At 50.5% G+C, this 70,497-nt stretch overlaps 2 protein-coding genes across 2 annotated transcripts; both read right to left on the bottom strand.

Annotated features, from left to right (window-relative positions):
- Positions 1 to 22,648: 22,648 nt before the first annotated feature.
- Positions 22,649 to 29,305, bottom strand: SRXN1 (sulfiredoxin 1). The gene is made up of 2 exons (XM_052650818.1): positions 28,903 to 29,305; positions 22,649 to 24,303 (listed from the first exon to the last, which is right to left on the bottom strand). Exons 1-2 carry the CDS (start codon positions 29,113 to 29,115, stop codon positions 24,100 to 24,102), a joined length of 417 nt encoding a protein of 138 aa, XP_052506778.1. The 5' UTR covers positions 29,116 to 29,305; the 3' UTR covers positions 22,649 to 24,099.
- Positions 29,306 to 41,458: 12,153 nt separating this feature from the next.
- On the bottom strand, positions 41,459 to 53,249 carry SCRT2 (scratch family transcriptional repressor 2). The gene is made up of 2 exons (XM_052651256.1): positions 53,117 to 53,249; positions 41,459 to 42,243 (listed from the first exon to the last, which is right to left on the bottom strand). Exons 1-2 carry the CDS (start codon positions 53,247 to 53,249, stop codon positions 41,459 to 41,461), a joined length of 918 nt encoding a protein of 305 aa, XP_052507216.1.
- Positions 53,250 to 70,497: the final 17,248 nt, after the last annotated feature.

The following is a 70,497-nucleotide window of genomic DNA, read 5'->3' as shown; positions in this document are numbered from 1 at the left end:
CAGGCAGGGGGACGTTCCATGGAAGTGACAGCTTGCTGCCCCTTGGGGAGTCCTGAGGATGGGCAAGGCTTTGAAGATGCACACATGGGCTGTCTCCCGGGACTCCCTCCTTCCTGGTCTGGTATGTCCCCGGTCCTGCCAGTAAACAGGATTTCTGGGCAACTGCCTAAGAACCCTGCCCCACACCCCAGAGGCCTGGACTTGCTCCTTCCTGCGCTATAAATCGGGTCCCTTCCAGCTGTGACATCCCGGATGCTGCTGGGGGAGGTGAGGCAGGCAGATTGGTTGGAAAGAGCTCTTTATGGCCTCGAGCAGGGCACTGCCCCTCAACATTCTTGTCAGCAAAATGGGAACGAGAGGAGGAGAATGGACTTCAGGGCATGACTGTGACGTCCAAAGAGATGAAGGTGTGAAAGTCCCTGCTAAACTGAGGTGCTCCAAGGACTCATGGTGGGTAGTGGCACAGGGGCCAAATCCCAGCTCCACTGCTGAGCTCAATCTCTTCACCCGTAAAATGGGGTTAAGTGAGTCATTAACTTCTAGGGTTGTTGAGAGATTCAAAATGCAGAGGAAATTCTTAGCATTCAGGAGACATGTAATAGTTGTTAGCTGTTATTGATGGTAATTATTCTAATAATGATAGAGATTGGAATGTTATTGAAAAGCCCTTTGGGAGTCCAGAAGCCTTGTTTCACACCCCAGAGAGGACCATGGACTTGACACAGTTCAACTTCAGTCATGTGACTTTGTGTCCAGCCTGGGTATGGGGTGTGGGGAATTCATATCCAAGCCTCCCTACTCTCCAGCTGTGGACATATAGACATGCTATTTAATTGCTTTAGGCCTCAGTTTCCTCATCTGAGAAAGGAGAATAATTATAGTACGTGCCTCTTACAGTGGCCATGAGGATCAAGTGAGTTAAAATGTGCCTAGTACCTGGCCCTGCACCTGGCAAGCAGCAAACAGACCATATGGAACAGTGCTGTTCTGATCACTCCACCGATGGGTAAACTGAGGCTCAGCCAGGAGAGCACACTTGGTCCAAGACGTCAGTTGTGATGTTTATTGGGGCTGAGATGGGATCAGCTTCAGTAGAGCATTAGAAACCACAACCGGTGAACTCATTGTTTGTGAGCTGTCCCCTTTTATCTCAAGGATTTTTCCAGCTAAGTGGGTGTCTATGCCAATAATGTTAGAAGAATGGATGAGGGAAAAACTCAACACAGAGGAAAATCTCATCCATGCTCTTCTTTCCAGAGAGCTGGGGAAACACTTAGGACTGGTATTAAAAGGTCTTGGGTTCCAGTTTGAGATGTACCAAGCAAGGTAATGGGCAATCCTTGAAGGTTCTTGAGCAAGGGAGGATTTAACTTAAAGGCTATGTATCTGGGGGGCTTCCCAGGTGGCTCAGTGGTAAATAATCCTCCTGCCAATGTAGGAGACACAGGTTCCATCCCTGGGTTGGAAATATCCCCTGGAGAATGAAATAGCAACCCACTCCAGTACTCTTGCCTGGGAAATCTCATAGACAGAGGAACCTGGCGGGCTATAGTCCTTGGGGTCTCAAAAGATTCAGACACAACTTAGAGACTAAACAACAACAACAACGTGTATCTGGGAATACATGTGGGTTGATTCCAGTTCCTGAGGTCTGTACATTGCTGGTGGTGAGTGAATCGGCACAAATCTCTGTGTAGTGTGGTTGAACTCCACAAATATCCCAGATATATTTGTAGAGTTCTTCCTCAGTGCCAGGTACTGAGCAGGGCTGATGATCTGCCACTGCCCCGTGCTTGTGATCTGGAGAGAAGACAGACAATAAGCGAACATACAACTCCACATACTGCGTGTTGGAGGAAGAACTGCTGTGAAGAAACCAACGCAAGATAAAGAGAAGAGCTTGACTCAGAGGGGTGGTGTTTGATTTGAGGCACAGATTGAGTAGGGAGGAGCCACGGAGACCTGCAGGAAGAGAGCATTTTGGGTAGAGGGAACATTGAACATAAAAGCCCTGGGATGCCCGGGAGGTTCAAACTCCTGCCAGGAGCCAGGGGTGTGAACATACTGGGTGGGTTCAAAACCCAATGGGGCAGAGAAGGAGAACGTGGAAGGCATCAGGTGAGAGAGATCACCAGGTCGGACACACAGGATTTCAGAGTCATCGAGAGAATGTATTACTGTGAGTAATATGGGATATCAGCAGAGGCTTCTGAGCAGAGGAGGGGCAGGATCTGACTCAGGTTTTAAGGGAATGTGTCTGGCTGCACGTGGAGAATGGACTGTGGGGGCCGGAATGGAAGCTGAGAGCCCAGGGTCACCAGGAGGGTGACTGGTACCCGAGTGGTGAGGGCAGAGGTGGTGAGAAGTGCCCTGGATTTGTTACGAAGGAATGGCGCTCAGGGTTGATTGAAGGATTGGCAATATCTGTCAAAATTGCAAATGCACATATCCTTTGACTAGCACGTCTACTTCTGGGACTTTTTCCTACATTCACACTTGCTTATGGGGAAATGACCCATATGCAAGAATGTTAGCTGCATGTAAAGGAAGAACTGAACAGGCTGGATTCAGCCAAGTGTGGGTGGGGATGTGGAGATAGTGCTGGGGAAGTGGGGGCTGGAGCTGCCATCTGGAGAACAATCTGTTGTGTTAAATATATATATCAGAATGTGTAAAAGATGGCCACCACTTCTCTGACACTGCTCCATAGAGAGGTGAGGTCTATGCACCTGCACTCTGAATCTGGGCTGGCCCACGGCTGTCTTGACCAACGACTATGGCAGAAAGGATGCTGTGTCAGTTTCTAGGCACAGATCTTAAAAGACTACCAGCTTTCAATCATTCTTGGAATGATTGCTTGGGGAGAACCCAGCTGCCAAGAAAGAAATCCAACCACTGTGAGACTGCCATGCTGCAAGGAAGTTCAGATAGCTATGGAGATCTGTCCTTTAGGGTGAGATGGCAAGGGTGGGGAAGCAGAGAAAGAGAAAGAGAGAGAGAGAGAGCACAGCCAGGCACATCAAGGCTGCAGACATGAGTGAAGATCCCATCTTAGAAGGGAACCTTCAGCCTCAGCTGTCTCAGCTGACATGACATGGTTCAGAGCTGAGCTCCCTAGCCAAGCCCTTTGTGAATTCTTGACCTGCAAAATCACAAACAAAACAGAGTGTTATTTTATGCCTCTCAGTTGAGGGCAATTTTTGTCATACAAAAGATAACCAGAATACATATACCCAATGAACCAGTAATTACACGCCTATTTGTCCAGACAAAATTCTCATGCCAGCCCATCCAAGGACATAGCAGTGCTGCTATGGTGGGAGACTTAGAGACCACCCAGTGCTCATCACTGGAAAAGTAAGAGAGAAGAATTAATGTGGTGGATGCTAACCAAGGAGTCTGAGTCAACAATTAGAAGTCCCAGGTCAAGTCACAATCTATATCAGTATTAAACAGGAAGTCAGTACTGGAGCATAAAAAAATTAAAAACGCAGAAAACACAGTAACACAGAAAGCAACAATACACAATCACACTGTGTTCATTATGTTCTACAAGGAGACTTACACCCCAAAGAACACACATGGAACGCAGCAGAAAGGGTCTATGGAGGTCCCAAAAGGGAAGGGGAGATAGGATAAAAGAGAATAGAGGGAGAGAAATAAAACAAAGGAGGGGCATGCAGGGGTCAACACTGACAATCAGCTATGAACTGAGGAGTGTTTCTCTTTGTTGTTTGTTTAACTTAGGTCTCTACATTTGAAGCTTAAAATGTAGTAATAAAGGTAAACAAACTAAATGTCTATAAATAGGAGTTGGTTGGATAAATTACAGCACCTTCACATGACAACAAAATCAGGAAAAAAATGGAGAAGCTTGCTATGTATTAGTTAAATTTGTAAGAATCGCCAAAGTACCCTGGCAAGGGGAAAGAGTGATTTAGAAGGGTGTGTATAATACACTTCCGTTGGTGGGGGGTGGGGGAGAATAAAAATGTATGTATTTGTGTTTATGTTTACAAACAAATGGGATCTCTGTGTAAGAATGTCACAGAAACTAATACTAGTGGATGCTTCTGGAGAAAAGAGCCAGGTGTCAGGGGACAGGAGTGAATGGGAGACTTCAGAAGAGCTGGTACCCAGGAGGTGTGTTCGGAGAAAGAATCATCGTCTGCGCTGGAATCATCTTCTCCAGGCAGGCTTGCCTGGTGCAGGGGCTCAGAGGGAAAGCAGACCCCATCCTGACCTGCTCAGGGTTCTGACTCTGCCGCACCCATGACAGGACCTTGGCCAACAAGAACCTGCTTGGTTGGGGGCACTGTTCACCGGTTGCCGGCCTTGCCTTCCTTACCACTCACCCATCACGGCGCCCCTTCTCTACTCCCCATCTCCTGCTGTGTTTTTAAACACTCTAAGAAATACAAAGGCTAATATAACAAAGCTCCATGTTCTTATCACCCAGTTGAAGGAAGAAAATGTCAAACACAATTGAAGAGTATAGTGGTTTTTTGTTTTTTGGGTGTTTTGCACGTGGTGTGTGGAACCTATAATTCCCTGCGCAGGGGTCAAACCCATGCCCCAAGCAGTGAAAGTGCTGAGTCTTAACCACTGAAACACCAAGGGAAGCCCTAAGAGAGTGTAGTGGTTTTAAAATACATCCACAAATCCTTTGAAACGCCTTCCTTCAAAGGGGGCCCCTAATTTCCCTTACCTTTGGGTATTGGGTGGGGCTTAGTGACTCCCTTCTGATGAAGAGAATGGGGTGGAAGTAATATTTAAGGCTAGGTCCTAAAAAGGATACAGCTTCAGCCCAGATGTCTGTCGATGTTCACTTTTGGAGTCCAGTTCCCAAGCTGTGATGGGATTCAGGTCACATGGAGAGGAACTGAGTCCCTCTCCTCTCCCTCCCCTGCATGCCCAGCAAACAACCAGCACCAACTTGCCAGCCATGTGCGTGAGCCACTTTGTCAGCAGCTTCTCCAGGCCCAGTCAGGTCTTCAGCTGACTGCAGCTCCACTTGACATCCGAATGCCAACTCTTGAGGACCAAAACCACCAGCTAAATCGCCCCTGACCTGCAAAAGCTGTGAGAAATAATAAATGATAAATGAAAGAATAAATGACTATTGTAGCTTTAAAACGTCATGTTGTGGGGTTATCTGTTATGCAGAATAGATAGCTAATACAGAAGGCCCCTGATATCCTTTCCCAACAGTCTCCCTCTCCAACCAAAAGAAACTCCTCTATTGGTATTTATTATTCTCAGGAATGTTTTAACTTTTACTGTGTCAATATAAATCATTATACAATGTATAAGACTATTTCATTCTCAAAAGTATATAGAAGCGCCCATGATATAAAGCATACATTTGTATTTATGATATGTATCCTGTCTTACTTGTCTTCTTTTCATGGCATGTTTTGGGGCTTTCCAGGTGGTGCAGTGGTAAAGAATCTGCCTGCCAATGCAGGAGATGCAGAAGACGCAAGTTTGATCTGTGGGTCGGGAAGATCTGGAGTAGGAAATGGCAATTCATGCCAGTATTCTTGCTAGATTTTTCCCATGGACAGAGGAGCCTGGCAGGCTGGAGTCCATGGGGTTGAAAAGAGTTGGACATGACTAAGCACCCCAGGCATGCTTTCGGGATGCATCTGTGTTGAGGCAGGCAGCTGCAGGTCCTTGTGGCTGCTGTACAGCGTCTCGTTGTATTAATAAAACACACTGTATTATCCAGAACTCCTTGTTGGTGGGCATTCAGGTCATTTCTGGGTTTTGCTATTATAAACGACAGTCTAGATAACATCTAGTTACCCTCTACTCTTCTTCACATGGGAACTTCTTGTTTGAAATCTCAGCTATGATGTCACCTTGCTGATCACCCCTCCTAGTTGTCGGGTTCTTTAGGGCCTCCCAAAGCTGGTCTCTGTTGGTGCTCCCTTGACTTTTCCTTCCAGTATCTAGTGTGCTTGGTCAGCTGTCAGTCCTTTGGTCCTTTCCCTGAACTAGATAGTAGCTCCACGAGGAGGGCTTTCCTCCCAGTTTTCCCCCTTTCTGCCCACCCCCACCACATACCCAGCAGAGGGCCTGAAACACCGTAGATCATCAACAAAAACGTGGTATATTGGAAACGGCTGAGAATAGCTTCCTCATTTTGGGCCTCAATTTCCGCATCTGCATGGTAAAAACGTTAGATCAATTTTGGGGCGACTTTCATTCAGCTTTTGAGAGGGGCCTCTGTGGCCACCGCAAGGTAGAGAGGAGAGAGCTTCAGCTTTCACAGAGCCCCCATTCTTTCCTCATGTCCTAGCTTGGTCTCCACAGGAGATTTAGTTTGCAAGGGAATAGCTATCATTTACTGAGCCCCTGATATTTATCCGTGACAGGCGTGTTCTAAGCCAGCACAGGTATTTTCTCATTTCAGCTACTCATTAGCCCTTGGAAGTAGACACTATTACTCTCCTCTTGCTACAGAGGCAAACTGAGGCAAAGAGAGGCTAAGTAACTTGCCATGGGACTAGCAAATGAGGGGTTGAGATTTGGGCCAGAAGAGACCAGCTCCAGAGCCGATTATCTAACCACTAACCCACCCTGCCAGCTTTAGAGAAGGGTTGGGGCAGGGCGGAGAAGAGGGTAAACAGAAGGCTGACAGTCACCCTTCTGAAGGCCTCTGCCACTGAGAGCATCCTGGTGTCAGTCATTTCCCCAGCCCCCTGTCTCTCAGCCCTGATGGCTTTAAAACATCCTGCCTCCCCCCATTTGGCTCCCTGGCCCAGCTCCAAGACTCAGCAGGGTCCTGCTGTGCTTCAGCAGCTCATAGCTCTTCCTCCGCATCTCCTTCCAGGTGTGTGGACACCAAACCCCAGAAGTTGGGGTCTGGAGTCACAGCTCAGCTCCAGCAACGGGACAGGAGGGTCTTTCCAAATCAGTTCTTGATCAGTCTCTCAGTCGTGTCCAACTCTGCAACCCCAGGGACTGCAGCACGCCAGGCTTCCCTGTCCTTCACCATCTCCCAGAGCTTGCTCAAACTCATGTCCATTGAGTGGGTGATGCCATCCAACCATCTCATCCTCTGTCGTCCCTTTCTCTTCCTGCCCTCAATCTTCCCCAGCATCAAGGTCTTTTTTAATGAGTCAGTATCTTGTACTTTCCCAGGAGCGTCAAAAGAGGGAATTATGGTGAATTAAAAGGGCATCTGACTTCCCTGGTAGCTCAGCCAGTACAGCATCTGCCTACAATACGAGAGACTCAGGTTCAATCCCTGGGTCGGGAAGATCCTCTGGAGAAGAAAATGGCAACCCACTCCAGTACTCTTGCCTGGAAAATCCCATGGACAGAGGAGCGTGGTAGGCTACAGTCCATAGGGTTGCAAAGAGTCAGACATGACTGAGTGACTTCATTTTCTTTCTTTTTGTCTCTCTGGACACCTGGGCCCCAGGGTGAGTTGTGGAGTTGGGGTGAGGCAGCTCATAGCTGTCTCAGCCCCAGGGGATTCTGGTCCAGAATTGGGGGGGTGCCCTGGATCTGGATGGTACCTGCTCCCTGGCGGGCAGCATCCCCAGGGACTAGGAGGGAGGCTCCTGAACGTGAGTCCTGAAGGGTCCCTGGCAACTTAGGATTCTGGTGTTCCTTTGCATGACTTCTGAGCTTGTCAGCCTAGCTGTCTTCCATCTCTTTCTCCCTTTTTCAATTTATTTTCAAACTGTATGTGGTTCCAGGCATTGACCCTTCCTTTTATTCATTCAACAAATCTTTACTAAGGACCTACTGTGTGCCAGGCACTGGGGAAACAGCCATAAGTGAGTAAAACTGACAAATATTCTGACACCTATGGAATGTACTCTCTCTTTGCAACAGAAAATAGGAAAAATAAGTAGGTCAGGAGAAAAATTAAGAAGAGAAGAAGGTACCAACTTTTGGGAAGGGGAATGAAGAGGCAGAGGTAGTGGCAGGGGAGAAAGAGGAGGAAGAAGAAGTGGAAAGCATTTTATTTTTACTTTTTTAATTAAAATTTTTAAAAAATGTAATGCAATTTTTAAGGGTCACACCCCACTTACAGTTATCACAAAGTATTGGCTATGTCCTGGCTTAGTTGCCGGTGTTCCACAAATACTGAGCCTGCGCCTTAGAGGCTGTGAGCTGCAACTACTGAAGGCTGTGCACCCTATAGTCTGTGCTCTGCAACAAGAGAAGCCACCGCAATGAGAAGCCTGTGAGCCGCAACTAGAGAGGAGCCCCTTCTCGCCACAACTAGGGAAAAAGCCCGTGCGCAGCGACAAAGGCCCCGTGCAACCAACCAACCAGACAAACCCACTAAAGCCTCTCTCCTCGGTGAAATTTCTTCCTGCCTTCCACTCCTTTGGGCTCCCACAGCCCTTTGCAGTTCTCTTTTCTGGTTTGGTTGGCTCCCCTGCAGGTCTCCCTCAATGGCCTGTGAGCCTCTGAAGGGCGGAAGCTGGACGTGGCTCATCTCTTCTAGTCCTCACGCCAAACCCAGAGCCTGGTACGTGGCGGGCATTCCACAAGGGCAAGGATCATCCCATTTCACCTTTATAGCTTCAGTGGCTGGTTGAGAGGAAGTGATTGATACATGCTGTTGGACAGATAAATGAATCAATGAATGCCTGATTGAAAGCGGTGAGTAATGATATCAAGGCTACTTTCCCAATAGGAGCAAAATCTCAGTGCTGGGAAAACAATTCAAAGCCTAGAATCCTGATTTCTAGGCCCTTCATTCCTAGATCTTTAGAATGTTGTTGAAGAAGAGTCCCTGGCATCACTTCTTCCAACTGGGTGAACTCGGGCAAATTGCTTCACCCTGTGCCTGGGTGACTTCATTTGCTAATAGTTACATCTTTCTCATGGGATTGTTATGAGGATGAAATCTGACTGTGTACGCCAAGCACTAAGCACAGCCCCTGGACACCCTTGAGATGTTGGTTCTTCAAGTCTACACTTGACTTTTTATTTTGAAACAATTTCAGATTTTCAGAAAGTTTGCAAAAATAGTACAAAGAATGCCTGTATGCCCTTCATTCAGATTCCTCAAGTGTTAACATTTTACTACCCTTGCTTTATCCTTCTGTCTCCGCATATATTTCGTCTAAACTGCTGGGAATGAATTGCAGACATGACGTCCTTTTACCTCTAAATGGTTTTATGTACATTTTCTAAAAAACAGATGCAAAAAGTAGGAAATTAACATTGTAGGTAACTATTCTCTACATCTAGACCTATTGAAATGTTGCCAATTATTCCACTCTTGCCCTTTAAAGCAAACGAACAAAAAACTTTTTTTTTTTCCCTGACCCAACATCCAATCCAGGATATATGTTCCATTTAGTTTTTGCGCCTCTTTACTCTTTTTTAAAAATCTGGAACAGCTCCTTTTTCTTTGACTTTTATGACCTTGACATTTCTGAATCTGTATAGGCTAACTATCCCTTTATTTGGAATCTTTTTAATCTTTCCTTATGAATAGATTCAGACCAAGTGCTTCAGGCAAGAAGACCACAGAAGTGATGCTTATGCGGGGGCACACAATTTCACTTTGCCCCATTACTACTGATGTCCACTTTGATCACTTGGTTAAGGTGGGGTCTGCCAGTCTGCCCACGGTAAAGTTATCCTGTTTCTCTTTGTCATTATCTGTGTGAGTGTGCTAAGTCGCTTCAGTCGTGTCTGACTCTGTCCATAGAATTCTCCAGGCAAGAATATCGGAGTGGGTTGCCATTTCCGTCTCCAGGGGATCCTCCCGATAGGGAGATACATTAAGACAATGAAGATATTCTGCTTCTCTTCATACTTCCTACCCACATACATCTTTTGCATTAAATGTAGTTCCTATTCAACTACAGAACACGTAAACAGGGACCAGGAGTGCAACAGTACAAAGGAGTGTAAAGACGAGTCTCTCTCCCACCCCATCTCCAGACACCGCCAGGTCTCCTTCATGAGCCATCCCTACTCCTGCTGCTTTTTTTGTGTCCTTCCAGAAGTGTTCCAGCAGGTTATACACTAGGCAGGCTAATGCACACACGTCCCTCTTTGAGAGCTGTATGTGCGCGGAATGTAGCCGATACACACATTGCTCTGCACCTTGCTTTATTTCACTTAACGTTTTGGAGATATGCTTGCACATAAAGACCTCCTGCTGATTTTAGAACCTTATTTCTACCTGAGGTACAATCCCTTCCCTTTCACAAATAAGGAAACCGAGGCCCAGAGTGGGGAAGGAACAGGTCCCCAAAGTTAGAAGGAGAAGGAGACTTGGAAAGCATCCTGGGTCTCAGGCACGAAAGAGTGGCTGGGTCTCCCCACTGGGGAACCAGGCCTTCCAGGGGCTGCCCCCGATGAGATGCCAGGGCCAGGCTCAGGCCCCTGCTCTCCTTCTTAGCTCTCGTTAGGGACTTCCCTGTAGCTCCCTGCTGGGCCGGGCCTTGGGAGCCCCACTGATCCTCTGACAGCCCAAGACAGATCGTCGGCGAGTGTGTATTCAGGTGCAGGCCGAGCACATGGAGGCCAGATGAGAACGGGGTTGGGGGGGTCAGGGGCCCATTTGGGTGGGGGAGAGGCTTGAGGAGGAGAGACGATCCCACAGACACCTGCCTCCTCTCTCCCTCCCCCATCACCCTGCCCTCCTTGGGGCTATTGCTCCCCCAGACTCTTCTCTCCAGGCAGGGCCATCCGGCAGGGACAGGGACAGGGCTCACCCAAGTCCTCTCCTCTCCTTCTGGCTGGGGAGGCTTGGCTGTAGTGAAGTGGGATATGGAGTGAGCCCAGCTTGGTCCAATTGCAGCTCCTCCTGAGCTTCAGTTTCCTCGGGACAAGAAGGAGCGAACATGCTTCACATGGTCCAGCAGGCAGTGAAGCAGGCTGGTGACTGTCTCCACGACCTCCCATCGGCCTCTCAAAACTCCCACTGCTCGTCCCTCCCTAGTTATGGAAGGGACCCATCTTCCCCAACTCACCCTCCTTCCCCAGAAGGAATGTAGAACTGAGCTGGGCCTGCTGACCCAAGAAGGCTCCTGGCCTTCAAGTCCCCTGGGGTTGCTGTGTCTTTGCACTGCCAGGAGCCCAGTCGCAGCTGTGAACAGGTGTCTGTCTCTGGGCTCGGGTGATGGGCACTCACTCCCTGGTGAGGTGGCTCCTCAACCCTGCCTGCTCTCCCTTCTTCACAGAAATCTGCCCCCCTGTGGCTACCAGATGACAGTGTAGACCCCAGAGTGGAGGGGTCTGTCTAGCTGACCTGTGACCGCCCTGTCCAGAAGCCCTGTAGATGGATGGCACAGGCCCAAGAGGGTACCTGGTAGTGTGCAGTGTGCAAGGAGGTAGGGGGCTCGGGAGGCCAGACTGGGGCTAGAAATGGGCTGAAAGAGAGGGATGGGGGAAGAGAAGCGGGGCTTAGTGAGAGAAGAGGGTCTTCAAGGGAGATGTGAGAGCAGAGACAGGAACAAGGATTCAGGGAAATATACCGGGGCTTGGTGAGAAGGGCTTTTGGTGACAGGGACTCAGAGAGAGGGTGGGGGCACAGAGAAGAGGCTGGTGGGACAGAAGGAGAGGGTGCTCTAGACTCAGAGAGGAGAATGGGTCTACGGCGATGAAGACTAAGACAGGAGGCCAGGGGACATAGGGCAGCATCAGTCTGGGGAGGAGCGGGTGCCCACCATCCCCCTGAAGCTCAGGGAGGAGGAGGCTGGGTCCGTGGAGCGCAGCCCCAGAACAAAGCCTGTGGGAGCAGTTGCCCGAAGCTTCTTCCCAGCTGACAGACCCTGAGCTAATTGTCTTTAATGAGCAGCTGGGCCCCGTTTCCTGGGATTTGCATTTGCAGATATTCGGTGCAGCAGCACCTCTGTCGATGGCAGCCAGACTGGCCTTCCAGGGGATGACGATTCCCGCAGCTGAGGTAAGATCTCAGGAAGGGCCTCCCCTACCTCGTGCAGGGCTGGGGAAGGCGTTGATTTGCCCCCCTCCCACCCCCTGCAGATTAGGGGATATTGGAGGGCAAAGTCCACTGGAGGCAGAGGGCTGGCATCAATTATCCATCTTGGTCAGGGCCAGGGGTGTGGGTCCTGGGGAGGGGACCACGGTTTTAGCCCTCGCAAATCTCAGGACATTAGGCTTGGAACCCCTTAGATCCTGAAGTAGCCACCGTTCCAGAAACAAAAGAAAGAGCCAGAGAGGGTAGGGTGCTGAGCAAGGTCACACAGTACAACAGAAACACTTGGGAGCCTGTCTGTGCCAGACCCTATCTGAAGCACGTTCTGAATCTCACTAGTAACTCCATGAAGTGCTGGTAGAACCAGTGGTCGCTATTAGTAACCCCATTTTACAGATGAGGAGACAGAGGCACTGAGCACTTACACAGCCCAGAGGCCCTACAGCTGGGATTTGAACTCAGTCATCCTGGCTGGTCCCTGCAGTGTAGGGTAGCGGGGCTCTCGGACCTGGGCTCCCCTGGCCATGGGGGCTGACAGTGCCTCTCTCCCCCTTATTCCCCTCTCGGCAGGGATGCCAGTATGTTTTGTGCCCCTGGCAGGGTTGGGAGGTGAGACTTAAGTATAAATAAATAAACAGGGAGCAGATGGTGGAGGGGTGGGGGCAGAGGTAGGGCCAGGGCCTCCTACTCCTCCCTGGGAAAACATTGCTGGGCCAGAGCAAATGGATTCCAGACTTAGGGCCTAGGGGCCCCCTCCCCAGCCCTGCCCCCTGGTCTGCCAGTCTGGGACCTGGCCGAGCCCTTGGGATAAACGGTGGGCTGGGGCCCTGAGTTCTAGGCTCTGCCCATCCCTTATTTCCTCTCTTCTTCCTATGTGACCTTGAGAAAGTTACCTGTCTGTGCCCCCGTTACTGATCTGTCAAATGAATGGCAGATGGTGGCCAAGTTTCTGCTAAAGGGCCGCCTTCTTAGGGCAGCCTTCCTTGATTGCCCTAGGAAGACATTGTTGGAGCAACAGCTTAGAGAATCAAGGAGAATGTGAGTGTTTGTGTCTTTCAACCCACAACGATGCATGCAACAGGTATTTGCTCACAGTCTACAAGGTGTTGGCCACTATGCTATCCTCAAGGCTGAGAGTGTCTCTCCTAGCCCCAGCAGCTGGCTCAGTAGGGCTGCTAACATTTGTTTTGTAAATAAATGAATGAGCGGTGGATGAAAGGGGAGATAAGGAGCTGCCATGTTTCCCGAATATGGAATCTCTATCAGTGGAGTGATTGTGGGAGTGGACCAAAGATGATGTGGGTGAACAAGAAGGTATTAAAAAAACAAATATACCATGAAAATGTCATTCTTTTTTCAGTATCTTCCAGATTTTCCAATAGGCCAAAGAGAAAGTCTCCAGCGATGCTGTTAACATCTTTCGAACACCCGTGGATCACATGTGTGCTCTCCCAGCCTCTTCTGTTCTCTCTCTCACCTGGACAAAGCTGGTCTTGGACCCAGAACTTCTACAGGCAATGGTATCCAGCTAGAATTTGATAATATTGTTTTGTTTCCATTTTGCTCATTTTGGTCAGTTACTTTTTATTTGTGGTAAGGGATTCTGATTTTTTTTTTTTTTTCCTGTTTGGATATTATTGGTGAGAGTACAAAGTGGCCCTGGAGAAGCTATGGAGAAGTGTTGGCGTTTTCTGAAAAAGTGATTGTCTGGGACCGGGCTGGTGCTTGGGGCCTGATGTTACGAGGGAAATTCTGACAGTAATGGAATGTTCTGTTTTGACTGAGGTAGCGGTTACGTGGGTGTGTATATTTGTCAAAATATGTTGTACTGTGCACCTTAAACAGATGCATTTTATTCTGTATAGATTTTACCTCAATAAAGTTGATTTTAAAACACATATATATTTAAATTTCAGTCAGCCTTGGGAAGACATTATGTGCATAACATATATATTAAGATATTAAACACAGATGCCCTGTGGGTCTGGCCAAGTCATGAAGGTTGTCCATCACACAGCAGTCTGGGAAACATGGAAAGCAAGACAGGTGAAAGTCAAATGCGCTCAGTCGTGTCTGACTCTTTGTGACCCCATGGACTATACAGTCCATGGACTTCTCCAGGCCAGAATACTGGAGTGGGTAGCCGTTCCCTTCTCCAGGGGATCTTCCCAACCCAGGTCACCCGCATTGCAGGTGGCTTCTTTACCAGCTGAGCCACAAGGGAAGCCCAAGAATACTGGAGTGCGTAGCCTATTCCTTCTCCAGCAGATCTTCCCAACCCAGGAATTGAACCAGGATCTCCTGCATTGCAGGTGGATCCTTTACGAACTGAGTGGAGTCAATGAATAAATGGATAGATAAAAGACAGAATAAATGAATGGGTAAATGAGCAAGTGAATGAATACCTACCCCACTGATAGTAATCCTACACAGCCCCAACATACCAGGGGCTATCCTGTCTCAACTTGCATACCCCCTGTGATGGGGAGCTCACTACCCAATGACACGGCCTTTTCTAATGTCCAAATGTTAGGACTATGTGAAAGACTTTTCCTCACATTAAATTGGTCTTCCTGGTGACCCCTTGCCCTCTATGGCTCCACAAACACATCTGCTTCCCTGTCTGGGGACAACACAAATGCCCCTCCCCCAGTCTGCTCTTCTCTGGGCTCTTCACCCCAGATGCTTAGTTGCTCTAAGCTGAACCACTAGGTTCAGGTTGAAGAGCTTACATCACAGCAGTGCAGCAAGATGAAGAACAAGTACACAGGTAAATGAAACAATTACAAGCCATGACGGAAAAAAATGGTGAGAATATTAGGGAATGGATGGGGGAGATGAAGGAGCAAGGGAAGCCTAAGGATTTGATACTTGAGCTGAGTCCTAGAGAATGTGTGGGAGCCAGAAGAACCAGAGGAAGAGCATTCCAAACAGAGCCCAGAACAAGTGCAAAGGCCCCGAGGTCAGAAAGCAATTGGCAACTGTGAGGCAGCCTGCCTGGCTGGAGTGGGATGAGGTGGGGAAGGGCAAGTCATTCAAGGCACTGATGGCGAGGAACCTGAAATTGTTTTCTAAATTCAATCCTCAAATACTGTTAAGCAAAAGTGTTATGATATGACTTTCATTTTAGTAGTCAATAAATAGGTCGGAGAAGGCAATGGCACCCCACTCCAGTACTCTTGCCTGGAAAATCCCATGGACAGAGGAACCTGGTAGGCTGCAGTCCATGGGGTCGCTAAGTCAGACATGACTGAGTGAGTTCACTTTCACTTTCATGCATTCGAGAAGGAAATGGCAACCCACTCCAGTGTTCTTGCCTGGAGAGTCCCAAGGACGGCAGAGCCTGGTGGGCTTCTGTCTATGGGGTCACACAGAGTCGGACACGACTGAAGTGACTTAGTAGCAGCAGCAGCAGCAATAAATATGTACTGACTTAAAATTAACCAAAGACTCCTCTAGTTCCAGTAGTTCAGCACGTTCATAGTGATAATAATATGCCTTCACGGGAGAAGGAGTGGCCTTCAGAATGGGCCTGACTAGGTTTGTCTCTTGGCTCTACCTCAGCCCTGCTGTGTGACTGTGGCCAAGGGGCCTCATCCCTCTGAGCCTCAGCTACCTCATCTGCAATGTGGGGATCATAAGTGTGTCCACTGCATGTGGTTGTTGTGAGGATTAAATGCCTTTATACTCGGGAAGCATTTAAATAACATAAGAAGTGCTTTCGTCTGTTAAATAAAAAAAAAAGGTGAGGACACAGAGAGTAAGATGACTAATCTTTTTACAGTCTCTTGAGTCCAGGAGAAAGTCCTGAACTGGTGGGGGTGGGAGAGAGAGGGAAGGAAAGAGGGGAAGGGGGTGGAGAGGAAGGGGGGAGGGGGAGAGAGAAATTGGACAAAGTAACAGTGTTATGTTTACACTGTTTACATTGATCATCACATAGTTTTATGTCACCTGCTACTGATTTTCCATTTAGTCCAACTATCTCCTTTCTTTAAAAAATTTTTTTTGTTGTTTAAGTAAAACAAAAGCAAATAGATCTAACAATTCAAAAACAGTGGTTCCTATAGGTGATACTGAGCCCTCCTGTCCCAAGTGGCCCAAATTGTGAAGGAGGGAGGCTCTTGACGGGATTTTAGGAAACATGTTTCTAACTTCACCTCTTTGCACTCTTGAGGAACTGGAAGCCCTAATGTGTGTCTCATGCTTGGCTGAGTCCTCCAGGGTACTGGGGACAGAGTGGTTTCACCCTGGGGACTCTGTCTACATTCTGGCCTGCAGTGAAGTTTCTGAAAAGGGCTGGTGGTCTCTTAAATATGGGGGTCAGAAGAGTCCTCTCTCCTACCCTCATCCCTCAGATCCAGTTCCATCCATTGGAAAATTCTTGGGCTCTACCTTCAAATTACATCCAGATTCTGGTCACTTCTCTCCACGCTGATCCAACCCACTGACCAGAACCTGGGGCCCTGGTGACAGCAACAGGCTCCCCTTCACCCCCTTTCCAACCCTGCTTCACTCAGCAGCCAGAGACACTAGGTCCTTCCTCTGCTCCAAGCCTCACATGGCTCCCAGTCAAAGTGCCAGGCTGACGGTGCCCACCTCTCCCACCACATCAGCTGCCCGGCCCAGCCTTGTCCCATCCAGGCTGCCCCTCCCACACCGGCTGCCCTGCTGTTTCCTGGACATTCCAAGGGGCTCTCACCTCAGGGCTTTTGCACGTGCTGTTCCTTCTGACAGCCATAGGGCTTCTCTCCTCTCTGTTCAGGTTGATGCCCCCTCCTTGGAGAGGCCTAGCACCTTAATGAAACTGATATTTCCCATCTCCTTCTTTCTTCTTCCCCTGCTTTTCCCTCGCAGAGCTCAACACTATCAGATACTGCAGTTTACATTTCATACATGTTCCACGTGTGTTTCTTGCTCATCTCCCGTGAGTGGACTTCAAGAGGATGAGAGTTTCCATCTGTTTTGTACTCTGATATTCTCAGCACCTGGAGCAGTGTCTGGTGCCCCATAGGTCCCCAGGAGAAGGAACATCCAGGGAGTGTGTGAGGGTTGGGGCAGCCACTCCCAGCCCCCTCCTGGCTCCTTGGTCCCCTCTCTGCACATGGCATCCCCACCTCCCTGCCCTCACCTCCTCAGCCCTCAAGGGCAGCATAAGACGTGGAAGCTTATCTCTCAGGGGAAAGGTTCCCAGCGCAGGCAGCCACTCCTCCAACTCCTCCCTCCCCCATGAGCCCAACAGAAACCAGCAAGAGCATCACCCTCTAGGGAGAGTCCTCAAAAGACAAGGTTTGGGGGCAGACCCATGTGGGGTGCTCCTGAGCAAGCCAGGGAGCAAGCCATTCCCAGCCCTGTGTCCTCAAGTGGAAGGAGGTAAGACCAATAAGAGTGAACAGCCCTTGGGGAGCTGTTTTGCAGACAAAGAAACTGAGGCACAGGAGTTGAATGTGTCTTCAGGAAAGCTGGGGCCAGGGTTCCTTCCTCCGTGAAAGAGGAATGATAACCATCCCTCCTAAATTTGTGGTGAGGATTAAATGAGTTCATTGGCTCAGACAGTGAAGAATCTGCTTGCAATGTGGGAGACCTGGGTTCCATCCCCTCAAGAAGGAAATGACAACCCACTTCAGTATTCTTGCCTGGACAATCCCAAGGACAGAGGAGTCCCGAGGGTTACAGTCCATGAGGTGGCACAGAGTCGGACACGACTGAGTGACTAAGCACAGCACAAAGCCTTTGCACTTAGGGTCTGGCACAAAGTAGGTGCTCAAGAAATGCTGGCTACTATCGCTGCTGTTCTGAGAGGTGGACGCGCTCACGAAGGTCCCATGGCCAGCAGGTGGCAAAGCCAAGATGCAAACCTATGTCTGTGAAAGCGACTCCCCTCACAATCACAAAATACTTAAGAATAGTAATGGCAACAGTAACAATAATAGTAACGCAGTCTCCTACACTTTCCACCCAGTGTGGCAGCACTCAGCTTGTCAGCGGGCAGCACCTGCCTGGCGTCCACAGCCGGGACCGCTGGGGCTGATGCCTCGCGCCCTCCCGCTCCCTCCCCGGGGACAGGTGGGCGGCCCTCGCGACCTCCCGCTGGGGGCGCCCCCCGCCCATCCCGCCGCCCGGGGAGCCCCATCGGGCGGGCGGGGGAGGCGAGCGCGGCTCCGGGGGCTCTGCAAGGAGCCGCGCGGGCCTGGAAGACATTACACGGCTGTCGGCCGGGGGGCGTCGCGCGGAGTTCCGGAGGGGGTCCCGGCGGCGGCGCGCCGGGGGAGGGGACGGCCCCACCACAAAGCGCGCTTTGTTCTGCGCTCCCCCCGGGAGCTGGAACCAATGGATTGGCGGCAGCTGAGGTCATCTGTCAGGCAGCGCCGGGGGTCAGGCCCGGGGAAGGGGCCGGCGGGGAGGGCGGGGCGGATGGGCCGGCGGGGACGGGGCGGGGGTCCCTGTGTGCGGTCGACTAACCCGGCTCCCCCCGCTTCGGGCCTCAGTTTACCCCTCTGTCCAACAAGGAAGATCATTTCCTCTCTGTCCAGCTCTTGGGACGGCTGCATCAAGTATGGAGGTGCTGACGGTGGAGCCTTTCTGTAATGAGCACCGCCACGTTCGTGCTCTGAGCAAGAGCTAGAGGTGGGATTCGAAGCCCAAAGGCTGCCTGCGAACACTGGAGCAAATATGGTTTGGGTGGGAGGCAGCGGGGAATGCCTTGCAGTGTCCTTATCTGGCCCAAGGGACTCAAGGCCTCTCTCTGGTTCCCAGCTTTGACCCTGGATGCCAGATTTGGCCTACCTCTTGCCGGGGCTGACAAGTGGAGCCACCCAGACCTAGTCTAGAGAGCCTTTGGATCTGGTTCTCAGGGTCCAAGATAGAGCAGGGCTGGACCCCCCCCCCCCCCCCCCAACGCCTCCCACATAGCTGTTTTTTTCTGACTGGAGACAGATCAGGGTCTGAGCACTTTTATCTACCCTCACAAAACTAGAGCCCATTTATTCATTTGTTCACACCCCTGTCTGTGTGTGCCTCATTCATTCCTGGCCATGCAATGAAACAACACTGGATCCAGAGCCTGGGGGATAAGACCTTTAAATCCAGGCATCCTGAGAAATCCTCAGATTTGTGTGTGTTTCTGGAGAAGGAGCTCATGGCTGTCTTTCAGATTCTTAACTGTGTTCACCATCCAAAACAGGTTAAGAAATACCGGCTGGAGTGCAGGGACAGAAAGCTCACCCCCCCACCCCTGCCACCCCTACCCCAAACTCAGGGAAAGGCACTTGGAACAGCCACTCTGGAGAGCAATTAGCCAACACCCATGCACAGGCCAGGCTGTGCCACTCCTGTGTACAAAGCTGATTGAGCGCAGAGCATGATGGCAGAAAGCGTTTATAGCAGCAAATAACAGTAACCCCTTAAAGTCATTAACAGAATGACTAATACATGGTTATATGCAGACCCTGGAACACCATGCAGCAATGAAAAGAATGAGCAAGCCTATATGGACTTTACTCATTTAGCATTTTTATTGAACATTTATGTGTCAGGCAGCTTTTAAAAAATGTTTATTTATTTTTGGCTCTGTCAGTTCTTGGTTGTGGCATCTCTAGTCGTGGTGAGGGGGCTTAGTTGCCCTATGGCATAGGGATTATAGTTCCATGACCAGGAATTGAACTTGAGTCCTCCACATTGGACTCCCAGCCAGTGGACCACCAGGGAAGCCTCTGTCGGGCAGTTCTTGGCACTGGGCCTACAGTCAAAGGACAGATCAAGTCCTGCCTCAAGAACTTACATTCTAGTGGATGAGACAGTCTTAAACAGATACAAAAGATAATTTTGGGAAGTGTGATAAATGCCGTGAAGAAAATAAAACCTAGTGCGGTGACAGAATGATGGGAGAGGGGACACCTTAAACAGTGATAAGAAAGGCCCCTCTGAGAAGCAATCGGGGGTTTCCCTGGTGGCTCAGATGGTAAAGAATCTGCCTTCAATATGAGAGACCCAGGTTCGAACCCTGGATCGGGAAGATCCCTCTTAGAAGGGAATAGCTACCCACTCTAGTATTCTTGCCTGGAGAATTCCATGGACAGAGAAGCCTGGTGGGCTTCAGTCCATGAGGTTGCAAAGAGTCAGACACGACTGAGCAACTAACATTTTCACTTTGCTTTTTTCACTTTCAAGAAGCAACTAGAATGAGGGAGACTCTGGGAGAAGAACAAAGGCACTCATGGGGTGGAGGACTAAGGCACATCACTAGCGAAGAAATATGACCTGCAAAATTAAGTAAAAAAGAAAAACGTTGTACACTCACACACACACACCCCGACTAAATTAGAAAAAGGTCTGGAAGGGAATATGCCATATTCATGAAGGTGTTTAGCTCTACAAACAGAGAGGGCAAAGAGGTAACCAGGACTAGGAGTCATGAATACAGCTTGCCTCTCATATTTTACTCTGTTAATATTAATTATTTAGCATTTTGCTATCTTCATGTTTAAAAGGTAAATATACACACATTTATCTTGTGAAAATAAAACATTTAAAAAGTCTACCATGGTGAAAGGGGTTTGTTTCAGGGCAGTACAGGAAATAAGAGGTCCCTACATGTTTGCTGACTACCCTGGTAGCTCAGACGATAAAGCGTCTGCCTATAATGTGGGAGACTCAGGTTCGATCCTTGAGTCAGGAAAATCCTCTGGAGAAGGAAATGGCAACCTACTCCAGTATTCTTGTCTGAAAAAGCCCATGGACAGAGGAGAGTGGTAAGCTACAGTCCATGGGGTCACAAAGAGTCAGACACAACTGAGCGACTTCACTTTCTTTATACACTGCCTTTCACTGGACCCAAGTTCCCTGGTGGAGAAGGAAATGGCAACCCACTCCAGTGTTCTTGCCTAGAGAATCCCAGGGACGGCGGAGCCTGGTGGGCTGCCGTCTATGGGGTCGCACAGAGTCTTAGTAGTAGTAGTAATAAGTTCCCTGGGGCAGTAGTTTGTTTGGGGAGGGGACACATTTTTGGATCGGGGGGAGCCCAGAATAGGCATGGAGCTCAGCCTGGAGGATCTGGAAGCTTCTTGCAGGAGGTGAGTTTAAGATAAGTTGGCCCAGCACACCCCGTGTAGAGACCCTAATCTCCTATGACAGGCCTGGAGACGCCATGATGTGTTCAGCGCCAGAGAGCAAGATCCGACAAGGGTAAGTAAACCTGAAACTCCAAACTCCCAGCCAGGTCTCCTTCTCCTGCCTGAAGCCCTGGCTTCTCTGGGCAATCTATGGGCATCCCTCACAGTCAGACCCCTCCATCCTTCCCTCTTCTCACAGCAGTTATTCTGTAGAGAAGACCAGCGCCGCTCGGGCAGCCAGAAAGCAGCGCCATCTGCTGGCCCAAGCGGGAAATGCAGCTCTTAGTCTCCACTGAGAGCAACCAGGTTTCAGACTTCGAAACCCAGCACCTCTTCTTAAGAACCAGAAGTCCCTTCCGCTCCAAGTCCGCTCTGCAGCTTCCTTTCAGTGCCCAGTAGTACCCCTAGCGCTGCCTGCTTGGGCCTTATTTGTAGGAAGGGAAATCGTTCCAAGAAGGGGTAACCACCCTGCTACTCAGTAGATTCAGGTGGGTGTCTCACATGAGAAGCAGCAAGTCCTGACTGCAGCCTATAAAGTATGTCCTTAGCTACCCTCCGCCCCGCCCCCAACCGCCACTACAAACCTCAGGGTAGACAGTCCATTAGACAACTTGGAACAAGCCCCAGGAACGGGCTTGTCCAGTGTCATATGGCGTGGGTACACAAGCTAGTTCCAAAACATGGATCTCCTGGGACCCAATTCCTTCTTCTCCATTGGAGGTGAAGGGCTGTCACCATACTTGAAAAAAAGCAACACAGTCTAGATCAGTGGTTCTTAGCTTGTGGTCCCTGATCAGCAGCATCAACATCACCTGGGAACTTGTTGGAAAAGCATCTTAGGCTCCACCCTAGACCTTCTGAGTCAGCAACTCTGGGGGTGCAGTCTGATCATCTGTGATTCAGCAAACCTATTTTGTGAACCAGAACCATTGGTTTAAGGTAATTACCCCTCTCTTTTTACTAAATAAACTTTTATTTGGAAGTGATTTTTGATTAACAGAAAAGCTGTATATACAGTACAGAGTTCCCATATACTCCGCACCCAGCCTATCCCAATATCAACATTTGTATAAATTAACTAAAATCCAGACCTTCTTCAGATTCCCAGCTTTTCCATCAATGTCCTTTTGTTGCTGTTGTTCCAAGTTCCAATCCAGGATATCACACTGCATTTAAGACTACATCCCTTTTAAATTCCATTGGTCACCTCAGTCATCAATCCCTGGGACAGAGAATGGGCGGGAAAGCTGTTGTCTTCATTACTGAGCTGGAGAAAATGAAGTCTGAAAATGCCACGTGATGGAGTTACCTCAGCAGTGCAGTTAAGAGTAAGGTCCACCTCACTCTGCACCCTTCCTCTGCCTCTTCCCTTCCCCACAGGACTATAGTATTTCAGAAGCTCCTTTGGAGTGTCCTACCTGGCCTACCCGCCCTAACCTACCAGAGTACAGATGTTGAGGGCCCTCCCAGAGTGGGCCCGGCCCTAGGAGAGACCCATCCACCCCCCCTCACTTCTTCCCCTCTGCAGGGCCAGGACAATGTCTTAGTGACTTCAGCCTGGACAGAGCCAGGCCCCATGCAAGAAAGAAACAAAGAAACACTGTTATTTGCTATCCAAAGTCATTTATGATAGATAGAAAAAATGCCACAAATCATTTGTAGTTTCTCCATGAGGTACAGTCTGTTTCCCCAGCCCTTGAATATGAGCCAAACTTTTGATGTGCTGTGACCGAAAGGACTTAGCAGAAGTGATGTTACACCAGTTCTGGCCTAGAACTCAAAAAACCCTTGCAGCTTCTCCTCTCTCTCCATCTTTCTCACTCTTCCTCCCCTCCATGCATGTCCCACTTCTCTCTCTCTCTCTCTCTCTTCCTCTCAGCCCTGATGCCATCGTGAGAATAAGCCTGAACTAACTGGTGGAGTGGCCACCTGGAGGAGAACCACGTCACCCAGCCAAGAGCCCATCTACGGCCCAGACAAGGGAGTCAGGCTATTTGAGATCATGCAGGCCATTTTGGGTGACAGTTGATTTGCATACAACCCCATGAGTGACCTCAGGCTAGATCAGTAGAACTGCCCAGATGAGTCCAGCCCAAATTGATAACCCACAGAATTGTAGACAAATAAACAACTTGTTTTTAGCTGCCAAGTTTGGGAATTGTTTGTTTCTCAGCAAAGGCTAACTGATACACAATTTCTCATTTCTCTCTTGGCAATGGGATTCCAATATTTTTTAGGAGGCTGTGTGAGAGTTCTAGGAGATGGGATATGATTGATCTACTCAACTGTGATAATTGTGTTCCTGCTGTCTTAGCTTTCTTTGAGTTGGGGTGGCTACTGTACCTGGTTTGCGCCAAGGAGATCTATAGAAATATACAGGGGAAGAGAGCAGGAAACAGGCCTCTGGAAAAGTCCTGAATTTTTGATAGAAGCTGATGGGTCCAGCTGGCTGGGCCCTTTCTCCTCCCTGACTCCCTTCTTCCTTGGACATGGCCATGATTGCTAGAGGTACAGCAGCCATCTAGTGACTGTGAAGTGACAAGCAATGAGGGAAAGGCTGAAAGGATCAGAGACGTGTGCCCTAACATTGCTGAGTGGTTTAACCAGTACCATTAGCCAGCTGTCTTCAGAATTCATGCTATGTGGAAAAGCAAACTTCACTTTGTTTAAGTCACTGTAACCTAGGTTTTCCTTCACTTGCAGATGAATGAATTCACATGATATAATACAAGGACTGAAATGCAGAAGGATCTTTGTCCTTGGGAATCTGGAGCCAGTAGCATATGACTCTCCAAATCCATCTCCTTTCTTATTTCAGCTCTCTATAATCCCTCAAGAGCAAACACAGGACCCCATTTTCCCCAAGGTGGGAAGTGGGGCTCCCACACTGTTCAGTCATGAGTCCAAGGTCTTGCAGCTAGCTAAGAGGGTGTTTCAAGCCAGACCCTCCTGCCACACACAAACAGAATGCACTCCTGCTACACCTTTGTGTGGGCTAGTCCACTGGAGGCCAGGTGTCTTCCAGGTTCCTGCTAGTGGTGGCAAGTGTCAAAGAGGCTGCTACTGCAAGTCTGGTGTGGAAGCACCCAGGTACACCCTTAGGTCTGAGAGGGTGGATTGGACAAGCTTGGCGGGGATGGTCTCTCGCTGCAGCTGCTGGTAGGCTGCATACCGGTGGCAGCCCCCAAAGGAGTAGAAGTAGTCACCGCCCTGGGCCCCTTTGATCCAGAGGACGTCGATCGGGGGAACGCTGTCTGGATTCTCCTGCAGACAAGAGGACACAGGGTGAATGAGCGTGGCACCGTGTTGGACAGTTTGCAAAGCAGACTTTGTTAACCTGGGCTGAACTCCTCCGGGTGCTCACGCTGGTTTGTGAAAGGCAACAGTTATAGGGTCAGTTTTGTGAGCTCGTTGACCTCGGTAGCATGAAAATCAGTCACGGTAAGAGTATTTACACCAATTGGCAGATACTACAAATCAGGGCTTCTTCCCATCCCCAGGTTGTTAACCGTTTATCACACTACATATATATTACCTGGCACTGTTCTAGACTCTGGGAATAAGGTACAGACACAGCCCCTGCCATCATGGGGCACATGGCTGCTAGAGTGATAAATGCTATGAAGACAATAACACAGGTTGTCATGACAACGATGGGGGTGACAATGAAGCAGAGACCTGAACACAGAGGACTCCCCTGGGGAAGACAGAGAGGTGGAATCTTTAGAGAAAGAGCCTGACTGCCAAGTTCAAATCTCAGCTCCGCTACTTAATTGCTCTGTGACCTTTGGCAATTCATATTTGTGCCTCAGTTGCCCCAGATGGGGATGAAGATGACACAACCACCTCATAGAACTGTTGGGTTTAATGAGTTAACAGATATACAGTGCTTCAAACAACACTTAGCACATGGAATCGGCTCAGTAATACAGTGTGTATTACCCGTGGGAAGGGCGTTCCAGGCAGCGGGAATAGCAAATGCAAAATGCCTGAGGCCAGAGCAAGCTCACTGTATTGCAGGCATGGCCAAGAGGCCAGCGTAACCAGAAGAGACAGGGGTCTGTTCCACAGGGGTCTGTGGAACAGAAGAGGCCAGAAAGGTTTTATTGAGATACAACTGATGTACAGCACTGTATAAGCTAAATGTATAAACATAGTGATTTGACTTAAAACATCATGAAATGATGACTATAATAAGTTCAGTGAACATCCATCATCTCATAGACATACAAAATTAAGGAAATAAACTTTTTTCCCTTGTGACTAAAGTGTTAGTCTCTCAGTTGTATTAGTCTCTCTCTTTGCAGCTCCATGGACTGCAGCCCGCCAGGCTCCTCTGTCCATGGAACTCTCCAGGCAAGAATACTGGGTTACCATTCCCTTCTCCAGGGGATCTTCCCAACCAAGGGACTGAACTCAGGCCTCCTGCATTGCAGGCAGATTCTTTACCATCTGAGCCACCAGGGAAGCCTCCTTGTGATGAAAGCTCTGAGGACTTACTCTCTAAACAACTTTCATATATAATGCACAACAGTGTTTGTTATATTTATCACATTGTACTTTACATCCCTGGTACTTATTTATCTTATAATATAAGTTAGTGCCTTGTGACCAACTGCATACAATTTTCCTTCTCTTTACCCTCCCCCTCCCACCCCTACCTCTAGTAATCACAAATCTGGCCTCTTTTTCTACGAGTTTGTTTGTTTTTGAAGTGTGATTGATGTACACCACTATGTTAGTTTCTGGTTGGAAGGAATGATGCTAAAGCTGAAACTCTAGTACTTTGGCCACCTCATGCGAAGAGCTGACTCATTGGAAAAGACTCTGATGCTGGGAGGGATTGGGGGCAGGAGGAGAAGGGGACGACCGAGGATGAGATGGCTGGACGGCATCACTAACTCGATGGACGTGAGTCTGAGTGAACTCCGGGAGTTGGTGATGGACAGGGAGGCCTGGCGTGCTGCAATTCATGGGGTCGCAAAGAGTTGGACACGACTGAGCAACTGAACTGAACTGATACATTTCAAAATGATCACCATGATTGAGTCCAGTTACCATTTGTCAACATACAAAGATATTCCGCAGTTTTTGACTATCTTCCCCACACTGCACATTTCATACACGACTCATTTATTTTATAAATGGAAGTTTATACCTCTTAGGTCCTAGAGTGTTTTAAATAGGAGAGGGTGACATGATATGAGGGACATTCTAGAAAGGTGTGATGAGAAAGCAGCCTTGGTGAGGTGGACAAAGACAAAAGCAGGGAGGACAGAGGTGAGTCCCCAGCAGGTATGCAGCAGAAGAGGCTTTCCTAGGTGAGGGCGTTGAGAGGACAGGGAGAGGTGGGCAGGTCTGCAACATGTTCAGGGGGCAGATCCCAGGGGAGGGGTGAATGTGAGAAGAGGAAGAAGAGAATCTAAGCTAACTTCCTGTTCAGGGCCTGAGTAGCCAGACGGAGAGTGGGTGGACCTCTACAGATGGAAAGTCTGGGGCAGGGTGGGATGGAGTAGGGGGAGATGGAATTAAGTAAGTTGCTAGAAGGCCTCCCACACTGGCCCTAAAGCGGTCTCTTCTTAGGCTGCATTGATGGATTCATTTTTCCATTTATCCCAAAAGTTATTATTAAGCAGTAAGGCCCAGCAGTTATGAGCTGGGGCTCTTGCACAAAGCAAACCTGAATTTAAATCCCAGCTCCTCCACAGAGCAGCTGGAGGGCGGAGGGAGGTGATTGGGTAGGGAGGGAGGTGTAAGCAAGGGGCCTTGCCAGTGGGCATTGCTCCTGATCTGTAAGATGGGAATAGATACTCTATAGGCTGTTGATGAAGTTGGGAAGCTGATATAAGTTAGGTGTGGAGCACAGCCTGCCTGGCAGTTCAGCAGCAAAGAGAGGCAGTTGTGCCAGGCAAGCCTTGTGCTGGGTGTCAGGGCTCTGATGATGGGTGGGCAGGATAAGAGCCCCCAAAGATGTCCACATCCTAATCTCCGGAACCTGTGAATATGTTACTCCCAAGGGATAGGAACTTTCCAGATGGAATCAAGTTAAAGATCTTGAGATGGGGATATTATCCTGGGTTGTCCAGATGGGCCAAAAGTAATCACCAGAGACCTTAAATGTGGAACAGAGAGGAGCAAGAGGAGATCTAATGTTGCTGGCTTCCGAGGTGGAGGAAAGAGGTCATGAGCCAAAAATGTGGGTGGCCTCTAGAAGCTGGGAAAGACAAGGATATGAATTCTCCCCCAGAGACCCCAGAAAAAAATGCAGCCCTGCTGATACCTTGATTTTAGCCCATGAGACCCATTCTGGACTTCTGAACTATAGAACTATAAAGTAATAAAATCTTGGTTTTAAGTCACTAAGTTTCTGGAATTTGTTACAGTAGCCCTAGAAAACTAATACATGCTATAAACAAAGCCAGGCCTGGTTTTTGCTTCCCAGAAGGTATGGTGCTGGTGTGGAAGACAGGTGTCTGAGGCCATTACACCCCGGCTGTACGGGATCAGAGATGTGCTGACAGGTATGGAGGTGGCTGGGGGCCCACAGGAGGCCCCTAACCCTACAAGGGCTGTCAAGGAAGACACTAACACTGACAGAAGACCAAGAAGGAGTTAGAAACAGTAAAGAAGAGATGAAAGAGTATCTCTGGCAGCGGGAAAAAGCTTGTGCAAAGGCCCAGGGGTAGGAGAGAGTATCCCTGGACAGATCTATCACAAACAGCCAGGCACCGTGCTCGTGCTATGACCAGACAAAATCCCAGCTCCTTGGAGTTCAAATGAGATGGGGAGGGGAGACAATAAAACACAAACAAACACACGGATAACATAACTCAGGCGTTATCCTGAATTATGCTTTCAAGGCGAACTACTCAGGTTAATGGGAGATCTAGAGAAGCCAGGGCTGCCAGGAGGCAGGCACCTGACCCAAGCGAGGGACCAGTCCCTGCAGCTCTCTGGGAAGCAGTTCCAGACAGTGGAAGCAGCAGTGTAAACTCTAGGACTGAAAGACAACAGGCAAGCAGTAGAGAGGTTTGGTGGGGCCTCGGGGTCTCCTGGGGCCATTTCTGAGGGTCTGGGGGCTGCGGACATGATGCTGTGCAGGCCTAACCTGACACTCACGTCCCCTCCCTCCAGGATCCCCCCAACCTTCCTGAGCTCTCTCTCTGAGATGTGGCTGACCCCATTCTCTCCCAGTTCCAGTTCAAACAAGGTCTTCCCAGCAGACAGGACACCCCCAGTCCCACTGCCACAGCCAGAAGTGACCACACAGGTTATGTGCTGGCCATGCAGCTGGGCACTGGGGCCAGGCTGTGCCACTTTCTAAAATGCCTGACCTTGGACAAGCTGCTTGGATCCTCTTGGGCCTCATTTCCTTGTCTGTAAGAGGTACAATAGTAGTATCTACCTTACAGGGTTGGTATGAAAAAGCTGCTGCTGCTTAGTTGCTTCAGTCATGTCGGACTCTGTGTGACCCTATGGGGTGCAGCCTGCCAGGCTCCCCTGTCCATGAGATTCTCCAGGCAAGAATACTGGAATGGGTTGCCATGTCCTCCTCCAGGGGGTCTTCCCGACCCAGGGATAGAACCCAGGTCTCCTGCATTGAAGGTAGATTCTTTACCGGGAGCCACCAGGGAAGCCCCTATCAAGTGCTACCTTTATAGGAGTCAGAGACAGTTATTTTAATGACCTCCTCCAGTCTCCTTGCTCCATGACGAAATAGAGGCCCAGAGAGGCCCAAACTCGTGCTCAAGGTCACAGAGCAAAGGCTGAGTTCCGACTGAAACTGAACTAGTCCCTTCTCGCGTCCAGCACGACCTCCCTCCTCCAAAGCCTTCCCAACAGCCGGCTTCCCCGGGGCCTCACCCGGATTGTGTCCACGAGGCTTTGCACCTTGGCCTGGTCCAGCACAGACGGCAGAGGCCGGATGAGCACGCTCAGCGGCACGTTGTGCACGGCGGTGATGCAGCCCGAGTGGATGCTGCCGCCCTGCGCGCCGCCGCTCGGCCCAGGTTCCTCGGGCGCCCCCCGGCCCGCCCCGGCTCTTCCCAGCGCTCCTCCCGCTCGGAGACCCATCATTCCGCCGTCGCCGCTGCCTGGGCCGTCGCGGGACGCGCCACCTCCACCCCGATACTTTAACCTCGGGCGGGCCGTACCATTCCGCGCGGGCGGAGGGGGGCGCAGCCGGGCAGCGCGGAGCGTCTCCCTCCCCTGGCCCCAGGGTGGTCCCGCCCACCAGCGAGCGCCCCTGCGGGAGCTCTGCTCCTGCCGCCCCCGGCTGCCCGACGCGCGCGGGGCTTCGGCCCTCCGCTGGGGGGCGCCTCGCCGCCTGCCCTCCGCCGCGCGGCGTCCCGGGAGTGGAAGTGGCTGGGCAGGCTGACTCAGGGTGAGTCTGCAGGTCGTGGAGTGGGAGGGGCGCGGGTGACGCACATTCCAGGGTGACTCAGGCCCATGGCGGGGGCACAGGGTAGAGGGGGCCGGACGTGCCCAGCGAGGGTGAGTCGGCAAAACTCGGAGCTTGGCCGCCCAGCCCTTGGAGCGCTAGTGGTGATAGCCGCGGAGGTGATACTAATACCAAAGACAGTAGTACTAGGAATCTGCTGAATGTGGTGCTGTGTCAGGAACTGTTCTAAACACTTTGCATGTACATTACCTTATTTAAACCTCAAACAACCCTACCAGCTAGGTATGATTATTATTCCCATTTTACAGATGAGGAAACTGAGGCACATCGAGGTTTAAGTGGTTTTCCCCCAAGGTCATGGGCCTAGTAAGTGGCTGAACCAGGGTTCCAGGGAACATTTTGTATACATTTATTTGACTGCTTTGGGTGTTAGTTGCAGCATGCGGAATTTAGTTCCTCAACCAGAGATGGGCCAACCAGGCCCCTTGCATTGTGCCCGTGGAGTCCTAGCCACTGAACCACCAGGGAAGTCCCAGGGAGCCTTTTGGAAGGGTGCTGACAGTGTGTGGGCACTGCCCTGAACCTCCACAATAACTGTCTGCTTTCATCCCCACAGTGCCTTGAGAAAGTTGACATGGTTGTTGAAGCACTTGTCCAAGGTAGGGCCCTGGAAATGAAATGCTGAGCTCAGAGTCTCAGGCCACTAAACACCTGCTTACAGATCACGACACCCGGGCTGCAAGGGGTGGTGGTGATGTGAAGTGAAGTGAAAGTCGCCCAGTCATGTCCGACTCTTTGCGACCCCCTGGACTATAGACTCCATGGAATTCTCCAGGCCAGAACACTGGAGTGGGTAGCTGTTCCCTTCTCCAGGGGATCTTCCCAACCCAGGGATAGAACCCAGGTCTCCTGCATTGCAGGTGGATTTTTTACCAGCTGAGCTATCAGGGAAGCCCATGACTTAGGTCCAAATATGCCGACTGCTATCCCCACTCTCTTCTGTTTAAAGCTCTCTATTCCCTTGATCCCAGGTTCAGCACCCAGTGTGCTCTGGAGCCAGAGGGAGGCAGGCAGAGGCTCCTGGTTTTAATCTCTGGTGTTTTAGCATCTGTGGCAACATTAAGACTTTGGCACAGACTGGCCTGGGTTAAGATCCCAAATGGCCACTCTCTGGCTATGTGGTCTCAGGCAAGAGGCAAAAGCATCAGCCTTCTCTTTTGTAAAATGATAGTGAGGGAATTGTGAAAACATTTGGAGATAATGGCTGTTAGAGGGCAATGTGTGTGCTAAGTCGCTACAGTCGTGGTCGACTCTTTGTGACCCTGTGGACTGTAGCCTGCCAGGCTCTCTGTCCATGGGATTCTCCAGGCAAGAATAATGGAGTGGGTTGCCATCCCCTCCTCCAGGGGATCTTCCTGACCCAGGGTTCGAACTCGCATCTCCTGCATTACAAGGAGATTCTTTACCACTGAGCCACTGCTGCTGCTGCTGCTGCTAAGTCACTTCAGTTGTGTCCAACTCTGTGCGACCCCATAGATGGCCTCCTACCAGGCTCCTCTGTCCCTGGGATTCTCCAGGCAAGAACACTGGAGTGGGTTGCCATTTCCTTCTCCAATGCATGAAAGTGAAAAGTGAAAGTGAAGTCTCTAGGGAAGCCTAAATCAGTGCTTACATAGTGATAATCAAGGAAGATGACAGGTTTCATCCCGACACCCAGAGTGCTGAAGGAGAACCAGGAAAGACTTCCTGGAGGAGGGGTTATTCATACTGGAAAGTGGCTTGGTTCTGGAGAGGGGAAACAGGGAAGAAGCAGGTGATGGTTTAAGGTATAGGATCTGGAGTCACTTGAATGGGATGGATTTAAGTCCTTGCTCCACCACCTACTAGCCAGTGTGATGTGTGTGTGTGTGTGTGTGTGTGTGTGTCTGTGGTGGGATACTCAACTTCTCTGTGCCTTGGTTTCCTTACTCACTTGCCAGGGAGAGTAAATGAAAATAACACACAGTGTTTAGGAAGGAATCTGGCACATGTGCGTGTGTTCAGTCACTCAGTCATGTCTGACTCTGTGTGACCCCCATGGACTGTAGCCCATTGCCATTTCCTTCTCCAGGGTGTCTTCCCAACCCAGGGATCAAACCCGAGTCTCTTGTGTCTCCTACACTGGCAAGTGGATTCTTTGCTGCTGAGCCACCTGGGCTTTCCCTCAGCCCCCAAATTACTGGTAATTAGAGAATTTCATCAAGAGGGAAGTTGTTCCCTTAGAACCACTTCCTCCTTTCAGAAAGTAAGAAGAAAGAGGGAACAGCTCCTGGGATGGAAAAATGGAGAGTTGTCCTGAATCTTTCATCATAGTTTGCCCAGTGAGAACCCCCCACTCCTGGCAACAAATTCTGTATGTTGAGATACCTATGGTTCAACTCAAAATTGAATTTTAAGCCTTAAGAAGACTTGTATTTCCACATAATTAAGATTTCTAGAGGCAGGTATATCCATGATTGGTGAAGAGGTAATTGAACAATGTCAGGTTCTTTCCAGCTTTTTGTACCATCCTCCTCCTTCTTGTTTTTATCCTCATGCTTGCCCCTCATGGTCCCAAGATGTTTTGCTGTAGCTTCAAGCATCGCATACAACGGCTTTCAAAGGTGGAAGTTAGGACATTGACATCCCTTTGCCCCTCTTTTTAAGACTGAAGAAGCCTTTAGTAACCATCCTCTGCCTCCCCACCCTTCCGCCCAGGAGAGTTTGCCTCATGTCTCATCATATTTCCATGCCTAAACCAGTCCCTGGAAAGGAGAGTGGAATTACCCTGATTGTGTGCATGCATGCTCAGTTGCTCAGTTGTGTCCAACCCTTTGCAGTCCTGTGGACTGTAGCCCACCAGGCTCCTCTGTCCATGGGATTTCCCAAGCAAGAATACTGGAGTGGGTTGCCATTTCCTCCTACAGAGGACGGCAGGAGGAGGTATCTTCCTGACCCAGGGATTGAACCTGAGTCTCCTGCATTGGATTCTTTACACCTCGGAAGCCTTACACTGATTGGTTTAGCCTAATTGGTGTTCACCTCTGGGCTCAAGAAGGTTTACCCTCCCCTGAAATTCATGGCCTCTGATCCCTGAACACAACTGGCAAGGCCTGGTACTTCAACCTTGTTTTCCTGGGTGGCTTTGGGGAAGATTCCATGAGAAAGGAGGACTGATGGGGGAAGAGGACCTGGCTAGTCAGCAGTTCCATTATTTTGGCCCATCTATCCCTAAACTATCCATGGCATCACCAATGCAATGGACATGAACTTGGGCAAACTTTGGGAGATGGTGAGGGACAGGGAAGCCTGGCGTGCTGCAGTCCTTGGGGTCGCAAAGAGTCAGACACGACTGAGTGACTGAACACCACCACCCATAAATGAATGACATGAAGACCTGACCCTTGTGTTGGGATCAAGATGTGGTACCTTCCACTGTGGCTAAGGTAAGCGTGCGACTGGAAGCTGGAGAAATTCTGGGATCTAACGATATTCTTCTGTTTTAGCTTGGGTTCTCCCAAAAGTAGATGCTGAGACTAGGACTTGTGTGCAGGTACTTTCTTGGGGAGCTGGTCTAGTTATTATGTCACTGTAACACAAACCACTGCAAAATGCAGTGGCATAAAAACGACCATTTTTATTATCCTCACAGATTCTGTGAGTCAAGAATTCAGGCAGGGCACCGTGGGCACTGGTTGTCTTTTCTCTGGAATGTCTGGGCCATCAGCTGAGAGGTGATTCAGTGGCTGGGGGTGACTCGATGGCTGAGGCTAGAATCATCTCGAGGTGTCTTCACTCACACGTGCACTGGCTCATCCTTCTTGTCAACCAGAACACCTCCACGGGGCCTTTGCATGTGGCCTGGGCTTCCTTATAGCATGGCAGCTGGCTTTCAAGAATGAGTGTCCCAAGAGAACTTGGCAGAAGCGTCATGGCCTTTCCAGTCTAGTCTTGGAAGTCCCATGGCATCATTTCTGTGGTGTTCTATTTGTAGGAGCTCTCACACTACCACCCTGACCCCAACCAGGCTCAAGGGAAGGTACAGAGATTCCATGTCTTGATGGAAAGAGAAGCAAGGTCCTAAAAGAGCTTGTTCCCACAAACGAGATATTGTTGGGACCATCTTTCGAAGACAATCTGCTGTAGGAAGTGAGCCAGGATGGACTGGGAAAGGGATAAATGCCAGTATAGAGGACACTAATGAGCAGTTTCCATGAGGGTTAACTGGGGTCCCTTCTGCTGGAGACCCTGTGAAGAAACATCGTGCATCAGAATCATCCCACCCTCAGGACCAAGTCACCTCCCCAAAGTCCTACCATCAGCTACCAGCACACTAGGGATCAGGCTTCAACATATGGACTTTGGGGCAATATAAACATTCAGTCAGGAAGCAACAGTTAGAACTGGACATAGAACGACAGAATGGTTCCAAATCGGGAAAGGCTTATGTCAAGGCTGTATATTGTCACCCTGCTTATCTAACTTATATGCAGAGTACATCATGAGAAACGCTGGGCTGGATGAAGCAGAAGCTGATATCAAGATTGCCGGGAGAAATATCAATAACTTCAGCTATGCAGATGACACCACCCTAATGGTAGGAAGCGAAGAGGAACTAAAGAGCCTCTTGATGAAAGTGAAAGAGGAGAGTGAAAAAAAAAAAAAAAAAACGGGCTTAAAACTCAATGTTCAAAAAACTAAGATTTTGGCATCCGGTCCCATCACTTCATGGCAGATAGATGGGGAAACAATGGAAACAGTGAGAGATTTTATTTTGTGGGGGGCCCCAAAATCTCTGCAGATGGTGACTGCAGCCATGAAATTAAAAGACACTTACTCCTTGGAAGAAAAGCTAATGCCAATCTAGACAGAATATTAAAAAGCAGAGACATTACTTTACCAACAAAGGTCCATCTAGTCAAAGCTATGGTTTTTCCAGTAGTCATGTATGGATGTGAGAGTTGGGCTATAAAGAAAGCTGAGCCCCCAAGAATTGATTCTTTTGAACTGTGGTGTTGGAGAAGACTCTTGAGAGTCCCTTGCACAGTAAGGAGATCAAAGCAGTCAATCCTAAAGGAAATCAACCCTGAATATTCATTGGAAGGACTGATGCTGAAGCTCCAGTACTTTGGCCATCTGATGCAAAAGCTGACTGATTGGAAAACACCCTGATGCTGGGAAAGACTGAGGGCAAAAGGAGAAGAGGATGAGATGGGTGGATGGCATCACCGACTCAGTGGGCATGAGTTTGAGCAAACTCTAGGAGATAGTGAAGGACGAGAAAGCCTGGCATGGTGTAGCCCATGGGGTCACAAAGAGTCAGACACGACTGAACAGCTGAACAACCACCACCAGGGACGTTACCATGTGCTGAGTTGCTTAAGTATGGGTGCTGGAACCTGTCACCCACTGGGATGACTCTGATTGGGTTGGAGGAGACCAATCAGCCACACCCCTGGGGTCAGCCCCCTTTGAGCCCCCTGGATGGGTGGAGTAATGAATACATGTCTGAACAAATGTGAGCTTTGTGGCCCAAAGACCTGGATATCAATGGCACGTCCCCTTGGCCTACCTTTGATCTCAGCTAAAATTGTGGTGGGAAGTATTGTGCAAATCCAGACTCACCTAGCACGGCTGGCTTCCCAGCCAAGGCTTCCAGTGTCTTCCATATTTTCCATCCCTGCGGGAGTCTCCTAGTGATGTTGAGGTGTTCACCAGTGGCAACCAGAGCTGGTGAGTAAAAGTGCCTTACGTTGTCACAGGTGGAGAATTGTGAGAAACATTCCAGACCGTTTGGACCTTTTTTGGATCCTTCTCAGAAAATAGCAGTACCAGACCCATTGCTATAGCAACAGGCCCGCTAACACACCCTCTGTCTTATTCCTCTTGCCCCTGCACTCCTGCTTCCTGAAATCACCTCCCAAATAAACTACCTGCACTCAAGACTTTGCTACTGGGAAGTCAAAACTAAGGCAAAGGGGGAATTTCATGGATCATCCTCAATAGTTCTGAACCTTGCCTGTGTTAAAATTATACTTGTCTTGTTAGACAACCGTGGACCAGGCACCCGTCTGTGCCTTGGTTTCCTAACTTTCAAAATGGCCTTCATAATGGTGCCTAACTTGTAGAGTTGTTGAGAGAATAAAGAGATGATATAAGTAAGGTCCTTAGAACAGTGCCCAACGCACTGTAAGTGCTCAATAAATATGATAATATGTCAGTATCATATTGTCAGATATCAAATCAAATATGTTTGAGAACATTTTAAATTTATAATAGGTCTCAAAGGTCTCTCTGTGTTGGCACTTCTAGACTAGTCCCAACGTATTAGCCCAGGCTCTTGTTTGCAGGTGTAGAAAGCCAGCGTGAATCAGCTTAATGAACTGGAACACTTGGCTACTCCCTTGCCTGTAAGGTGAAACTAGGCCTCAGAGAAAAGTGGGTTCAGAGACTTTTTTCTGTCTCTCCCTTGGCAGAGGGATTACCTCCATGTGATAGGAACGCGGCTACCAGCAGGGGTTATCTTTGGCTTTTAGTAACAGAAGCTTGACAAGAGAGGCTTAAAATGCCCCAACATGTTTCCTCTCAGGAAAGAGAATCTGGAAGCAGGAAGCCCAGGACTGGGGTGGCTCCACTGTCACTAGGGGCACAGGCCCTTCTGTCAACTCCATCATTTTAGAGTAGGGTCACCTCCTAGTTCAAGGGTGTTCCTGAAGTGCCAGCCTGGAAGAAGGTGGATAAATGGAAAGGCAAAGGATATGACCCCCTCCTTTTTCGGGTGTTGTCTGAGAAGTTCCATATAACACTCTCCCTTGTGTGTCATTGACCAGAATTTGATCACATGGCCACTGCTGGTGGCAAGGGCAGCTGGGATATGTAATCTTCATTCAGTGTGGCAATGTGCTCAGCTAACAGTGGAGTTCTCTTACTAAGGAAGGAGAGGATGGATATTGATAAGTAGTTAGCAATCTGAGCCACAGCTCTCAAGTTACAGGTCTTATGATTTGGAGAGAAGGAGAGAGGAAATTTCCAAGTTCTAGTCAGATGCCCAAATCTGAACCAATCATCTATGGCCATGAGGGAACAAGACTCTTTTTTTTAAAAAAAAAAAAGCATGCTGCTGCTGCTGCCAAGTTGCTTCAGTCGTGTCCGACTCTGTGCGACCCCATAGATGGCAGCCCACCAGGCTCCCCCATCCCTGGGATTCTCCAGGCAAGAACACTGGAATGGGTTGCTCTTTCCTTCTCCAATGCATGAAAGTGAAAAGTCAAAGTGAAGTTGCTCAGTTGTGTCCAACTCTTAGAGACCCCATGGATTGCAGCCTACCAGGCTCCTCCATCCATGAGATTTTCCAGGCAAGAGTAGTGGAGTGGGGTGCCATTTATTGATTATGACTTAAATGTGTGTAGTTCATTTAAAAAAATTACTGGTTATGTGCTATTGGCTAGGTACTGTGGTAGACCCAGGAAATTTAATGACAAGCAAAAAGACCATCAGTCCCTTTCCCATAAAGCTTCTAATCTAATGGGGGATACAGAGAATAACCAGACACCACAGTAATTAATGGAAAAGTGTACACTATTGGTACGTGCTGTGAACCAAGATGATGTGGTTCTTGAGGAAGAAGAACTCCCATCAAGCTGGGAGATGAAGACTGAAAAGAAATAACTAGTCAACAGTGGTGGTATTGGCATTGCAAATGAAGTATGTTACTGGTGGTCAGAACAGCTTATGCAAAGGCCCTGTGGCAGTGGGGAAAGCAAAACTGCTAAACAGAGGTGGCTGTAACTCAGACAGCAAAGGGGCTTATGTCTGGAGATTCAGGCTAGAGTGATGGAAAGAGTCAGACTGGGTAGGTCTTTGAAAACAGGTTCTTCTCACCACCCCCCACAGTGAGAAATCTCTGCAGCATTCAAACATAAAAGAGGAACAGGAGTGACATAATCGATCTGCATTTAAAAAAAGATCCCTGTGGTCACTATGGAGAGAGGAAGAGAGGTAGAGAGAGGAAGAGAGTTGGAGGCAGAATGGGTCCAGGGTCACCAGTAAGAAGGTAAGAGATGATGGTAGCTATGGTCTGGGGTGGAGACTGAAAAGACAAAGAGGAAAAAATAAACAGAACCTGATGGATTAGAGGGAAGGGAAAAGGAGACAGATGCAGGAGAGAACCACATCATGGCTTCAGACTTGGGCTGGTCTGTGGTACTTTTGGGATATCCATGTGGAGGTGGTTTGCAGGGAGATGTGGATTTGCAGCTCAGAGAGGAGGTCAGAATTGAAAATGTAAATTTGCAAGTCATCTGCATGTGGGTGAAAATTGAAGCCGTGGGTGTGATGAGATTGCTTCATGAGAATACACAGTGAGAAGAGGAGTCTAGGAGAGACCTTGAGGAGCACAGACGAGGACAGAAGAGGGAACAGGAAGTGGGTCCCTTACATAGGCACAGGAAGATGAGTCTGCAGTGTCACTAAGTGGAGCAGCCAGACAGGGCAGAGGAGAGCCAGAGTTGCATCCCAGAGGCCTTCTTTTGAGAGGACTGTGAAAAGCAGACTGCACATATGTTAATTGAGGTGCTCTGGGCTGCAGGTGGAGAAGGCAATGGCACCCCACTCTAGTACTCTTGCCTGGAAAATCCCATGGGTGGAGGAGCCTGGTAGGCTGCAGTCCATGGGGTCACGAAGAGTTGGATACGACTGAGCGACTTCACTTTCACTTTTCACTTTCATGCATTGGAGAAGGAAATGGCAACCCACTCCAGTGTTCTTGCCTGGAAAATCCCAGAGACGGGGAGTCTGGTGGGCTACTGTCTATGGGGTCGCACAGAGTTGGACACAACTGAAGCGACTTAGCAGCAGCAGCAGGGCTGTAGGTAATGGGGACATGGGCTTTCCCATGTCTGTTCTGCTATCCAGGCTGTGGGCTTCATGTAAGGCTGGCTCCCTTTAAGGTCCCTTAAAGGTTCCCTTTAAGATGATACATTAGATGTTTATTAATATAAAATGATATCTAGAGTGGGTTCTGGTCCCTGGACCTGAAACAAATGTAACGAATGCAGTAACCAGTCAGGAGCAGTGTGGATGGCCAGGGAAGGCGGCAGGGGCCTGGGCAGGTCAGACTCCCTTTGGAAACTTTGTGGGGGATTTCCACACTGCTGTCATTGCTGAAGACACCTAGCACATAGCTCAGGATGCAGTCAGCCTGTCCAGAGGTGTTTGAAAGGAAAGGTGGACAGGCACCAGGTTAAGAGTATAAAATTTGAGTGCCCTGTCTATATAAGGAAGAAAACTGAAAGGTGACTCAAAGGGAGATGCAGTTCCAGCCTACACTCCCAAGCCCCCAGCCTGGCATTGGGCCCTCAGAGCACACCCCCACCCTGTGAGTCTGTGCTAGGGGTTGGAGTTAAATGGCACGATGCTAGTGGTCCCCAGTGAAGTTGTTTAGTAAAGTGAGGAAAGGTTTGCATTTTGAAAGCCCACCAAAAAAAGCCAGTGCTCCACTGGCTTACTGAACACTTTTGGTGACACGTAGCCCACAGGCTCTAGGGGCAGCTCCTAGCTTTGGGACAACATTGCTGAGCCAAAGTCAACCTTTTTGCATGCCTGCATTTGCCACTTGTATGACCAATAGGACTGGCCAGAACCCCTCCTCCCCACCCTCCCAGAGAGAAGGGTGAAAGTGGGGAAGAATATAGGGGTTGTAAACTGGCTGTCAAGGGACAAATCTGGCCCACAGTTGTATTTGTTTGCGAGGTGCAGTTAATTTGCATTGCAGTGCTTTAAGGTGAAACATGCTGTTTTCAGGTGCTAGCATCCCCCAATGTCTTAGGGCAGCCTGCCTCATTCACTTATGTTATTAATCTGGGTCTTGAACCCTTTCAGTTTGCAACCCCAGTAGATGAGGACCATTTAGGACTGAGGATGCCTGGAACCTTGTGGATGTCAAGAGAATCCTTGGGCTGTGTGACTGCTGGGGACAGCTACAGGCTGGTCAGGCTGGTGGGGCCGGGGAGGGATTGAGTGGAACAAAAACCTGGCTGCTTCTTTGATGTCCCTCCACCCCACCTGTACCCATCACAAGGTCTAGAGGCACTGATGCGTGGCCAAAGTCCCTTTAATATCCCTGAATTGCCTTACAAGTAATACTGCTGAAGGTGAGGAAGGGATGGGAGTCTGGGGTGGGAGATGGGGGAGGAGAAGGGAGGGAGAGCGCCAAGCGCTCATACAAAATATGGCCAAAAGGCTTAGCATGCATGGAAAATTATTGCTGTCGGAAGTTCCTATTTACAGGATCAACACCCTCCGTAGTTGCTTCTGCACCCCCTCTCCCTCCCCTCATCCCTGCCGCCTCCCTTCCCAGGTGGGCCTGTAGCTGGGAAGCCCTAGAGATGTGCACCTGCTCCCGGTGGGGGGGCCCCCTCCAGGCTCCACCCTCATTTGCGGCGTAGGGAAGAGGGCGGAGGGTCAGAGATTCTGTGACTCCTGCCCCGAGCTGGGCGCCTAGAGATGGGGCAGAGGCGTGTGCTTAAAGCAGACCGGGCCAGGGCCCGCGAGCATGGAGGTGTGTGCTTCGGTCCTCGCCCGGGCATGCAAAAGCGCGGCGGGGGAGGTAGTGGCGGCCAATGGGGGCGCTGCTGGGAGCCCCGGCCCCTCTGCCCGGGAGAGTTGCATAGACGTGGCGGGAGGGAGCGCTCCTCCCGGGGAGCAGAGCGGAGCGGGCCGGAAGCCCCAGCGGGTCCGGGGCTCAGTCGGTCCCTGGAACTTGGGGTTCCTCAAGAAGAGGAATGAATAGGAAACATATCGGGGAGGCTCCTCTCTCTGGTCTCCCTGCAGTGGGAATAGAAGGCTCAGGAGGGCGGGGACCTGCCCCAAGACTGACCTCCTGATGTCCGCCCCGCCCCCCCCCCCAGTTGAGGGTCAGCAGGCTATCCCTCCCATTCTCACGCCCCCTTCCCCAGCAAGTTCAGGCTCTGATGAGGGTAGGGCTTCTCCCCACGCCCCGAAATGGGGTGTGTTGGGGTGGGGGACAGCCCTCTATGGCCTTTGCTGTCCCTCTCCTTGCCTGGCTCCCTGACCTCCCAGTCCAGCTGGGGAAGCCAGACCATTACTGGGTGAGGGCAAGAGATTAATTAGAATAATAAATAGATAAATAAATACACAAATAAATACACTGGAGAGGCCCAGCCGGATGGGGAGAAGGGCATTCGTGAGGTGCCCCAGACCTTCCCCCAATACATAAAGAGGGTACCTGTAGTCCTGTGGGTAGGGAAAGTGCTCAGAGAATCTGCGGGAGAGGCTGGAAGCCCAAGGAGGGGCTGTCCCAGGGTGAGAGAGGGGCTACATTAGGTGGCCGAGCCCTGAACTGGCCCTCATGTCTGCCCCAGGTCAGGTGAACTCAGAAGGTTGAGAGCTGCTAGTGGGATGAGGGGTCTCGAGAGAGTAGGGGGTGGGAATGAATGAGAAGGTCCCCCAGAGGATGAGGAAGGTGGTGGGTAAATGGCTAGACTAAGGCCAAGGTATGGGCAGGGGGATCTGGGACAGGCTGGGGTCTCCGAGAGTGAAGATTAGATTCCTAAGGCCTGCGTCCTGGTGTGGATGGGGAATCCATGGCAGGCATGAGAGTCAAGGGGAGGTTTAAGCCTTAAGAGTTGGGGGCTCCAGTAGAGAACCGGCCTGAAACGCAGTTGGGAAGTGAGAGGAAAGGTCTGCAAGTTAGGGAGACTGCAGGGTATGGACGGGAGAAAATTCCGGCCAGGGGGCCCGGCAAACGTGCGGACCTGGTGCCTGAGTTGGGAGCCTTGAGGGCGCGGACAGCGGGTCAAGGTCCGAATCTTGGTAGCCGGTAAGGACGAGGAGGGTCGGGATGTACTTGGGGAAGACAGTGGCGAAAGCGAGTTCTGGGTTTGGGGGTCGGAGAGAAAAGTTCCGGTCTGGGAGCAGGGTCCCCAGGAGGGCCGTGGGCAGGGGGACGCAGCTGGGGGACCCGGGAGCGCGATGGGAGGCTCAGCTGGTGGGGCCGGCGGGCGGCGGCGGCGGGGGTGGCTCGGCCCCCTTGACGCAGGCGGCCTCGCAGTGCTTGTGGAGGTAGGACTTGAGCGCGAAGCTCTTGTCGCACTGGCGGCAGCGGTAGTGCTTGAAGGCCGAGTGCGTCTGCATGTGCGCGCGCAGGTTGGAGCGGTCGGCGAAGGCCTTGCCGCAGTGCGCGCAGCCGAACGGCTTCTCGCCAGTGTGCGAGCGCATGTGGCCCTGCAGCAGCCAGGGCCGCGAGAAGGCCTTGCCGCACACGCCGCACTTGTGGCGCAGGTTGTGCGTGAGCACATGCATGGCCAGCGCGGGCATGGACACGTACGCCTTGCCGCACGTCGGGCACTTGCGCGCCAGCTGGCTGTCCAGGCTGCGGTGCGTCTGCTTGTGGCGGCTCAGGTTCGACGACGTGGCGTACGTCTTGCCGCACTCGGCGCACGCGTGCCGGTGCCCGCCGCCCGCCGGCGTCCCCGCGCGCCCCGCGCGCGCCCCGCCGCTCCCGGCGTCCCCCGCGCCGCCCGCGTCCCCGCCGCGCCGCCGCCGCGAGCGCCCGTCCGAGATGAAGAAGGCGTCCATGGAATAGCTGTCGGTCACGGCCGCCTCCCCGCGGAAGTAGCGCGCCGACAGGCTGGACTGAGGGCTCTCGGGGTCGCTGTACTCTTCCGGGGCCGCCGGCGGGTACGCGGGCTCGGCCGGCGCCAGCTCCAGGCCTGGCTTCTGGTCCGCATCGTAGGTGCTGGGGGGCAGGCAGTGCGGCGCGTAACCTGGAGGGGATGAGACAAGGGCGGGGAAGGTGAGGCGCCCAGGAGGCGTCCCCGTGGGCTCTCTTGGGGAACTGAAGTCTGCTTGTATAGCAGCAGTCGCTGTCCTGCTTCTGTGCTTCTGGGGTCAGGATGCCCGGGTTCAGATCCTAACTCCGTGGGCCGCAATAAAAACCACCCAACTCCATCCTTGTGGAGCACGGTGAGGTCAGATTCTACTGATTTGGTGTTGGCTATCTTCTTAAGTGCACAAGGCCACGCAGGGAAGGTATTGTATGATCTGTACAGAGAGAGAAACTGAGGTATATAGTCCAAGCCCACAAGTATTTGGTGGAGCCGGGATCCAAACCTTGGCAGCCTGATGCCAAAACGCAGACTTCCTTTCTTCCAGCAGCATTCTGCCATTCCAGTCCTTTGACTCATCTGAATCTCAGCTTCCTCATTTGCAAAATGGAACTTACGATCGGACACTCCTTCCCAGGGTCTTTGGAAGGACTAAGTGATGAAAAGAGCCATGCATTAATTGTTCCTGTGCACCAAGTTCCGCCTCCATGCTTTACTCTTGTTAACTCATTTAGTCATCACTGACCCTATGAGGTAGATCCTGTTTTAATTCCCATTTTACATATAAGGAAGTAAAAAAAGAGCACACAGCAATTGCTATATAAATGTTAGCTGTTACAATTATGCTTTTTACTTGCTTGAAAAAGCGACTTCGCTGAAGATTGTTCAATTGCCCCTGCCCCCCAGGGTGAGATCTGTGTGCCCAGCACGTGCCTGGTTCAAAGGAGGTGTACAAAGAATAGACATTGCATGAACGAATCACAGTCCTGTTAAACCCACTTCCCAAGGTTGCTGGGGGATTTAAAAGAGGTCAAGTATGTGGCATGTAATAAATGCTCTAAGAAGGGCATGTCCTTGTAACTTGCTCCCAAGCCCGTTTTGCTCCCTGCTCCACTGGAAGACTTCTGGAGTCCCCTTGTGAGATTCATCCCTGCTCTGAGCCCCTCCTTCCTCTCTAGAGTTGGACCAGAAATCCTGTCCATTTCGGGATCTAGTGACTGTTGGGTGGGTGGGCTGGCACCCTCCCAGGACATTCTACAAGGGCTTTCCAAGGGCAGGTACCACTCTGATTTGATTCTGCCTCCTTGGGCCTTGCCTGGTCCCAGCACCTTCCCTGAGGGCCCTGGGGCCTGGGCTCCCAGGAGAGTTTCTGGCAGATACTATACAAACTTACCAACCTGGCACTGAAATACCAGGTATTTCCCTTGTCCTTTGATTGCAAAAAACAGTAGGGGTTAGGCTTCTTTACCCAGAGTGGCAAAGCTGGAAATATGACCCTCCACCACCCCCAGCATCCTTGATTCAAATGAGCAGGTGGAAGAGGGCTTTGTAAGCAGGGAACTGGATTCAGAGCTTTCATCCCCTGAAACAACCTGCCTGATTCAGCCTTTGTGCTTTTGCCTCTCATCTGGCCTTTGGGATGGTCACAGGGTGAAGTCTGCAGAAGGCACCCTGGCCCAGAAGGTGTACCTTTATTTTTTAACCCTTTCCCTTCAGCTGCCCAACAGGGACCTCTACACACAATGACTCGGGGTTGTGGAGGTGGAAGACTCAGTAGAGAGGGCACTGGTCAGATGCAGAGAGGGCAGTGGTGGTGGCAGTTTTATAATGGGACAGGTGTGCAGCCTCTCAGCACCCCATTCTCCCCTCTTGTCTGCCTTTGATCAGGAGGTTCCCCTTCCTCCCACTCCAGGAATCAGGCCTGGTACTAAAGCCCTGAAAACTTTCAAGGAGTGTTGTTTCAGACTGAGTCAAATACCTGTTAGGCATGCCTAGACTCCCTCTTTCTTCTGTGTTTCTTCCTATTGTGATTATTGATGATAATGATAATACTAGCTGATATTTACTGAGCACTTACTAAGTACCAAGCTCTGTGCTGAGTGCTTCACTCCCATCACCTTGCTGAATCACCACAAAAATACCTGTGTTACAGATAAAGAAACTGAGGTGCAGAGTGGCAGTGGTGCTTGCTCAAGGGTGGGACAAGAGTTGAACCCACTGCACTGCTCCTCTTCCACACACTGGGAGGAAGGGGCATGGCTGGGTTGTTCATCTACTGGCGGAGCCCCAGGTAGTGAGCACTTGATAAGTATTTGTGAAATGGGTGGTGAATGGGTGATAAAGATTTGCTAGGCCAGCCTCAATCCCTAGTGCAGCAGGGTCTGCCAGGACCATTCTGTCTACCAGATCTTGGGACAGCTTGATTTCCTGACACTGATTCTAGCTGGGTGACCTAGAGCAAGTTGTATGCCTTCTTGCATCTCTGCTCTGTTCTCTGGGTATGGGGATAGTATAGAATCCGTTTGGACGGGGTCACTGATCATGTGACCTTGGATGTGCTATTATTAAGGAACGATGGCATATTGGTTAAGAGCACAATTTTGGTACCAGACTACCAGGATTGAGTTCCAGCTTTACTATTCCTGGCTGTGTGATCTTAGACAAAGTGTTTGACCTCTCTATGCCTCTGTTTCCCCAGCTGTGAAATAGGGGAAAATAAAAGCACCTAACTCACACAGTTTGTAGTACAGAGTCCATGAATAAACAAACAATAAGTGAAAAGTGAACAAATAATAACCAACATTCCCAGAGGACTTTTGTGTCTGATACAGTTTAAAGGTTTTAAGCACAAATGCATCCCACCTTCATGGCTCTGAGGTTGGTACCATCTTACAGATGAGGAAACTGAGGCATAAAGTAGTTGTTAAACAACATGCCCAGGGTTGTGCAGCTAATAACTTACAGCAAGAATTCCAACCCAGTGCCTGGCATGATACATGTTGGCTGTTACTCTGAACAATAACAATCTCCCCAGGGGGGTTTCTGTGCTGGAAACCCACAGTTTTCTTGGCATCCGCACAGACACATCTTGCACCTCCAGCCTGGGCCACTGTTTCCTCACCCAAGATGTGTAGGTTCTGGCTCACACTCTGATGAGAAAACTGGTGATACAGAAAATTGGTAGCAGCTCAATGGTCTGGGCAGTCCTCGCCCTGGCGGCACTCTCTTTCTGTGGTGCCCTCTGGTGGTGACTCGCAGTACTGCAGCACTCCGGTTGCTGGGGGTCTCTATATAGAAATACTGGCACCTCAAAGGCTGAGCCTCTGCTTAGGGACAGATGCGGAATTGCCTTCTGGTCAGGAATTGTGGGGCCAGACATGGTGGCCAGCAGCTGCAGAGTTTTGCATGAGTTGTGGGGTGGGGGTGGAGGGTTTTATGAGAGTTTATGTGGTCATCTTGGTGGAGGTGGTTCTAACTTGCTTTGTGATCGTGATCAGGTTGCCTAACCTCTCTGGACTCTGTCTCTACCTGTAGAAGGTTGACTGAGATGCTCAAAAGACCCTTGTTGCATCGTGGCTGAACCAACCCCTCAATGATACCCATTGTCCTGTCCCCTACCCCTCAATCCTTATCAGCTCTATCTCATTCTCCTCAGACTCACAGACCTCTCCCTAGCTATGGGACTTTGAAAGTGAAAGTCGCTCAGTCATGTCTGACTCTTTGTGACCCCATGGACTATACAGTCCATGGAATTCTCCAGGCCAGAATACTGGAGTGGGTAGCTGTTCCTTCTCCAGGGGATCTTCCCAACCCAGGGATCCAACCCAGGTCTCCCGCATTGCAGGCGGATTCTTTACCAGCTGAGCCACCAGGGAAGCCCATCTGACCTTGGGCAAGTTACTAAACCTTTTTGTGCTGTATCTGGATAAAGGAACTTATGAAAGGACTGACTGAATTAATGGTGTATAATGCTTAGTACAATGCCTGGCACACAGTAGCCTCTCAAGCTGTTATTTAATTGTCATTATTATGGTTCCTACATTTTCTAGTGATACCCTCTAATCTGCTAAAGAGTGAAGGGGACACACGTGGGTCATCTCAGGCTGCTGTGTTACCTTGGGCAAACCACCTCACTTCTCTGGACCTCAAGCCTGGAGAATCCTTTAGGACACTATAGGCAGTGCTTTTCTGATTCTATGCATGGAACTCACACAGGTTTTAGATGCCTTCCTCTGTCCTACAGGTGACTATAGAAGGATGAGTTACCTGTCTCCCTGCTGACAGGGTGAGATAGGCCTCTCTTGTTTGGAAACAGAGGCAGGGAGGGCCAGGGACCCAGGGAGAAAAGACTGACTCTTTTACTCATATTCCAGCTGTGTGACCATGGGTAAGTCACGAAGCCTCTCTGGGCTCCAGTGCCCCATTTGAGGGATAGAACAGAGCCCCTCCAGTCGTATGGGGCTATAAGGAAGGCTCAGAAACACTTAGGAGAAGTGGAGATGTCATGTACATCACCCAAGAATGACTTGATTTTCCCTGCTCAAGAGTTTTGATATTTTAGACTGAAGGTCCAGAATACATTTTTGAAAAATTTTGCAAGGGAATTTTATGAGAAATCAGGTGCTGGGCATTTCACAAACATTGTCTCTTCCAGTTGTCTGACCCCCTGGGATGAGGGTGGGGGATTCTCTGAGAAGCACTACTGCTTCCAGCTGCCGTTGTGCCCACCCCCTGTGGCAGGCACTGCACTAAGTCCAGAGGCCTGGAGAGGGCAGAGGACTTGTTCAAGGTCACTGGAGGAGGAGTAAGGCTTGAACGCCTCCAGAATCTGTGTTTTTTTCCCCAAACCCCTGAGCAGGCATGGAGACCTGTTGAGGGAGGGAAGCTTTTCAACTGGTGGGAGGCAGGGGCAGTGAGTTTCTTCAAATACCACCACCTGCTTGGCCTGTGTCTGATGTAATGATGGGGTATTGGGGGTAGGGAGAAGCTATTCTTCTAGAAAATGCACCAGCCCTTTGTAAACCTTTGTAAATAATTAATAAAAGTAATGACTAACCCTGCTTGAGCACTTACTGTGTACAAGACACCCTGCTCAGTATTTTATGTCTGTTAGCTCGTGTCTAAGGGAACGTAGTGGTCACTTGCTCCAGTGCCCTACTTCTGAGGAAGCTGAAGCCCAGAGAGGGGCCTTTACCAGGCCACAAAGCAAGTTCCCACCAGAGCTAGGCTGGCCTTCTGCCTCCCAGGCCAGTGCTCTTTTTCCCAGTCTCTCTCAGGTTCCCAGTGTCCCAGACTTCCTCCAGGGAATCTCCAATCCAAATCCCACTTCCCTGTCTCTAGTTGGGTAGAAGAGAGAGGCCTAGTGATGGGCCAGTTTCCCAGGTAGCCCACTTTGCCGAGGAGGGCTGGGCCCTGCAAGGCGGGGGGCTGGAGGGGCTGCTGCATGAATATATTTAGAGCTGTGTCTTGCTGTGCCAGGGCCTCGGGCCTTGAGAATCAGCTCCAGCCAGCTGAGCAGAAAGCCAGGTCTGTCAGCAGCAAAGCAGGATAAAAATAGTTTCTCCTGTCTGCTCACAGAGCTGGGCAAAGGGGCTGGTGCCTCCCCCTCCCCTTATTATAGCATCTTTGTTCGCAGTTCCCCGGGCACTGGACCAGAAATGACACCCACCTCCTCCAAGGGCCTGGCAGCTGGTACACCTGCCCACTGGGGAGGGGGCCCCTGAGTCCAGATGAGTGGGAGACAGAGTGGGGTCTGGCCCAACATGACCAGGGCTGTAGGGTGTGGGGCTCGTGCCCACTGACTCAAACCCAGGGAATGTTGAGAGCACTCCAGAGCCTCTCCCCACTGTCCCTGCCTCCTGAAACCCCCCATATTCTGGTTTCTCCTGACTGTGACCCAATTCCTGTGGCCCACAGGGAGGTCCACAGCTCTGCAGGAATCAATAGGAAAGATTTTTCAAGGGGTTGTGGAAATAGGCCTGGTGGCTGAGGGTCTAGAGTTACCCAGCACTGGTTGGTGGAGCAGCCTCCCGCCCCCTCCTGGGCATCTCTGGGGCCCTTCCTGGGCCTCCTTCTGGAGACCTGGTGTCTTGTATAATGTACGTTGTCTCTCTGGGCCCCCTGTTTCCTGCCCTACCCTCTCTGTGCCCCAGAAGAGGCAGAGGGCCCATTCCAACCTCCCTTCTTAGCCAAAGGCTGGCGGCGGCTACTCCATCCCAGAGGAGACCACAGCTGGAAGGAAGCCAAGAGTTCCGGGGCCTCATCTCTCCCAGCAGCATCTCACAGCGACCCCCCCACCCCCACCGCCCCGGCCCGAGAGCGCCTCTAGGCTGAGGGGGTCCCGGGAACGTGTATGAAGCACCCACCTGGGAGGGGTGATGCAGTGCACCACTTATGCCCTTGTCATCGCAGGCAAGTCACCTCTCCAGTCTCAGCTGTGCCTCTGGAGGTTGAAGCTAACCTTCGCCTGCACTCTGCGCTTGCTGCCCTGCGCCCACTCTGTGTGTGTATGTGTGTGTGTTTGGGATGTATAAATTGCTATGCTGCCGTAGGGACTTGATATACTCTCCTGACCTCTATCAGGAGCCAAAAACAGGCTGTCTGAAGAGTGGACATTCAGCCTGGGTCCTTCATGTCCCCCTTGTGACCCCAGGCTTAAGGCGGGGCATGGACGCTAGATTCAGTATCCCATCCCTTTTATTGCACATTCCCGCTGACAGGTTTTTAAGAAAATCGAGTTTTGGGTCCCTGAAAGGCCAGAGCTGAAAGAGATCAAGTTTGGCTGCTTATTTTTGTAAGAGGGAAACTGAGGTTCAGGTAGGGGAAGATTAGTTCAGAGCTTCAGAGGAAGCTGGCTTTAAAACTTGAACTGGCCAGCCTTGAGAGTGGACCTGGACATGACCTTGGACTAGAAATTGGATCTGGATCTGGATCCAGTTCCTGGAGCATGAATGTCAACTTGGACATGGATTTGTTCTGAATTTTGAAGTGAGCCTGTAACCTGGGACACTGATCTTGGAACTAGACTTGTCCTAGAATGAAGGTTGGACATGGACTTTGAACCTGAACCTCTGCCATGTCTCTAATCTTGACCTTGGACCTGGACCAAGACCAAGATGCCAGGGGCAGAGGTAGTTAAAACACTCAGGTGGGTCTGCCCTGTGTCCTTTGACCCCTCCACAGCCCTCTCTGAGCTCCCTCTGCCAAGGGACCGGGGCTACCCTTTTGCATCCCTGCACCCCAAATAGGCTTTCTAAAGTGTGGGGTAGACGTGTGCCAATTGGGGACTTTGAGCAGATTCCCAGGCCTGGCCTGGGGCGACTCCTCGGCGCCATCAGAGGGAGTGAGCGGAAGCGGGTGTTGGTATAATGTGGTCAACTAGAGAAGCCCATGGGCAGAAGTAGGAGCACTTCCTCAGCTGCTGGGGAGGCTTAATGTAGCTGTGGAGGGCAGACAACTGCGTTATTGGATTGGCATTGATCCCTCATCTGCCTGGGTCAGATGCACTCTGAAGGAGTATGAGGGCAGGACGTGGTGGGGGTTAAGAGGATGGAGGACCTGGCATCCAGCTGGAGTTCAGAGTTAGGGTGTGTGGAGAGGTCGATACTCCGGGGCCAGTGAAGATGTCCACAGGTCCATGGAGACCACTGGTGTGCAGCTGGGTGGGCAGCTTCCTTCTCTGAGATGAATGAGTCCCTAGCATTCCCCAGGATGGGGCCCAGGCCTGGGAGGGGTTTGATGGAGTTGGAGGATGAGGTTCTGCGAGGGTTGGGAGGATGTGAATTGCCATCTCACTGAGGGACTGAATCTGTGCTCAGAATCACCCAGGGGAAAGGAGGGGAAGGGAGGGCTCCACGGAGGCAGAAAGCAGTGGAGGAGCAAGAGGGGGAGAAAAGAGGCATTACATTGGAGAGGATGGTGAAATTAGATCTGCTCTCCCTTCTTTGGGGAGCGCTGCAGAGAAGCCTGGAACTTGCCCTGTTGTGGGGCTTCTTCCCTATTTAGGTGCATTCAGGGGGAGCCTGGAGCCCAGATGTACCTGCCACACCCTCTGCCGGGCCCATGGAGGCTGCTGTTGTGTGTGTGTGTGTGGAGGAGGAGGAGTCCTCCAGGAATTCTCCAGCACTCCCAAGCTTTCCCTGGGCTGGGGGTACTCTTTAATTTGGAGTCTTGCATCTTCATCAATCAGGAGCCTGTGGTTCCCCTGACCTCCACATTCACAGGCTCCCTTCCTACCCCCCGCCGCCACCCCAGATTCCCCTCCCATTGGTCTCACCCTGACCCTGCAGCCGTTGTTGCTGCAGGAATGGCTTGTAAGAGGATCTTTCTAATAACTGGAACTATCTCCAGCCCCAGGCTCTCCCCCTTTCCCTCCCTCCTTTCTCCTCCCCCCTCCTCTTCTCCCTCACTCTCCTCACCTCCCCCCCCTCCTCTCTTTCTCCTTGTTTACCCAGCACACTTACACACGCTGGGAGAGAAAAACGTCGGCTCAGCAATTTTTCACACTTGCCTCAAATGCTCAGCAAGGTTATTTCCGGCAGAGCGGAGACAACGGACCACTAGGTGCCGGCAGGCTCTCTGAGGACCCCCAGCACCCCTACCCACCCGTGGGATGAGGGAGCCTTCATTTCCCAGTCTGGCCACACCCCAGGGATGGAAGAGCCCCTCTGCCCCATAACAGAATAAGGCAGACTCTGTGTTTCCCAGCCATACTCAGCCTTGAAGGGTCACCCCTTGGTCTCTGGCACTAACCATTTACTGCAGACACTGCCAGGGCAGCCAGGGTAGAGTACCTGTCCTCAGACCGGGGCTGCCTGCAGAGACTGAAGCCAAGAGAAGTGCTTGGCCTCAGAAACTCTGCCACCCTCAGCCAGACGTCGAATGGTAAACGGAGCCCTACAGAAGAAACCCTGACAATGGCCCCACGCATTCTGTTAGACCCTCGTCCAGTCGTCTCCAGTGCCTCCCACCCCACACTTGACCTTCACAGAAACTGAGCTTATAAAGTTGGAAGGATGCTTAGATCATGCCATCCAAATTCTTTCACTGTTGAGATGGAGGATCAGAGAAGGAAAGGCACTTGCCCAAGGTCACATACTAAGTCAGAGACCTAGAGCCCAGGCCTCCCAGAGTTCCAGGCCAGATATTAAACTGTCAGGACAGCCTCACGAATCCCCAGAAGGAGCTGGTCTGGAGCCCTTTAGGGAAAGGGCCAAGGACAGGGTGGTTCTAGGGGGTTAAAGCTGGTAGAACATCCCTGCTGATGGCTTGGCCCATACCTTGCTTCCCACTATTTGCTCAGAGGCTCCTTTCAAAGCTTTTTTGGACTGAATTCAAGGCAAGGCATTCCTGCCTCCCTCCCGAGGAACAGTCTGCAGTTTTGGCTGTGCATGAGAAATTCTCTGGGCTTCTCTGGGTTTCCTCAGCTGGCCTGGGACAGGACCAAGGGGCCCTCAGTGGGCAGGAACCCAGGGCTTTGTGTCCATCCTCCAAGGGATCCACATTTCAGGCTTGCAGGCATTTCCATTTCTACTGAGGTCCCTAGCCCTGGCATGGACCCAGGTCCACCCTCTGTCCTGCCTGCACTCAGATAAGCCCAACCATATCCCTAGGATTCAGTCCTCAACCCCAAGAGGCCCTGGGGTCAAGAAAGAGGACCGTAGAATAAGGAACGTGGGGCAAAGAAAAGGGGGTTGGTTCTCTTGGGGATCTGGGGGAGGTCAGGGGGTGAGGGGCTGGAGCTGTATCCCTGTTCGCTCCCTAATTTCTTTGACCTTGATGAGGTCACAGAGCATTTTACCCAGCACCCTCTTGCTACCTGGCTTAGTGGAGTGATGGAATGTAGGTGAAGTGCTTGGAAATCCCTGAGGCAGAAGCTCCCACCCTCCTGCCTTTGCCATCTCAGCTACCCCCTCATCTTCAATCCTTTCTTTTCTCCTTTTTCTCTCCTCTTCTCTTTCCTTCCCACTTACACACACACACACAACACAGACACACACACCACACACACACACACCACACACACACGCACACCCCAAAGGTGATGCCACATGTAATGTCAGATTTCTTACTGCCAAAGGGATGCCTCCTCTTCAGACACCTGTCCTGGTGGGGACCATCAGAGGAGAACCCTTTTGTGATCCCCTTGATGGGGGATGGGGTCCACAGAACCAGTCTCTAATTTTTCCCCACAACGTCCAGAGATCACCCCTTTTTGGGCCTGACTGACCTCTCTTGTCCCCCAAACACTTGTCACTATAGGAACTTGCTCTGAAAAGAAACAGAGTGCGTTGGGGGTGGGGCACTGACAAGAAACAGCAGGGTTGTCTCTAGAGGAGTGTGAGAAGCTGGAGGGGGGAAGAGGGTGCGACCTAGGAGACCAAGAGCCACTTTGGGGGAACCCCTCCTAGAAATTCCCTCTTCCTCTCAGTCTCCAGGACAGGCCCAGCCTTTGGCAGGCATGTGGCTGAGGGTAACAAAAGAGTTGCTGAGAGAGGGGGCTGAGAAGACTTGTCTGGCATCACCAGGGGGAGCAGACTTGAAGGGAAAGAGGGTGCCCCCAGCTACCCCTAGGGAGCCAACCCTCTCTCCCCAGGAATCGGTGGTCCAGGCCAGTTTACCTTCCCCATCAAGGGAGTACTCTCGGACAACCAACCTCCTTCCCTCAACCAGGAAGAGGGGACCCTTAGAACGCCTTGTGCATTAGCCCCCCAACACTAACCCTTAATGGACACCACACTCTCTCTCTCCATTCTCTCACCATCCCTCACTCCAGTTCCAATCTAGGGCCACAACTTTCAAAGTCCAGGCTGACGCTCGCTCGGCGGCGGGATGGGCCGACCCTGCGACTTCCCCTTTGTACAGACCTGGCCCATGCCCCGCCTGCCTGGCCCTCAGGAAGCCGGGGAGGCGCACACAGCCAAGGAAATCTCCTCCCGGGGTTCCCTGCCGCGCGCACCCCTCCTCGTGGCCCGAGTTGGGGAGGGCCCGAACTCCCCTCCCCTCTTCTTCCCCCCCGCCGGGTCCCACTCACCGTTGTCCCCGGAAGGCCCCCGGGCTCCAGGCAGCACGTAGGCGGTCTCCAAGGGGTGATAGGTGGGGGCCGGCACCCCGCTGCACTGGAAGCCGTCTCCTTTGATCTTCTTTACCAGGAAGGAGCGGGGCATGGTGCGACTGGCGTGGGACTCGGCGGGGGCACTTGCGAGGGGCCCTGGTCGGGGGGAGGAGGCCAGCCGGGCGCGATTGGCTGTCTGCGCGGGGTTTCAGCACTGGACAGCTCCCAGCGGGCGACGGGCGGGCGGCAGCGCGGAGCCGGCACCGGTGGCGGCGGCCCCGGCTGTAGCTCTGGCTCCCGCTCGGGCTTGGCGGCGGCGGCGGCGGCGGCTGTCAGACAGGCGATCGCTGGAGCTGTGCTCAGCACTCCGGCTGCCGGCTTTATATGGGACGCAGGCTGGAGGAGATCAGGTGGTCCCCTAGCAATGGAACTGTTCAGCGCTCTAATCCATCAAATGTCCCCCAGGACAATCGCTCCGCACACGTTCCCCTGAACCGGCGGCGGTGGGGGCAGGCCAGGCGCAGGGAGCAGCGGGCAGGCAGGAGGGGAGAAAGTGAGGGCGAGAAAAGCAGAGATATAGAGACGGAGAAAGGGGGGGCGGGGGGGGGGGAACAAGGGGGAGAGAGAGAGAAAGAGAGAGCGGAGATGAGATACACAGAGAAAGACAGAAAGAGACATACAGAAAAAGAGAGACTCATACACAGTGAAAGAGATAGAAATAGGAGCAGAGACCAAGATAAGGACAAAAAGACGAGAGAGAGAGAGAGAGAGAGAGAGAAGAGAAGAAAGGCAGAGAGGGAGAGAAGTAACAACACACACCCACGGGAGAAAAAGAGACCTCCAGATACACAAAAAGAAAGCACCCCAGGATGCAAAGAAAGGGGAAGAGAAGTGCAAGACAGAAGGAAAGAGGACAGGAGGTTCGGTCTGAGCAGGCAGGGTTCAGGCACATGGGGACACAAGGAAGGGAATGCAGAGAAGAGTATGAGCTCGCCAGCGGTGGACATCCCCCCCCGCCCCCGCACCTGCCTCCAGCCCCCTCCCTGTCCCCTAGGTTTGAAGGGGTCAGTTTGGACACTCAGCTTTAACTAGGGGAAGTCATCCCCCCTCCCCAGCTTGTCTTCCCACTGAAGCTCCCTGTTGGGTTTGGGGTTCAACTTTCTTCTTCCAGAACTGATGAGGGGAGCAAGTCCCCCATGCTGATGCCCAGCCTAGCTCAGCCAGTCCTGTTCCGGTGCCTAGCTCAGGCGGGCGCTGCAAGAGGAAGTGAAAATCGTCCAGTAATTAATTTCCCTGCTGCCGGGGGGTGGTGGTTTTGACACATCCGAGGAGGCTGTGTCTTTCCCTGAAGCGGGGAGCAGACAATAGAGACACGTGGACTGGGAAGGGAGAGGGGGGGAGGGAGGGGGAGCGGGGCTCCCGCTGGAACTCTTTGCAGGTCAGCTCCTTTGTCTCCAGGAGGATCTCAGCAGACCCCCCCTTCCAACCTCCAATCCAGCCAAAACCTAGGGGAGCTTCATATCTGGGTAGGACCAAGGAGCAGGAGAATGCAAACCCCTGCCCAGAGAGCTGCTTGGCAAAGTGCCATGGTGGTGGGCTGGCCTTAGCAAGTATGTGATGTCCAGAGCACAAGAGTCCTGGAATCAGACTCTAGGAATGTCAAGATCTCATTGGTTAACAGCATTCTGTTTATGGTATGCTAGACTGATGGAGTGGGGTTGTGCTTTTGGGACTGGGTCACCTAATACCAGTTGGGAGACTAAGACCCTTGAAGACTAAGAGAGGCCACAGAGGTGCCCAGGGTCCCAACAGGAAGTCAACAGAAATTTCCAGAGACTCCTGTGGTCCTTTGGAACCTCACGCAAATTTTGAGGTGTTGCTTAGAAATCTTAGAATAAAATTTGGACCCATGATCTTGCCAAGGTCCTGAATGATATGGAGGGTCCTGCCCATCTTCTCAGAGATATTGTCCCACATTTTGCCCTCTGAGGCTTTATTTAACCTCAGTCACAGAGGGTTGAGGTAACCACACCCCTGGACTCATGACGCACTCTATATTCCCTACTTCAGCCACACAAGCCAACTTCTCGTCTTGCAGACTTATTACTCTCTCCTTGGCCTCTGCTCTGGTTCTTCTGTTCAGAGGAACCCTGCATTGGCATAGCTGAGGCATCACTTCTTCTGGGAAGTGTCCCTGACTTCCTGCATGGTAGACTGGGCCAGCTTGCCTATTGGCCCCTGAGCTGTGTGACTCTGTCCTGTGTTTGGCTCAGCATACTCTTGCAACGTGCAGTAGGATATCCCAGGTCCTCTACTTACTAGCCATGAGATCTTAAGCAAGTTATTCAACTTCTCTGTGCCGCAGTTTCCCATCTCATAAAATGGGCTTGCACATAGAAGGTGAAGGTGAAGTCGCTCAGTCGTGTCCGACTCTTTGTGACCCCATGGACTGTAACCTACTAGGCTTCTCCGTCCAGGCAAGAATTGCCAAGAAGGAATTGCCATTTCCTTCTCCAAGGGATCTTCCCGACCCAGGGATCGAACTTGGGTCTCCCGCATTGGAGGCAGATGCTTTAACCTCTGAGTCACCAGAGGTATGTAAACCTGCTGATGAGCACTTACCTATAGTAGGTGCGTATTCTGTGTGTGTTCTGTAAGTACAGTTGCACTGGGAGAACCCAGGCTTCATCTAACATGTTTGTGGGGTTCTACATAATAGGTGGTAACCTCAACAGTCCTAGTCCCTGGTCTCCTTGGAGGTGACATTCAAGGGACATAAAATTGGGTGAGCAATGGAGGGTGCTGGTTCCTAGACAGGGTGGCCAGCAAGGGTCTCCTGGAAGAGGGGACAGCTAAGAAGAGACTTGAGTGATGAGATGGAGCCAGCCATGGAAGGAGCCAGAGAAAGAGAGCTCCAGGCAGAGACTTCACAAGTTCAAAGACTCTGAGACAAAAATGAGCTTGGGCCAGTTCAGGAACAGTAAGGAGTGGGAGGATATGAGGTCAGAAAGTTGGCAGGGCCAGAACCCAGAAGGTGTTCAATAAATCATGAGTGAATGACTATGGGGTAGGTTGTTGTTGTTCAGTTGCTAAGTCATGTCTGACTATTTTTGACCCCGTGGATTGCAGCATGCTAGGCTCCCCTGTCCTTTACTATCTCCCAGACTTTGCTCAAAGTCATGTCCATTGGTCGATTATGCTATGCAAGCATCTCATCCTCTGTCACCCCCCTATCCTTTTGCCCTCAATCTTTCCCAGCAGCAGAGTCTTTTCCAATGAGTCTGCTTTTTGCATCAAATGGCCAGAACATTGGAGCTTCAGCTTTAGTTTAGCATCAGTCCTTCCAATGAATATTCAGGGTTGATTTCCTTTAGGATTGACTGGTTTGATCTCTTTGGAATCCAAGGGACTTTCAAGAGTCTTCTCCAGCACCATGATTCAAAAACAGCAATTCTTTGGCACTCAGCCTTCTTTATGGTCCAACTCTCACATCCATACATGACTCCTGGAAAAAACCATAACACTGACTATACGGACCTTTGTTGGCAAAGTGATGTCTCTGCTTTTTAATATGCTGTTTAGTTTTGTCATAGTTTCCCTTCCAAGAAGCAAGTGTCTTTAATTTCATGGCTACAGTCACCATCAGCAGTGATTTTGGAACCCAAGAAAATAAAGATGGTCACTGTTTCTACTTTTTCCCCTTCTATTTGTCATGAAGTGATGGGACCAGACGCCATGATCTTAGTTTTTTGAATATTGAGTTTTAAGCCAGTTTTTTCACTCTCCTCTTTTACCCTCATCAAGAGGCTCTTTAGTTCCTCTTCACTCTCTGTCATTAAGAGTGGTATCATTTGCATATCTAAGGTTTTTGATATTTCTCCCGGCAATCTTGATTCCAGCTTGTGATTCATCCAGCCTGGCATTTCACATGGTGTACTCTGCATATAAATTAAATAAGCAGGGTGACAATATACAGCCTTGAGAAACTCTTTTCTCAATTTTTCATTGTTCCATGTCTGACTCCAACTGTTGCTTCTTGACCTGCATACAGGTTTCTCAGGAGGCAGCTTAGGTTGTCTGGTATTCCCATCTCTAAAAATTTTCTACAGTTTATTGTGATCCACACAGTGGAAGGCTTTAGCATAGTCGATGAAGCAGAAGTAGATGTTTTTCTAAAATTCCCTTGCTTTCTCTATGATCCAAAAATTGTTGGCAATTTGATTTCTGGTTCTTGGGTGAGATTCAGCCTTAAAAGGTGGATCTATTCAAAGGTAGATCTTTAAAATTGGAGAACAATGTTTCACTGCTCGCATAGAAGTTGTTAATAGTTATTGGTGGGGTAGCCATATTTTCTTGAGTTTTATTAGGTACTGGGATCTCTGTCCCTTCAGTTCAGTTCAGTTCAGTTCAGTTGCTCAGTCGTGTCCAACTCTTTGCGACCCCATGAATCGCAGCATGCCAGGCCTCCCTGTCCATCACCAACTCCCGGAGTTCACTCAGACTCACGTCCTTAGTGGTGCTTAATACAACGGAGTAAATAATGCACATGGGCACCCTTGAGTTCACTTCTACCTGCCTAACAATCCTACCGTTCCAACCTTTTACATAAGAGATGGTAAAACTGAGCTCAGAGAGCTTCCCAGGACAGTGAGGTTCCAACAGTGAATTAAGCATAGAACTGGACTGAGACTGGACTCTCCCTCATCAGATCTTCTCAGGGGGCAGGGTGGAGAGGTAATCCCCCGTTGAACTGACAGAGAGAGGCCCACAGAGTGATGTATCCAAGGTCCATAGTTCACTATTGTCGGGTTGAAGATCAGATCCCAAGTCTCTGACCTCTGGCTAGTAGGTGGTGTGGGCGGGCAGGCACCTTTAGCAGATGGAAGAAACCCTCAGCCCAGAAGTTGAAGTTCAGAAATACCCACGGGATCGGGTGTCCTTGAGCAAGGATGAAATACACAACCTCTGGCATGGTTTCAGCACTAGGACATCATGGAGGGCCTTCTGTCTCCCAAACTTCCCCCCAATACTGGCTCACTGGTTTCAGAAAAGCCATGTTTAGGAATTCATTTCTCCAAGTCATATTAAATAAGGAAAGAATTTTAATCCCAGGCATGCTTGCTACAGCATCAGAGACCAGAATAAAACCCTCAAGTTGGAGAAAATGGGGGAGAGCTGTGAAGAAAACATTCCCTTGATGGAATATTCTGCAGCCATTAAAAATTATCATATGGAGGAAGACCTTGTCTTTCAATGAAAGATGCAAAATCTTGAAATCCCTTACAGCACATTTGCAACTATGGGTCAAAATAAAGATAAACGTGCACAGAAAAGTGAAAGAAGGATGGTGGAACTACAGGTGTTTCTCCACCTTCTTTTTTGTGTTTTCCAAAAAGACTATAAAATGTTTCGGTTCAAGAAACATCTATCTTGAGTACTTGCTAACTTCTCCCTTACTTCTGAAGAGAAGAAATGATAAAATTTCAAAAAACATGTCAGGAAACTCATTCTTCTGACTTTTGAGAAGACAGCATTGCCTATGGCAAATTTCTCCAATGACAACAATAATTATTACTATATCAACAGTGACTTCACGTGCCTGGTACTGTTCTAAACATCTACCCTTCACAGAAACTGGCCTTGCCAGAGGCTTTCTGTAGAGGGATTTGGAATCAGCCTGTTTCCAGTTCTAATCCATGCTCTGTCATTTCCCAGCTTTGCTTCTCCATACCTCCATTTCCTCATCTGTAAAATGGAGATTTTGAAAGGGATTATCCCCAGTGTTGTGTGGGTGCATGCTCAGTTGCTCAATCATGTCCGACTCTGTGATCCAAGGGCCTTTAGCCCACCAGGCTCCTCTGTCCATGAGATTTCCTAGGCAAGAATACTGGAGTGGGCTGCCATTTCCTTCTCCCAGGGATCGAACCTGCATCTTCTGTGTCTCCTGCATTGGCAAGTGGATTCTTTACCACTGAGCCACCTGGGAAGCCCATCTCCAGTGTTGCAGTGAGGATTAAATGATAATGTATCTGTAAAGGGTTTAGAGCAGTGCCTGGCACACAATCATTTGACTTGATAATTGTTGACTACTTTTGTTATCATTTCTCATCTAAGCTTCACCATGTCCTCATGGGAGAAGGCTCTGTTATTGACCTGTTGACAGATGAGGGTGAAATGACTGGCCCAAGGCCATATGGTTATTGTGGGGAAGAGCTGGGGAGGGTCTCACATCCCTCTGGTCTACTGCCTGCCTCTCCAGGAGTCCCAGGCTTGGCATAACTGGTTTAGCTGGTGAAGGCTGCAGGCTCTGCCCTTTCTGCCCTACCGATCTGCTCTGCTATCCTTCAGATTTCAACCCTCTCTTGCCCATCACGAAGGAGGGGAGCTACTAGTGTCTGGGTGTGACTCACAGTGCTGTGTAACCCCAGGTAGCTGGCAGAGCCACCTGAACCTCACTCTGGACAACTGTAAAGGGGGACCAGGCATTATATTCAGGCTTCACTCCATGGTATTAGAAAGGAGCACTGCTCTGGGAGTCGGGAGCCTGATTCTTCTCTCTCTGCTCCTTCTCTTGGCTCCAGCCTTCTGGTCTGTCAAATGGGCATGGGACAAGCTGGTCCCTGAGGTGCTGTCCAGTGCCAATAATGGAATTCTGTATGAATTCCAAGGAGGAGAGTGGCTACAAATGCATCCACTTGATGTTGATGGGTCTTTTTCTCTGGTAAGCTTCCTTAGTCTGCCTGTTTCTCCAGTGTATTTCTCCAGGCCCTCCCTCTTCCGAGCCTAAGGAAAGAGGGTAGGAGAAGCCTGAAACTGACTTTTCACAGCTCTGTACTCCGTGACTCGGAGACAATGGCCCAAGGCCCTGCGGGGGCGGGACCTCTGGAATCTGATCCCTGCTATATTCTTTCTCTGGTCAATTTGGTCCCTGGAAGCAGATTTGAAAACCAAGATGGAAGTGCAACTTATGGGGATAACACCTGCAAGAAAAAGAGGTGCGCCTTCAGACTAGGGCGCAAGTCTGACATCTGTGAAAGGAGAGGAGACTGGGCAAGAGGAGCCCCAGGCAGTGGTGCAGCTCGAAGGAAGTCTGGCCAGAGCCACAGGGAGCTCTGGGCCCAAGACTTCCTGCAGAGGAGTCTCATGCTGGGTGGAATACCAGGCCCTGGTTCCCCACGGTGCCCAGTCATCAGCCGAGCGTCCCGGAAGGAGGGTGGCCTCAGCTCAGACACTGTGGCCGACTGAGAGGGCGCTGCAGTGGGAGGCTCTCAGGGACTGCAGTCCAGAGCGGCGGGCACCTCCCTTCGGCTGCTGCGTGTTTTTCTTGATTCATTTAATAAACACAGCTCTGGGCTATGTGCCAGGTCCTCATCTACACACTTTACAAATATCACCTTAGTTAATCCTCACACTCGCCTTCTGACTCGTCAGTGTCGTGAGCCCCATTTTCAGGGGAGGAGACAGCCCAGAGCGGTTAAGTAACTTGTCCAAGGCTTCACAGCCAGTAGGTTGTGAGCCATGGGTCCAGTCCAGACAGCCTGCCCCAGAGGCTGTGGTCTCGCCACTCTGCCATGCCGCCTCCTCTCCTGGGAACCTTTCCATTCTCCTTCCTCATTGGCTTCGGAGCTCAGAGCCTCAGCAGACTTCAGGAAGGGGCCTGACTAGTGTAGCTGAGTGTGTGGCAGGGTCCCACATGCTCCTGGAGCTTCTACCCTGTTCCTCAAAGCCTCCCACCTCAGGCCTTTGCAGATACTGTTTCTGCTGCCCGGAGAATGCTTTCCCTCCCTCTTTGCCTAGTTAACCCCTCCTCCACTGCTGCCCCACTTGACTCTAAGATCTAGCCCAGGACAGAGATGATATGCAGTGTGAAGGAGCGTGTTTTAAAGACACAGATGATAATAATGCTAGCTGACATTTATTGAGCACTTCTTATGTGCCAGGAGCCAAATCCAACCCTTTCTGTGGATTACCTCATTTAATCATCAGAACAGTCTTTGAAGTGGGGGCCCACAGCTATCCCCATTTTACAGATGAAGAAACCAAGGCTCAGAGAGGCAAAGTGACTTGCCCATGGAGACCCAGCTAGGTGTCAGGATTCAAACCCTGATCTTAAATATACAATCCCTCTTTCTAACAGGGCCAGAGGTGCCAAAGGGAGTCTCCCTCCCCCACACCCCCCAGGGCTGACTGCTCCTTAATGGGGGTGGGGGCCCATATCTCTTCCATTCACTGCCACACTCTTATCACCTACATAGTGGTGGGCAAATAATAAGTGCTCAATAAATATGTATCTTAAATGAATGAATAAACAGACTGGAAAAACCTCCTTGTGATCCATCTCCCCCAATTTACCTTGATCCTTTTTGGCCTGAGCTTGGGTTAGTTCATCAACACTCAAGGTTTTCCTCTCCTTTGGGGGGTAATTGAGTCCTTATCCTGACTACCACAGTCCTTGACCTTCCCCCATTAAAGTATCTTTCCTTCCAAATTTGAGATGTTCCTGACTATGGCAAGGTCACCCTTTAAGCAACTCCCTGAAGCCTCTGAAAAGGACTGGTTGCAAGAATCTGATCACCGGGCTCCCTGCCAGGTCAGGGGGCCTTGGGACAAGCCCTCAGCATGTGTCAGGGATGGAGAGGCTAAACAGCTCCTCACGAGAGCCTCACACTGAAGCAAGTGGGATAGCCCAGAGTTTGGGCCCGAGTCACCCTGAGCCAAGTGTTAACCCCAGCTGTGCCTCTTCAGGTTGCGTAATTTTAGGTAAGCCACTTTGCCTCTACGTGCCTCTGTGTCAGCTTTGTAAACTGAGGCTAAATAGGGCTCTATGAGGCCTGGAGCATAATCAGTACTTGATAAATAGAAGCTCTACTTGAACAGCCTTCAGGATATCAGCATCATTCCCTGCCTATCCCTGTTTGGCAATTGGGGAAACTGAGGCACAGAACAAGCAAGTGCCTTCTTTGGGACTTTCAGGCTGCTCCCTGCCAGATCAAGGCTGGCTCCTTCACCCCACGGTGGCCTCTCCTGCCTCCATCTCTTCCCCACCAGCCGAGCTGAGAACCATCCCTGGCAGATGCTAAGGCGGCTGCCGAAGCTGCAGAGTTGGCATTTCCGGGCTCCCAGGGCTCCTGGCACAGAGGAGTCAGCCCTTCTCTGCACCCTCTAGCTCTGCCTCCTGCTTTTGCCTCTGCTCATATACCAGCTGGGACCCATCAGCTTCCGGAGAAAGTCAGGCGGTGGCCCAGGTGCATGGAGGCAGGGGGCTGTCAATATTGACCTGTGCCTGACCCCAGACTAGTGGACAGACTCCTAAGAAGTCAGAACACCCACAGACTCCAAGTGCACACCTTCACAGCCTCCCCTCTCTCTCAGTCTGGCTGTGGAGGGCCAGGGGAGCAGAGAGGTTAAAAGCATGGATGGCCTAGGTTCAGCTCCCTCCTCTGCTGCTTACTGATGAGTTATCTACCCTGGGCAACTTACCTATCCTCTTCGTACCTCCGTCTCTTCAGCTGTCAAAGGAGGATGCTAATGGTACCTCCTTCACAGAGCAGGTGGGAATCCAGTGAGATGTTTAGGATGCTCGTTCACACACAGTTGGTACTCAGTAACACCAGCCATTTTGAATGTGGCGTTCACTCTCTCTGTTGACCTCTTAAACCTTTCAGCCCCAAGGAGTATCTCCTGTCGACTCCTGAGGCTCTACTGGTCAAGGCCCTGCAGTGAAATCCCACTGACCTGGCACGTGGTAGGGGCTCATTAAAAGGTCTTGGCTGTGACACAGGAGCTTCCCTGGTGGCTCAGAGGGTAAAGAATCTGCCTGCAATGCAGGAGACCTGGTTCGATCCCTGGGGCAGCAAGATCCACTGGAGAAGAAAATGGCAACCCGCTCCAGTATTCTTGCCTGGACAATTTAGAGGAGCCTGGTGGGCTACAGTCCATGGGGTCGCAAAGAGCTGGACACGACTTAGCAACTTCTCTTCCTCCTTGGCTGTGATACAGCATGAACTCATGGAATTTTCTTGACTGCTTTTGGAGGTCATATGATGACACTCATGTTATAAAGGACCACATAGGCACAGAGAAGTTAAGAAATTGCCCAAGGGCTCACAGCTCATAAGTCTGCAGATGTTTACTGAGCGTCTACTCTGTGCCAGGCACTGTGCTCAGAACTAGGGTGCAGCAGTGGACAGAACAAAGACCTGCTCTCAGGCAGCTCATGTCCACCCTACTGTGCTGACAGATAATAATAAACAGGTAGATACGCCAGCTTCCTATTTACAAAGTGTCAGGAAGACAGGTGACGTGGGGCAGAGATAGAATGGGGCTGTTGTAGATGGGGTGGGTAAGGAACCTCTCTGGAGAGATGACTTCTGCATAGAGTCCAGAAGGCAGCAGGTGCTTGGTTGGGACACAGGGAATCCACACTTGCGTTGGCCGTGGCAGGTGCAGTCTGCAGTCCTAGAGATGCCAGGTCTGGGGGCACCTAGAACTCACCTGTTTGGGTTGGCTTCAAAGTGGATAGTGATTCCCTCTGCTTCAGCTGGCCCACCTCTGTGGAGGAGTGAAAAGAACAGGGCAAATGACTTAATTTCTCTGGGTCTCACTTTTCTTACCTGTCAAATGTGCATTGATAAGCACATCACACACTGGGCAGAGAGGAGATGCTTAACAGAGACAATCCAAGGAAAGTGCTGAGCACAGAGTCGGGCACAGCAGAGGAACCCAACCCTTGGTGACTGGAGTGGACAGGTGACCTTCCTTTCAATTGCCCAGAACCTTCCAACTACCTGGTCTGATGAGTCCCCTCCTCCCACTAGCAGAGTCGGTACTGGCCTCCCCCATGTCCTCTGTAGCCAGGGGCAGTCATGTTGTCAGCCCTAGGCCCATGACACACTGGCTAGAGTATGTCAGCCTCTACACTGAGTGTCCAAAAGCACCAGGGACAAAGATCAGGGACTCAGCCTCCAGCATTGGCCTTAGGGCCCATTTAGCAGGGACATCTCCCTCAGGCCAGGCCTTTGACCTATTTTTTTCTTCTTTTTTATTTTGGACACAGGAAGCCTCTTATCCTGGTGTCTGACCCTCTTGGAGATTCTTCAAGCTTGTTTGCTATCATGGATCCTTGATGACTCAGCAGCCATTGTCTGGAAACTCCAATGTGCATGCTGAGTTGCTTCAACTGTGTCCGACTCTTTGCGACCCTGTGGACTGTAGCTCGCCAGGCTCCTCTGTCCATGGGATTTTCAGGTAAGAATGCTGGAGTGGATTTCTGTGCCCTCCTCCAGGGGATCTTCCCAACCCAGGGATCGAACCCTGAGTGTCTAATGTCTCCTGCGTTGGCAGGTGGGTTACCACTAGTGCCAGCTGGGAAGCCAGAAACTCCAGTAGTATTTTTCCCAGATTGAGTGGAATACCACAAGTTCCAGCCTTCTGGTCCAGATGGCTCTTCAGGGACAGGAAGACACCTAGTTCTTTCCAAGTTTGCTCCAAGGGCAGTGGCCTGGGGCTGCTCCTATTGGTGTTCCCAACTCCCAGCACAAGGTGACTCAGAGGAAAGTCTGAGTACCTGTTCACGGTGAGTAAATTAGTGGTACAGGATATGCTTTCCACATATCTGCCCATCCTGGTTGCTTCCCTCAACCATGTTCCAGTTTTTCGATGTTTTTCTGAGAGTGTGGGGTCCGGAACGGAACACAGAACTCCCCCAAATATCTAAGCAGAGCTGAGCAGAAAGGGCCTGTCCCCTTCCTCACTCTAGATATTGGACTCCTAACGACTTGTCCAGTATTTCATGCGCTTTGTGGTGACTGTTTGCCCTGCTGACGTACATTAGGCTGCTCTGCTTTTATGCCTGCCCCTTGTACGGTTGTTGCTGCTGTTCACTCACTCAGTCATGTCCAACTCTTTGGGACCCCATGGACTGCAGCACACTAGGTTCCCCCGTCCTTCACTATCTCCTGGAGTTTGCTTGAACTCACGTCCATTGAGTCGATATTGCCGTCCAACCATTTCATCCTCTGTTGCCCCTTCTCCTCCTGCCCTCAGCCTTTCCCAGCATCAGGGTTCTTTTCCAATGAGTCAGCTCTTCGCATCAGGTGGCCAAAGTACTGGAGCTTCAGCTTCAGCACCAGTCTTTCCAATGAATATTCAGGGTTGATTTCCTTTAGGATGGACTGGTTTGATCTCCTTGCTGTTGATCTCCTGTACAATGGATTCTTGAGAGACTTCTCCAGCACTACAGTGTGAAAGCATTAGTTGTTCGGCGCTCAGCCTCCTTTATGGTTCAACTCTCACATCCATATATGGCTGTTGGAAAAACCATAGCTTCAGAAGGACCTTTGTTGGCAAAGTAATGTCTCTGCTTTTTAATGCGCTATTGCTCTTTAATACGCTGTTGCTGTGCTGTCCTGCACGGTTGCTCGGCCTCATTTTACTGCCTCTTTGCCCTTAATCTCATTCTGACAATGGCATTGCCCTCTCCCCTCCCCAAGGAATGGCAAATTGACTTCAGCTTAAGAACCCATGTTGATTGGTTGGTAGCTGTAGCCCAAAGCATAGTGTTGAGATAGATTTTGGAACTGAGTTTGGGCTCAGTGTGGGAGACTGCTCTAATTGATTAATGATGTCTGCCAAGATACAGGAATGGACATGTTAGTTTACTTGAGATACACTTGTCATTCCCCATCACAGATGCTCCTAACCTGGGGTCCATAGAAATAATACAGGAGGTCCACCATTAACTGAGATAGAAAAAGGATTGCGCCTTCAATTTCACTAGCTTCTTTCTGAAATATATCATTCCTTCTATAATGAATGCAGGCCACAGATCATAGTGGCATTAACAGGGCCTGTAACATTGTCACTAATAGAAATCACAGATATTTTCTTGTCACATTACAGATGTTCCAGATAACTTGAAATACCATTTACACTCATCATGACTTGGAAATCGCAACAGTTTTTTGCTAAATCCTTGTGCTATAATGCATAATCAAGAAACATATGTATTGGCGTAATGTAGATTTATTTTTAATATTTTGATAACTTTCAATATAATTGGTTTCCTTTGTAATGCTATATATTTTATGAATTTAAAGACATTATTCTGAGAGAGATCCATAGGCTTCACCAGATAAAAAAGGGTTTCATGAACTCTGGACCTTCAGGTTTTAAGAGCTCCCTGCCTTTCCAAGGGAACCTTTCTGAGTTCCCTCCGGTATCCTGGGTCTGTGAGGGGAGCAGGAGGGTGAGATGAAGTTCTTCAGGCCAGGAGAAGCTGACCACACAGTCAGCTCCTGGGTCAGCCTCCCTGAGGTGCTGTGAGAGGTGATGGACCAGCAGAGGTGGTGGGAGGTGATGTAGGAAGTGAAAGAGAAGCGGTTGTGCAGGTGACTTCCCGGCCAAGAATGGGCTATCTTGTCTCAGGGAGGAGAAGCTTGTGCGAGGGAAAGAGCCTGAGCCTGATCTTCTAGAGAGGGAGGGAAGTTTTAGCCTTAGAGGAGTCTTAGATCATCCTCCCTTATGAGCTCAGAGGCCCTGGACTGCAGGAACCTGTAGCCTGGGAGCGGGGAGGCCCTTGTCACAGGGGAAAGGGGGTTCAAATCCCTTCATGTAGCACAGACAGCTTACCAGTCATCAACCTCATTCATTCACTTATTCATTCATTCACTCACTCATGTAAGTGACCTGGTAACGTGCCAGGACCTAGGCTGGGCACTAGGCAAAGGGATATGTATGCGGCTCAGTCCTCCCTTCATAAGACGCAAGCAAAGCCAGTGACAACATAGAGGCTTGATGCTTTGATGGGTCCATGAGGTTCCCTCATGCAGCCTGGAGGGATTAGGGAAGGGTCTCTGGAGGAGGTGGTCTCTTAAGTGAGTAGACATGAACAGGGTCTATGGATGCTCAGGAAAGGTTCTCAGGAAGCGGGGGCAGCAGCATGTGCAGAGGAGGTGAGGAAGAAAGAGGAAGGGGACACAGGGGCATTCTGTGTGGGGGTTGGAGGTGGTGAGAGATGGCTGGAGAGGTCACGCAGGGAGCCTGGAAGCCACGCGGACAGCTCCCTGGCTGTGGTAAGGAAGGTGTGTGGGCCCATGCTGCCCCATCTGTCAGTGGCAATGAGCTGTGACTTCAGTGGCCTGGGGAAGTTCAAGGTCACCGTCTGGGGTAGCAGAGGTGGGGGAGCTAGGGGCCGTCATCTCACCAGGGCTGGCAAAGGCCAACTGGGATGCTGGGGCCCATGCCTGCCCCACACTGCAGCCTCAGTGAAGGTCCTTCTGCTCCGAAGGCCTGAGTGGGCCCTGTTCCTTTATTTATGGGCTGCATGAGCAATTTGCTCCTTGCTGGCCGGCTGGCTGGGTGTATGATGTGGGGATTACTCACGCCCCAGTTGTGGTCCGGCCTCTGCAGGCTGCGGGGTAATGAGTGAGGTAATTAAGTGTAAAAGACAGGAGCAGGCAGGGGAGGGCTGAGGGGGGCGAGCAGTCACTGGTTCTTTTCAGGAGCAGGGGAGTGAGATAATGTAGGATAATAGCTCAGCCAGGCCCTGCCCAGGCAGCCCGGCCTGTGCCGAGAGGTGCCCCCCAAACAGCCAAGACAATTCAGCTTTTTCAGGGGAAATGGGGGGGCTTGGGTAGGGCCTGGCTCTCGGGGACAGCTGTATGGAAATGACAGCGCCTCTCCTTGGATCTGTCCTGTGTTGGCTGAGGGTGCAGAGCCGGTGCCTTTGGCTGGGGTTGAGGCTAAGAAGAAGTGGCTAGGACCAGGAAAGTAGATGAGTCAAGATGAAGGGGCCACATGGGGCTGGGAGACTGCGTTGTGTGTGGGGAGAGAAGAGATATGCTGAGAGGTGAGGTTGTTGGCGACTCCAGAGTCTGACTCACTGGATGGGAACTGTGGCTTTATCATTGATTAGCTGTATGACATCAGCCTATTGTGTTTCCTCTCTGGGCCTCAGGGCTCTCATCTGTAAAGTGGGGGCGTCCAAACAGTCCTTACCTCACAGGCGTTTGGAGGATTAGCAAGATGATGCATAGCACTTAGCACACAGTGAATGGTCCCTTCGTGCTTGAGACTCAAGTCCACAACCAGAGGGCGTTGGTCATTCTTTTAGTGAGTACGTATGTACTGAGTGCCTGACATAGTCTGATGGTTCTGGATGCTGGGAAAACAGTGATGAATAGAACAGAGTCCCTGGACTTCTTTGCTGGTCCAGTGGTTAAGAATCCACCTGCCGATTCAGGTGACATGGGTTCAGTCCCTGGTCTGGGAAGATGCCACATACTAAGTGGAGCAACTAAGCCTGCAAACCACAGCTACTGAGCCCATGCTCTAGGGCCCGTGTTCTGCAGCAAGAGAAGCCGCTGTATTGAGAAGCCCATGCATCACAATGAAGAGCCTGCATGCCCCAACTGGAGGACGCCTGCGGCTGCAATGAAGACCCAGCTCAGCCGGGGGGAAAAATAAAGAACAGAGTCCCTTTCTTCTTGGAGCGGACGTTCTAAGAGGAGAGACCTTTCATCATTAAACACATAAATATATAAGGTCACACCAATGATCCCACTTCTGAAAATGTATTCTGTGGATGTGTATGGACACATGTGAAATGAATACTTTCAAGGTTATTCACTGCAGTCTTGTTTAGCTCAGTTTAGTCTTGTTTCGCCTCAGATGCAGTCTAAATACCTGTCATTTAAATAAAGTTAAATGAGGTTAAATGAAGTGTGGACTAGCCAGAGGAAGACTATACAACTACAAAAAGGGTGAGGTCACTTTTTATGTACTGATACAGAAGGATCTCCAAGATATATTGACAAATAAAAGGGATATCAGGAATACTTTGGATAAAAGAGGGGGGAAATAAAAAATATTTGAATACCAGCTTGTGTATATAACAAACTAATAATAATGTTAGCTGTGGACAGGACCAGGATTGGAATGAGATGGGTGGGAGGGAGATTTTTCACTATGTTCTTTTCTATAGTTTTAATTTTTGTACTAGTTCAAAAAAAATTTTTTTTTTAATTTCAGCTTCCTCTTTCCTCCTTCCCTTTTCCAATATTAGTTGCAGGTGGTGGGCGGGACATGGGACCAGTCATGGAAAAGCAGCTGAGTGAGGACGGGTCAGAGAAGGGAATCACAGATATGGAAATGGGAAAGGCTAGTGTGAACCCCATGGTGCTGGGGGAATCAGTGTGAGCTAATGGCATTAGATAAGTATAGACAGATATGCGTAGATGTAAATGTGTGTGTCTGTGCCCCAGACATGTGTTTCTCAGCTCTATCCACAAAGAGAGCCTAGGAGCACTAATACCTGCATAGCAATGTGTACTCATAACACCAAATCTTGGTTGCTAAATGTAGCATTGTCCCCTGAAAGGAACCAGGAATCCTTGGGAAAATGACTGACTTGAGAGCTGGGCCAAGGAAAGTACACAGTAAGCCTGGAACATCTACTTTGTGCTATAAAATAAGTAGAAGCGCTCAAGTAATGCTGGGGACATGTCAACAGAGCCTAGGAGCTACTGGGATGATTTGAGCATCAGAAAAAATGATGACAGTAAATAAATGATTACAACACAATGGATAAAAATAGGGTTCTATGGAGATTTCCCTGGTGGTCCAGTGGCTAAGACTCCAAGCTCCTAAAGCAGGGGCGCTGGTTCAGTCCTTGGTCAGGGAACTAGATCCTGCATGCCACAACTGGGGATCCTACAGGCTGCAACTAAGACCTGGCGTGCACGCTTGCTAAGTTGCTCAGTCGTGTCCGACTCTTTGCGACCGCATGGACGGTAGCCTACTAGGCTGTGCTGTGCATGGGATTTCCCAGGCAAAAATACTGGAGTGAGTTACCATTTCCTTTTCCCGGGGATCTTCCTGACCCAGGAATTGATTTAGTGGCTGAAAACAAGATCCATTTAGCTCTCACCTCTGTGAGTCCCAAGTCTGGCACAGTCAGTTCCGTTCAGTCGTTCAGTCACGTCTGACTCTTTGCGACCCCATGGACTGCAGCATGCCAGGCCTCCCTGTCCATCATCAACTCTCAGAGTTTACTCAAACTCATGTCCATTGAGTCAGTGATGCCATCCAGCCATCTCATCACACAGTCAGCTATGCCGTATAACCTAACCTAATCATGGGGGTGAACTCCATCATAGTCGCAGTCCATGGGATTATGCTGGACAGGCACACCTAGGGGGTTGGAAATCTTGGGTGCCATCTTAGAATGCTTCGTGCCATGGTGGGAGTTGAGGAACAAGGAAACCAGTGGGGCTATACAAGAGTGAGCAAGGAGAGGAGGAGTGGGAGACAGCCGAGTATCAGTGGGAAGACACACAAGTACCATAGAGACCACTGGGAGA

Source organism: Budorcas taxicolor, chromosome 13 (genome assembly GCF_023091745.1).
Source record: "Budorcas taxicolor isolate Tak-1 chromosome 13, Takin1.1, whole genome shotgun sequence".
Taxonomy (NCBI): Eukaryota; Metazoa; Chordata; class Mammalia; order Artiodactyla; family Bovidae; genus Budorcas; species Budorcas taxicolor.
The sequence above is the reverse complement of the archived record's forward strand: the minus strand, read 5'-3'. Positions and strand labels throughout refer to the sequence as shown.

Coding starts and splice junctions, on each gene's coding strand:
- SRXN1 (XM_052650818.1), bottom strand. CDS start 29,115: ATGATGGGTCTCCGAGCGGGAGGAGCGCTGGGAAGAGCCGGGGCGGGC. Junction 24,304..28,902: donor GCCTCGTGGACACAATCCGG/GTGAGGCCCCGG, acceptor TCTTGTCTGCAG/GAGAATCCAGACAGCGTTCC.
- SCRT2 (XM_052651256.1), bottom strand. CDS start 53,249: ATGCCCCGCTCCTTCCTGGTAAAGAAGATCAAAGGAGACGGCTTCCAG. Junction 42,244..53,116: donor GGGGCCTTCCGGGGACAACG/GTGAGTGGGACC, acceptor CATCCCCTCCAG/GTTACGCGCCGCACTGCCTG.